Raw genomic sequence first — 72,089 nt, 5'->3', positions numbered from 1 at the left:
TTTAACTCGGGTCAAACGAATTCGGCTGAATTGGAAAGAATTGTTTTTTTTTTTGTCTCAGGTAAACCTGAAGCGCGGACTTCTTTTTCATGTTGGGTAAGTTTTTTTCTTCTATTCGATCAGACCATTAATTAATTAAAGCAAAGATCGCTTGAATGGGCTAATAATCGTTTGCAATGATCTAATCATCCTTAATTTGATGTTTGATATAACGATAAAAATATTTTGACGAAGGAAAAATTACCGAAAAAAAATGGATACTAATAAACGACCGATAAATTAATTCAAAACTACCGATAAAAAATAATAAATGACCGATAAATACGGTACCGATAGAAAATAATAAATTATCGATAGACAAATTCACAAGTACCGATAAAAATATTCAAAACTACCGATAACTTTTTACCGATAAAAAGTGATAAAATACCGATAAATTAATAATTTTACGACTATTCATCGGTCAAATTCCATTTTCTATCGGTATTTTATTACTTTCTATCGGTAGTTTATTAATTTCTATCGGTAGTTCATTGTTTTCTATCGGTATTTTAATATTTTCTATCGGTAGTTCATCACTTGGGCCTTTCTGTTGATTTTTCTTCGATTTCAAATGGAATTTTTCTACTGAGGGCCTTTCTGTTAATTTTTTTCGATTTCCAATGGAAATTTTTAACTGGGGCTTTTCTGTCAAGCTTTCTGTTAATTTTTCTTCGATTTAGAATCACATTTCTTCTACTGAGGCCTTTCTTTTAATTTTTTCGATTTCTAATCGAAATGTTTCCACTCAGGGCCTTTCTGTTAATTTTTTCCCGATTTCCAATCAAAATTTTCCAACAGGCCTTTCTCTTAATTTTTTCGATTTCCAATCAAAATGTTTTCGATTTCTAATCGTAATTTTTCCACTGAGGCCTTTTTGTTAACTTTTTTCAATTTCCAATCAAAATTTTTCCTCCTGAGGCCTTTCTGTTGATTTTTCTTCGATTTCAAATGGAATTTTTTTTACTGAGGGCCTTTCTGTTAGTTTTTTTCGATTTTTAATCAAAATTTTCCAACTGAGGCCTTTCTGTTAATTTTTTTTCGATTTCCAATCAGTAGGATTTCCAATATGTTCGCTAAAATGGGCTGCATTTGTTTGAACACTAAATGGTTGAAATTTAAAAAAGCCCTGCCGGGAATCGCCCGAACGCCCAGTATGGCCAGTTCGAGCCTGGACGGGGAGCCTCACGACATTTACGACATTTATAAATTTGTTGTGTTTTCATTTCTCTATTATTACTTCCGTTATTTTTTTCTATTTTGTTTTTTATATTTTTCGTATTGTCTAAAAAATCTTGAGCACTAAAAATTTATGTTTGACCAATCGATAACAACAATTGACCATTAACATTAAGTATTATAAACTGCCGATAGAAAAAATTAAAGTACCGATAGAAAATGATGAACTACCGATACAAAATAATGAACTACCGATAAAAAATAATTAATGATCGATAGAAAGTATTAAACTACCGATAGAAAATAATGAGTTAACGATGGAAAGTAATAAACTACCGATAGAAAATGATAAATGATCGATAAAACGACCAGTTTATCGGTACTTTAGTACTTTTTATCGGTAAAAAGTTATCGATAGTTTTGAATATTTTTATCGGTACTTGTGAATTTGTCTATCGATAATTTATTATTTTCTATCGGTACCGTGTTTATCGGTCATTTATTATTTTTTATCGGTAGTTTTGAATTAATTTATCGGTAGAATATAATATCCCAAAAAATTGCAGTGTCCGAGATCGTACTAAGATAGTTGACCTTTAATAAGAGGCAAGGATATAAGAGGGAACATTTCTACAAGGTCAATATTATCAGGAACGATATTATCGTTCAAAAAATTATAATATCGTCCACGGTAACGATAATAGCTTAGCGCGACCTAATCAATAAAACTGAGCCCGTTCTGTTCGACACAGAATCTATTACTTCATAAATTGAAACATTTTGCTATTTAATTCGACCGACATTCATCACCAAAATTACAATGAAAATGTTGCAATCAAGTTCGTCGGTCGAAACATTTTCATAGTAATTTTGGTAGAGAATAGAGAATGCCGTAATTCTTCTCCTGAAGTCATCACTTATTATTGTCGTAACTATTGTTGTTTGCAGATAACAAACTGTTTCTGTTAAATTGTCTAACTCAACTCATTAACAAAATGTAATCCCAATCAAATTCTCTCTAAAACAATGTCATTTTGTCGGACGCATATTAAATGTAGAATGTAATCAGTAAGTGAAGTTCGCCCATTTTTGATGCACTTACTTTTTATTAAAATGTAACTTGACTCGTTGGGGAACGAATTTTGTGCAACAAATTCCCTGAACGAATTTCACAAAGAGTGTCATTATGAAGATATAAAACTATACAAAAAAATAATGGAAGCAGCCATGAAAACTGAGAAAAGATTAAACAGAACGATTGCAAAATGACGAACGAAATAAAAAAAAAGAGCGAAAAAGGAAATTAAATAAACCCCTTGTTCGTTTCGTGTGTTTCTTTTTTTCGCTTCTTATTTTTTAATTAACACGTTTTCAAGTTAATTGGAAGAATGGTTTTAATTTCATTTTTATGGTCGCATGAACGCTTAATACTTTATATCATTCTTTTTCTATGAAATGAATATTATATTCGGTCAAAAGGGAGTGATAGATTTCATAATCGATTCGGGGTTTTTTTCGGTTCGGTTTGAGTAAAATGAGTGGGTGAGGTTTGAGGTATAACGAAATAATAAGCAATGTCTGGGAAAGTGTTTAACTAACACAGACAAATATTCAAAATATTTGCGCCAATTCCGAGACGCCTCGAAAGTATACATACCTATCGTTCGTGTTTTTCGATGTATTTGTATCATGTGTCCGATGGTATAAAAATATTTTCGAAAATTGTGATTTAATTCGACAAGACAAATTTTCATCAAGTACCTTGGTTTTACTTACATCAATGCATGTGGATTTACCGCGACTGTCCTTCGAACAATTGGATTGCAATTTATATTAAATTTTAGATTATTGCTGATGTTATTTCTTTTGCATTTGCGACCAATTCTGTTTAGGGTTGTTGATGAAAATATTGCCATTTTTAAAGGGGTTGGTTTAATTGTATTTGCAAATCGATTTTTTTGGATGAAAAAGAAAGCTGCAGGCTTGTTAAAGAGAATTTCTATACAACAAAAAAATGACAAAACAATTTGGTCGAATCTTTTTCGTTTTCAATTTTCAGTTTTGTTTTTTCAAACTTTAATCAAACGATCTACATACATATGGTATCGATGCATTTGTGAAGTGGTTTTTTTCGCCTAGTTTTTTTTTGCTTTCAGAGTTAAAAAGTTCTATTCTCTCTGATCCATTTGAATCACATATTTCTATTAAACTCTGCATTTGAAGTAGGATAAATTCAACAAATTCTCACAATAAACCCTCTTATAAAACTTTAAGGTTTTATCTCCGAAACATTGAAATTTGTATAAACACTGCATCATTCAGCAGTTCCTTTTCATATTGTATTTTCACGAGATTCCGCATCAAGTAACATGAGTTTTATTTAGAAATATTCCAGTAAAAACTTACAATACGAAAAAAGAGACGTCCAACGTACCGAATCATACAACAACCCTTAACGTTATGATAATAAAACGAGTAAAAAAAAAGTTGAATGGATCAGTGAAGCCATGTTATTGCATACAAACTTGCGTTAAGAGTTGTGCCATTTGTAATCCGAACAGATTTTTTTTTCTCGCAAAACTGCACAGTCTACAGAAATAAAAAACCAAAAAAAATAAATTTGGAATGAGTGAGTGGACATTTGAGGATATTTAGAGTTGTGCTGCACTGAGATTTGTATTGTTGAATTCATGTATGGGAAAATGAGAGGGAGAGAGAAAAAAACTACGAGATGAACGGATGGATAGCCGGCTATTGTTGAACAAATAAAAGAGTTTATCTTTATCATATCCATATCTTATATATTCACTGTACATATCACATTTATTTTTCACATTTTTCGTTATTATTTAAAACAATAATAATTTTTTTTCCCATTTTCCATTTTCTTATCATTAACTCATTATTTCCATCATATGCACTTGAGTGTTTGTTTTGTTTTAACTTCGTTTTCTTTTGCATCATAAATTACCAAGAGTTCATTCCGTTTTTGTTTTAATAAATTTTAAATTAATATTTACAATAAGTTATATAGAAGTTTTTAAATATTTTTTTTTTTGCTGGAATTAATAAAGAATTTTTTTTTTCATTTTTTCATTATTTTCATTTTTATTTACGCGGTTATTTTGTTGTGGTTGTTGTTGTTGTTTGCATTTAAAATTTTTGTTTTGTTTTCCTTTCTTCAAACCAAATAAGCTTGCACATGTTGTCCATGATGAGTATGATTGTTCGGATTACCATGATTACCACGCCATGACGGTCGATGCACACCAACAACCATATTAGCATTCTCTAAACCACTATAATCTGAATCTATGCTGGAATAGATGTGCTCCGATGGTGGTCGTTGCGGTAGTTCAACCATGCCGCGTCTGGTTGGGCGGGGACTCGGTGTTGCTGTCGTTGCCGACGAATAATTGGTATCGTCCGGATCTTGATAATAGGCCGGAGGTGGAGCCTGACGGAATAGAACACCCGGACTAGCTGGTTGCTTGACACGTTCGTGATGGTGATCGATGGTATAGTTGTTTCCCGGATACAGGCGTTCGGCTGGCAATGCATATCTTAACTTCTCCCAGAAATGGCGATCGTTGCGACGAATTCGATTGACGGTGGTGGTTTTCAGATACGGAACCAATTCAACATCATTTTCAGCCTCCAATAGGGCGTCTGGCTCTTCGATTACGACCAGTTTGTGTGGACGACCCCGTAGCGATTCGTGTAGTGCACGGCGAAGTTCGAAACGGCTCCACTCTGTTTGCAGAAAATTTCGTGACAAAATCAGAATGATTCGTCGGGACGATCGGGCTGCTTCTAAGATTTGCAAATGGGAAGCATCGTGCATGAGATCTCTGTGTTGTATGCATAGACGAAACGGTGGGCGGCCCATTTCCAATTCAGCAGCGACTTCTCTGGTGACAAATTCGGAATCCTTGGGCGAATGCAGCAGAACGGCATCGTAAAGCTTCTCTGATTCTTCACAACGTGGCCCAAATACTCGTACGCCATAATGTGAAAATAACCAGACACGTAGAGGTTCACGGAACATAAACACAATCATCAGCAAAACCAACACAAAAATTAAGCCCAAAACAGCAATCAACAATGGAATGTACATGTTTGGAACACCTCCCGGCAATACGGAACCACCAGCATAATAATCGGTGCATGCAGCTGTTGCATTAAAATCCAGTTCACGTTTTATGGCACCATCAACACAATATATATCCTGTAGATCTTGTACAATCACAGCATTGTCCGCCACAAAAGATGTTAAGTCTTGCAAATATTTGCATCGACAAGACCATGCATTTCTACCAAGTGACAACGACCGTAAGTGCACGAAATGTTTGGGCTGCAGTTGCCACACGTTCAGTATACTAATTCGATTTCCGTCAATTCGTAGAACTTGCAATGATTTCATCGCAGCCAACGTTTCATTGCCGATGTGGGTCAGTTGATTGTTATGCAAATACAATTCCTTCAGATGGGAAAGATGCTCGAACTCATATCCGTGTAACGTGTGTAAACGGTTGTCGCCCAAATTTAATACCTGAAGTGCACTCAATCCAGCGAATGTACGATTTTGTATAGCCGCCACGCTGCTGCCGTTAACGAAAAGCACTCGCAAATTTTTTCGTCCGATGAATGCATGGTTTTGTAATTCGGGTATCACATTTCCATCCAAATACACTTCAGTAGCGTCCATCGGTATACGATTGGGTAAATCAATAGTTTTTTGTTCACCACAGTCGACCACATTAGTACTCCACGTCTGGTCATGATAGCATGTACAATTTGTGGGGCATGTCATTTCGCAATCGCATGCATCGAAATCACAACAATGGCACAATGCAAAGCAGTGTGTTTCATAGCGGCACAGGAAATCCTTTGAACGTAGTGTGGTTAACGAACGTACAGGTGCACCACGTGCATGTGGCATTATGCATTCGATGTTCGGCAAGTCCATAACACGTGGATGCTGTTTAGAAGTGAGATTATTTATTCGTTGTAGCCACTCCATTGAACAGTCGCATTCGAACGGATTACCACCCAAGTAGAATTCGGGCAACAGAGCTTCATCCTCAACCGGAGCCACACGTAATGTATGCAACTGTAATTTCGAAATCACATTAGCATACAAATCCACACGGGCCAAATTTACTTTATCCACAAATGTGTTTGGATGAACGGTGCTGATGTGATTATTGTTTATAAACAGCAGCTCGATGCTGTTTGGTACGGACATTGGTCCCACTTCAGTTATCCGATTATGACTAGCATCTAAAGTTTTAACTCGAATTTCCTCTTGCAATTTGTAGTAATTTCCCAGCGCTTCGATGTAATTGCCGTGTATATCCAACCATTTTAAATTGCTCGGTATGAACGCGTAATCAAACCACACCAAATGATTTTCCGATAAATTCAACCATAACAGAGTGGCTAATGCAGCAAACACACCATTGATATCGGTAATGAAATTGCGATCCAGTCGTATAGCCTCGATTTCCAAATTTTTCTCGAATGCACCGCGTTCGATGGATTGAATTCGATTTTTTGCCAAATTGAGCACACTCAACCGTGGCAAATCCCAAAACATTCCCTTGGTAATGTTTCCGATGTGATTATCAATTAATCGGAGTCCAGTCAGTTGATGCAAATTACGGAACGACCCGTTTTCGAAACTGGATATTTGATTCTCCCCCAGGTCCAATGTACGCAAGACAGACAAATCCTGTAATGCAACAGGAACCGATGTCAATTGATTGGAGCTCATGTCCAGCTCTTTCAAATCTGAACAATTTTTGAAAACGTTCGGTTCAACGATCGTTATTAAATTGTTATTAATGGTCAGCTTCGACAGTACATACAGTCCGTTGAATATACGGTCGTCGAGCGTATGCAATCGATTTTCAGCTAAATTCAATGTGTGCAAATTGTAGAGTGGTAAAAATGCACTGTCTTCAATATTTCCGATGGAATTGTTTCTCAAGTCCAATATTTGCAGGAAAAACAGCTCTTTGAATGTGTTTGTGTCGATACGTGTGAGGGCATTATGTGCTAAATTTAAAACAATCAGTCTTATCAGTCCGGAAAATGTACCATTGCCAATGTGATGGCTTGACAACTGATTTCCGCTTAAATCCAATACCAACAGCTGTTCCAACCGATGAAACAATCCCTTTGGTAGTTCGAACAATTCATTGTTTTGTAAATGAATTTCACGTAAGTCTTTGGCTCCAGCGAATAGGCTGTCTGGTAGCGATTCGATGTGATTGTAACTTAGATTGAGTATTCTCAGTGACGTTAGGCCGGCAAATGCATCTCTGGACAAGTCGGTGATGTTGTTGAATTGCAGATAGAGCTGCTGCAGACGACGGAGTTTCGAAATGCCCCAATTATCACTAATGGTTCTAAGCTCATTGAAGCTAGCATCCAGTGTTTGCAGCTCACCGCCGCCGTTACAATTCTTTTCGGCGAATCCTAAATTCTCCGCTGACCGTATTCGATTTTGTGTTACATTTAGCACCTGTAAGCTAACTAATGGGCACAACGAGTGCTCGGGAAGTGATCTCACATTATTTTCACTTAAGTCCAGCACTTGCAATTCTTTTAAATAGTCCAATGAGTCATTTTTCACTTCTAAAGTTTTACCCGGACCCCACTCAGAGTTTCGTGTATTAACACGCAATTTTTTCAGTCCTGTAAGTCCTTCGAACGCCCCACTGGGCAATTGCATTAATTTACAACCATCGATTCTCAATTCACTTAATATGGGTAATTTACTGAAAACGTTCAACGGTAATTGACTCTCGAACGAGTACTGTTCACTACATTCAATATCTAATTTCGATGTGCCTTCGGCGTCTTGCAAATCTAAGCCGGATTTGTCCAGCATCCGGATGCGACATGTTACTTTCGTCCGATTATATTGCCAGTGACACTGTGACCATACGCTGTCGATTGGCAATTGAAATACGAAACAGAATAGCATGAAATAATATCCAAACATGGTGAGTGTGATACGTTTATGTTGATGAGCGCGGGCACTCAACCTTTTCGCATTCAATTAAGACCAATTTAAAACGCGTCATAAATTGTTTCGTTTATTTTTCCTGTTCATATTTTCAGTTTGCACCGAACCTCGATTTGCTGATTTACCAAATTTAAACTGTTCACATCATTTTTGCTCAGTCACATTTTCTTCCGAGAGATAATTTCCTTTTTTTTCTACTTTTCTTTTTGACTTCGTCAAAAAAATTTTACCAGTTCCAAATCACACAAAAACGTAACAGTTTTGCCATTCACTTTGTGTGCACATTTAAACTTCGAATCCCGTTAATCGATTTCAAACTAATTGGTAGTCTTTTTTCTATAACATTCCCGAGAACACAACACAAAAATTATGTGGAAAATTATCTATTATTCATAGTCAGTGGCAGTAGTAGGGTAGTTTTTGATATTCGGAGGAATTGAAATTTTTCACGTCTATTCTCTGTGACGATTCGACACGAACTAAATGGTAATAACGAAAGAACTGATGGAGAAGACTTGGGTAATTGGTCTTGATGGTCGATTTTACACAAAGAGTAAACTCAATGAACATGCAGAGAGAAAAATACTTGGTTAATCTTCCGTTTCTCTCTCTCTCTCTCTCTATCTTTCTCCATGGTTCTCTCAATCACCTACGTTTATATACCCAGTACTTACATTATAATGCATAAAAGTGTGGCGGAAATATGTATCGAAATTCTAACTCTGAACTCGAAACACTATGAACGTTCACAGTGAATATAACTGCTAGTTAACCCATTTGAGGTAGAGATTCAAATAAAAAGAGAGATGTCTAAACACATGATTTTGCGCACTGAGAGGTGCATCTGATTTCTCCTTATCACATTTTAGATTTTCCTGTTAACTCTGTAACTGGTCTGCCTTCAGTGTCTAAGTACATATTTTAAGGTGAAAAGAATAAGAATTTGTAGCGTAAGAATGTATTGTTGAGTTCTTAGTTTGATTTTTTTTTGTTTTATCGGATGATTTTCATTCATTTTTGCAATTGTACAACGTATGCAGTTGATGAGTTAATCTTGTGTAATATACGTTTTTATTCGCTGTTTCACTCCATGAAACAATAAATTTGCTAGTCAATTGAACACGTAGAGTCATTTTATTAGCTAAAATAATTAACACCGACAAAAAACCGACATCACGTACCTCGTTGTGTACGTGTTTTACAAGATTTATGTTGCTTATTTTCGAATTTCTCCTCTGCGATCTCAGCCTTATTTTAGCTTAGCACTTAAAAATAACGGAAAACACCCACCATCATTTCAGCTTATTGAATGGGATCTCTTTTAACTTTATTTTTCGTTTAATATTCTTTGACCACCATTTGCACTATATCGCCGCAGAAAAATCTCCATCACCCCAAACGACATTTACGAAATAAGAAGAACGTACAATATTTATTCAGAAGTCATAATCTGATATAATCTTAATTTTATTTTGCATTTTTTTTTTCTTCCTTCTGTCGTTATACTCGACACTCCAAAATTATACACACAAAAAAACCACCACTCAACAAATAAATCAATGTGAAAGCTGACTTCTGATTTCTTCTTGAAAAGTATAATACTCTGTATGCGTTGATGTACTATAGTGAAAAAAAAAGTGGAAAAGGAACAAAAATGAAAAAAAAAAAATCCAACGGAAAAAATAATAAAAAGAAATAAATTTTCAGCCAGATCATTCCCACTTCCCAGAAACTACGTGAAGACATTTTTTTTTCTTCTTCCATGCTTTGCTCGTGGTTTGTGTGATTATCATCGGCTCCGTCGTATCTCCAGTGAATATTAATGTAAAAAGATGAAAATAGGGAAAATTATGGTTTTTGTGAAGACTCGAGGATATCTTGAAATATATAAGATTGAGTGCGAGACGAGAGGAAACATTAGCTGAGGTATTATAATTTATCATATGGCAGTTATGAACAATTCCATCATAACATGATTGTGAAGAGATATACAGAGAGAGAGAGAGAGAAAAAAGAGATAATAGTCGGTGAGTGAGCGGAGAGAATAATATGTGCAGAGCTTTTGCGAGACATATTCGGTGTATACTCATTTCTTTACTGGTAAACATAAATACGTTCTCCTGGGTAAATGGTATGTCTGATGTTGTTGAAATGTTAATTCACAATAACTTCGATATAACTTTATCACAAAAAATGTTCACATCAACACTAAACGATACTTTGAATTTCTTGCGAAACATTGAAACCAGAGGAAAAATTCAAGTTTCATCTCTCGAAAAATTCGTGACCGATAATCTTATTCCAAAATTCAATCCTTATCTTATGGTACCTCACCACCGAAAAATGTATATTTTTTGCCGAACACCAGCGACCTAATTAATATTCTTCGTCATTGTCTCCGTCTTGTCTATCTTGGTGATAGAGGTAAAAATTGTCTGTGACAATGAACGGAATTTTGAAGATTTGCCATCGCATACTTTGCATACGCAAAATTTGATTAAGTTTACATTTCGTTACTTTGGTAAAAACCGAGATTTGTGCTATACCGATTTTAACCACTCAGAATATTAATACAAAAATGTGATGAGAAAACTAAAGTTTGTGTTGCGGAAGGGAGTTTTCAAAGTAATTTTCATAACACATTCAGAGATCTCGCCCTCTATTGTTTCCGCGTAATGTATTCATCCATACACAAGGATGCTTTCAAGGTTTTTTTTTAATCTCTCTTCCTTCATGCCAACAAAAATCTATGGAGTCATACCAGGCATGAGCGCCGACGGAGAAACCTCGGCTGCGGCTAGCCGAAAAAAAATTCTCGGCGGCGGCGAAAAAATCGGCTTGAGCCGGCTTAAAACGGCTCGGCTGGAGGTTCCCTTTAACTTTTTTTCAAAATAAAAGCGTTTAGATAAATTCATGGAAAATGAACTAGTAATCATGAAAATGAAATTGTACGGAAAGCGAAAATGTAGGTAGATTAGGTTGTTCAAAGTGCAAGTGGAACTGGTCTTGTTACAAGCAAGTCTCTAAGTCTAAGGTTTCACTAACACGTCAAGTTTTATTGCCTCAAAACTTGAACTAAATGGTAAATCATGCTCCGGTACACTCATTTAACTCATTAAGAAAATGGTTTTCGATAAGAAATCGAAAGCTCACGAAAATCAAGTAAAAATTGAAAAGAAAAAAAAAATCGAGAAAATTCGCAAAGATCGATAAAGTTTTCTCAAATTTGTGAATTAACTGATTGTGCGCCTTCGGCTCGTTCCGCAAAGGTCACACTTGCCAAAACAACAAACTTAGAAGCGAGGACGTAATATACCATTCTGGAAAATTCATGAAAATTCAAGAAAATTTTCAAAATTTTCTTAATTTTGTAAAAAAAAATCAAAAAGTACTTGAGCTGCTTAGGACCAACAGAAATCTTGGTTTTCAAAATTATTTCACCCATTCACCTTTCGAAATCTTTATTTCATTTTCCAGTCGTTTCAAGCCGGCTTGAGCCGTGTTTTTGGCACCGGCTCGGCTGCGGCGCGGCTTGCTCAAGAATGGCCGGCGGCGGCTTGATCGGCGGCTTATTTTGGGCGGCGCTCATGCCTGAGTCATACCTTCGAGGAGGACAGAAATCCTCTGAAATAAATTTGATTTTTCGCTGTCAGCGTAATTCAATATAATTTGGTTACACTCTTGGCTTATAATCGCTGATGTAGCAACAAAAAATTCGAATGTAAGTAATTGCCAGGTAATTTGTCTTAAATAAGCGAAGTAATTGCTAATGAGTGAAACACTTGACATTAACCGTGACATTGACTTAATTATCATAAAAAAACTATTAAAATATAATTTGGTTACATTTATCCCATTCATAACACAATAACACCGTCCGTCGCTCTCAGAGTCTCAATGAATTCATTTTTTTTTTTTTTTATTTTATTAAACAAATAGGAACATCCACATTATAATCAAAAATAACAATACCATAAAAAGCCTCAATTGTCAAAAATTCAAGAGTAATAAATCACCAACACAAAAACGAATAATGTGGTGAATAATGACCGAAAGTTATACACAACAAAAACCGTTCACAAGGTGTATTTTTAAATGGCCCAAAGAACTTGAATTCTCATTTGAACAAAAAGACTCAATTTCTTTTATTAACGCACACACACAATGGACAATGAACCCCTAAAACGTAGGTGAGATAGATGTTCTCGTACAAACCTAATGTTGATCGGATGTTATGCAAACAAAACCCGATTGGCCAAATTCTGTAATAGGAAAAACCAAATAAATTTTTTGAACAAAAAAAAATCTTCATTTTTGACATTGAAGGTGAATGTAGTATCTGACAATAAGAAAGGACGACTTTGAATGAATACCACATGGCATATTAATATATCTGCAGAGAGGATATTCCATCGAAAAGTTAAATTGTTTTTTTTGTAGTATTCATGTAATTAGTTTCAGCTTAATGATTAATTGCAGAATACGAATGATTAATGGTCATTAGGTGTTGAAGATGAAAATAAAAACTGAAAAACAGAATTAATGCATTGTGTTATGTCACTGTGCGCGAGTATACCTATTTTTACATGGGCAATGTTGACGGATATGTGGCACTTTTTTTAAAGTCTTTGTATTAATGAGCTCGTGTTTGTTTTAAAAAGAATTTTATTATCTCATCAGAGGTATATAGAGGCTAATGCGATCATAGCTAATGATAATGTGTTTCAAGTTGCTGAGAAATCTTGTCATTTGTCTATGTAAAATATTTATTTTTGGGGGGTTCCGACAACTAACACAAGTGTGAAAAGAAGGTAAACATATTGTCTTCAATTTAATTTCAATGTTTTTTTTTTTGACTGAAAAATGTAACAAAAATTTCATGACGCGTTGTGCTGGCATAATTAGGAGGCATTCCCGTTTAGCTAAGCTGCTGAAAAGTTAGATTATTTTTAGACTGACACGACGTCGAAACGATTTTTTTTGCAAAATAGCAAGAATGACATATGAAGTACACTGAGCGAAATTTCCTACGTGGTATGCGTACATCATTCGGGCCCCCTGTTAAAAAGTGTGGTAAGGTAGTTATACAGCGGGCTCGAATATGATAATAATAATAATTTTAAAAGTTATTGGTAACAAATGTTTCAAATTAAAAATTTACTTCTTCGGGAATTGAACCGGTGACCACTGGATCATGAGCCAACGATCTTTCTAATGTTGCAGTACAGTAGTGTTGGTTGACATTTCTTATTGTTCAAGCGTACTTTGAAAGCCATAAACATGTGTGGCGTATAAGTTACCCAAGCACGTTATAATGAAACGCACATAAACAATGACGTTTTTTTAACACAATTGAATTTAAGTTCATAAAGAATGAGGAATTAGTTACGACATATAACGGCAAGATAGTTGTGGACTTGGATCAATTACAGATAACTTCAACTTAAACAACTTTCTGAGATGATTGCGAAATGAAACTACAGCTAAGGACAGTCAAAAAAGTGTATTTTTATGATTTTCGTGTTTATCGATTTCAGCTGTTTTAACAATACAAATTACAATGGCAAAACAGCTGAAATCGATGAAACACGTATAGAATAAAAAAGCACTTTTTTGACTGTCCCAGACTGTAGGTACTTCATAACAAGAATAGACCGGCTAAAGCCTGGTGAGGTCTTTTTTCTTTTTCTGGAGGCAAGGCGGAAGAATAGCTTTCATCAGTCGACATCTAGCTGTTGAAGAGTAAATATCTCTACCAACGTTTTACCAATTTGGTATTCAACTACCAGTTTGGTAGTCAACTACCAAAAATTAAACTTTAAATAGGCGAGCATGTAGAATAATTTCGTCAGTCGGTGTGTAGTTCTCAAATAGTAAACATCTCTTCCCCAAAAATCTGTGAGCTATCGGTGATCAGATAACAAATAATTATTATTTGCCTGGTGTTGATATGCTCATGGTGGCTTTGCAATTTTGAATGTCAATCCAGCTCGCAACTACCAACTACCAAAGCTACCAACTACCAAATTTTCGATTTATAAATAGGCGAGCATGTAGAGTAATTTCGTCAGTCGGTGCGTAGTTCTCGAATAGTAAACATCTCTTCCCCAAAAATTACGTTTGGTAGTCAATTATAGCCTTGGTAGTCTAACTACCAACTACCAAATTTTCGAATTGCAATGTTAACTGTGAGCTATCGGTGATTAGATAACAAATAATTATTATTTGCCTGGTGTTGATATGCTCATGGTGGCTTTGCAATTTTGAATGTCAATCCAGCTCGCAACTACCAACTACCAAATTTTTGATTTATAAATAGGCGAGCATGTAGAATAATTTCGTCAGTCGGTGCGTAGTTCTCGAATAGTAAACATCTCTTCCCCAAAAATTACGTTTGGTAGTCAATTATAGCCTTGGTAGTCCAACTACCAACTACCAAATTTTCGAATTGCAATGTTAACTGTGAGCTATTGGTGATCAGATAACAAATAATTATTATTTGCCTGGTGTTGATATGCTCATGGTGGCTTTGCAATTTTGAATGTCAATCCAGCTCGAAACTACCAACTACCAAAAATACCAACTACCGACTGAGAGCTACCAAAACTACCAAATTTGTGGAACAGACAGACGGACAGACAGACAGACAGACAAACCGGCCATAATATGGTATTTTTTCTAGAAGAAAAAAGACCTAAAAATTGAAAGGATTTTGTCGAGAATTTTTCTAATTTACAAAAAATAACTTTTGTGTCGTTTATTTTCTTCGTGTTACGAAATATCAATATGATGCAAATTGATTGTTTAGGACAAACATCCACTGTATACGTTTAACATACATATGATGAGGGTTTAACTTCCGTCCCGCTCGTAATACATTCACATTCCACGTACATCATCACAATACGTAACACATGAATATTCAATTGTGACAACCGAGATACGTAACTACGTTTTCAATATGTCTCACATAGAAAACAGTGTCCATGTATCATATACGTCAGTGAAGTATATTAGACATCTCCGAGAAATTTTACACATACCCGGAGTATTGTCTGAATTTTCTTTTTCTGGGTGTAAATGATGAATAACGTCGACAGGGCGCAGGGCCAATTTTCGATAATTTTTTGGAGAATTTTGACATTATTTTGCAGGGCGTCCGCTAAGGGTAGTAAAATTGATTTTATGATTTTAATATGATCTGTATGGAATGCTGATTCTAAAATCATCGGGACAACGCCGGCAGCTCAGTGGTTCCGCCTCCATAGAATATTCATAAATGTCCAAAGTTTTTTTTAGAATATTTTTTTTTGTTGACAATCACAATCTAAAATGGCGGAAGTTGAAGGTTATTTTTTTCTGATCGAAATACCCAAAAATTCAGAAAACTTTCTTCGGTAAGTTTGTGACCAATTCAAAATCGTACACGCTTTTGAAAAATTTAAAAAGGTCAAAAACTTCAAGAGGCCTAGGGTATTTCAAAAGTGTACAAAAAAATTGACAATTTTTTTTGTTATTTGGTTTCTTAAATCGGTAACACATCGGTAAAATAAGTAAATTCTACTTACTGTGTCTAAAATTTATTTTTATCTGAAACTGTTCATCACCTTTGCAACGATACCCCACACGACATATTTGAACAAGAATCTTTGGCTGAACCTGAAACCACGCAGAGTCGTGCTACTCGAAAGGAGAAAGCACCTCAAAGGTGCCAAAGATCAAAATTCTACGCCTAAAAATGTATTCGCAAAAAATATAGAAGATATTCAGAGCTACTCATAGCTGGTACTGTACAACAATACCACACTAAATACATACTTGTCGAATCTCATGTTTGAATAATTGACTCATGCATTGGTATAGGAGCTAAACCATGCAGCAGTTTCCTTTCGAAATCCCTTAATAGTTGTTACTGCATGGCCAGTTATCTGCTCCGCATGAACATTACTTAAATTTATCAAATGACACACGCATTTTGACCCATTCTCGATGGAATCAAGATAATGCTCGTATTACGAACCATTTTGCCGTGTGCACACCAAACACTCATCCAATCGATTCGTCATATTACTTAATATTATCCAACCAATTCCACTCTACAATAAAAGATAAAATGTGAATTCGGATAGGGATCCCAATAATGTCGACTGTATCACTGTGATTGCACTTTATCGCAAGATACGATTGAAATCGATGTCAATCAATGCTGTATATGTATAACCGTCAAATGTAACTATCCGAGGGTGACATTTAAAACGAAACCGAATATTCAAGGGCGACCAAAAACTAATAACAAGAAACGCCTGTCACTGGGAACTGTCTTGCGAAACAAATTCGAAATTTTCTGCTTAGACGAAACAAAAAAAAACTCTCCCTTCAACATTCATGTGTATACAACATGTCATGGGGAATTTCTGTTGGAACAAGAAGACAAAAAAAAACCTGCAACTGACTGACTGAAGAACTGGATTGAATACAGACTCATTTTCTTTCATTTGTTTTGTATTCGCTGGTATTATATCCGCTTTCACTAACTTTTTGCCATACAGCACACACACCCTCGACGACATGCCGAAAAGAAAATGCATTCCTTTTATAAAAATTGAATAAAAGAAAAATCAAATTCACAAAAACTTCTTTTATTTCCTCCGTACACCCAAAACGAATGTATACGAAACAAAATCCGCAATGTTGTGTGTGGTGTATCCGCTGGTCCGTAATCACTAATCAGTTTAATGGCATCGACAATAATGGCATACAATGTACGACAAATTACGTACAGATATGAATTGAAATCACATGAAAAATATAAATTTTATTCAGAGAAAATGGTATATAGACGAAAATTTTCCCGCATTCGATTGTAACAAATTCAATTAACTAATTAACGACCATGCATGCAGAGAATATTTAATAAAATTAACCACGGTGACAATATTTATGATACCCGTTTTACACATATGGATGTGGTACACACGATATAATGGCATAATACACGGAGTGGAGATGTGTATAGTTGCTACAGAGAGTAATAATAGAACGAACGGAACGAGGATGAAAAAAAAAGAATTTATTTCGTTTATCATGTTTGGGATTTTTGCGCTCATATCTCACCCTCCCTCCCGTAAACGTCCCTACATTCCCTGTAATTCGACGGGCACATGACAATAAATTCAAAATAAATTTTTCACAACATTTAACATATTATAATTTGATATGAAAAAACACACCATTGACGCACAGAAAAACGTTTGGTTTCTATATTAGATTTGTGAGGTTGTTATAAATACCATGGCAATATGCCGGATGATGGTGTGACTGTGATTTCATTTATATATGAAAAAAATCCGTTTTTTTCTTCTCGTCTTCCACCAAATTTGTACTACAAAGGAAAAAGTCATTTTTAACGCCATTCCGTTTGAGCTGTACAAAAGCTATAACATAAAATAGAGATTCATCTCAACAAAAGTGCTATAACAGGCAGCAGCTATGGTGACGCCGACAACGTCGATAATAAATTCTCTACTTCCTGAAGCTGGTCTCAAAAGAATGGATTTATTTTCGGGTAATTCAATGAATGCTTCCGGCAGTGATAATGTGTGCTCAGAGAGACGATTTCTTTTCCAAATGGAAAAATTATTTTGATGATGACTGCCTTGGTGTTTTTATATGTTCTATACATACATGCTGCTGATGCATACGTTCTGTGGTGAGTACCATTATTAATGTTAGTCTTATATGGATGTTACGGAAGGGAGTGATGTTAATAGAAAGTTAATGAGTGTTCTACCGAAAATAGTTTCCTAATTTTAGTTCCATTTATGGTTTGGTAACGCTTTTCAAGGGTCTGTATTTGTTCAGATTTCTTACTAGGTCCTACCTTGTGGGTGGGTCAGGTACCTTGGCTGATGAAGTTATCAAAAGACGTTGAAACATTCTTTCATTTTAATTTCAAAACTCAATTATCAATTGAATGAAGATGAAGATAAAACATAAGCCCAAACGCGTTGCAGTGCGTTTAAAACGTTTTTAAAAATAAACATTAAAATCGAGGGTTAGGAGATACCACAGGAAATCGAGATCCCAAATATTTTGTAAAAGAGTTCAGCTACTGTTATGGAATATTATGTGCACTTACTGGCCAAGGTTACCTCGACTCAGCAACACCGGTTACAGTGACTGCACTGGCTTCGTGGGCGACGTGGGTACACTTAAAAAGTTCATTCATTAATGTTGAAAAAGTGGTTTCGGATGGATCGCCGACCGGGACAATGCCTAGTGTACTGGTAGTACTCGACCTCCTCTACAACCTCATGCCAAAAGCTAAAGTTAATAATTTGTCTCTCAGGAAATAAAAGTCAAAAACGAAAATGTCGAACTTTCGATGTTAGAAAACCTCGACAGACACACCTTTTGGACCATCGGTTTCTTTGGCAGTTTTGTAGAGTTTTTAACGCTCTACATCCTGCTAGAACATTGTTTTCAGAAATACTCTCAACTTTCCGAGTTATGCCCATTTGAAAGTTAAAGTCGTCCGGGGGGACTTCTTCCCGGGCACCTTCGGATCCATCAACCATATGCCTGGAATTAGTTTTCAATGATCTACGTTTTCCGCACACAGGCTATCGCGGCCCTTAAAATTCTAAAAATTCGATACGCCCTATTGTCCAGCTACTAATTTGACCTCAAAAATGTTATTCATCGTCGACTAGAACCAAAAATTCTAAAACTGGTTCCAGATTTCTTAAGTTTCGTGTCATCAAAAAAAAATCTTTTGGAAATTACGTCCAGATCATTACGTCGATATTTTCCATCTGCTGACTTGACCTCATTCGTTTTAATGATTCGTCGAAACTATCCATCGAATTTTTGAAAATCTGTTCAGAATTACTAAACCTATCGTGTCATCAAGCGTTACAGACATTTCTGTTTTCTGTGTCCGTTTTTTTTGCTCATATTTCATACGTAAGGCGTAAGGGACATAAGAGGTATTTTCTGACGCACGGGAGGGATATTTTTAAGATTTTTTTTTGTTAGAATTTTTGTTTTTTTTTAGAATTTTGGCGAGGGGTGAACCACTCTTTTTTTTCGAAGGATTATTTGGATAATTTGGTGATTATTTTAGACCCCTCGATTTTAGGTGTTTTATGGAAGTTTCAGAAATTTTAAGAAATTTAGGATTTCAGGAATCAAATTCAAATCAAAGTCTTTAAAATTGGATATTGACGAAAGCTCACGAAAATCAAGTAAAAATTGAAAAGAAAAAAAAATCGAGAAAATTCGCAAAGATCGATAAAGTTTTCTCAAATTTGTGAATTAACTGATTGTGCGCCTTCGGCTCGTTCCGCAAAGGTCATACTTGCCAAAACAACAAACTTAGAAGCGAGGACGTAATACACCACTCTGGAAAATTCATGAAAATTCAAGAAAATTTTCAAAATTTATAAAATTTATAAAAAAAATTCAAAAAGTACTTGAGCTGCTTAGGATTAACAGGAATCTCGGTTTTCAAAATTATTTCACCCATTCACCTTTCGAAATCTTTATTTCATTTTCCAGCCGTTTCAAGCCGGCTTGAGCCATGTTTTCGGCACCGGCTCGGCTGCGGCGCGGCTTGCTCAAAAATGGCCGGCGGCGGCTTGATCGGCGGCTTATTTTCGGCGGCGCTCATGCCTGTACTGTCAGCCGCTTCAGTACAACAACAAAAAATGCCGTCCATAAATGGTTAACTGCTACTTGGTGTATAAACCAACTGACCCACATTAATTTCATTGTATCGAATTAAGAATAAAAAATCAATTTACATCAATATGCATGTTCCATTTGAAACTAAAATGTAAATCATGTTGCAGTTAAATTGTAGGAAAAAAAAGGTCAATAAATAAGTATAGAAAGATCGCACACCAACTTTCTACAATTTATTTTAAAACTTCCTTCGCCGTGCAATGTACGTAAACAAAGCACACCACACACTCATAATAAGGTGTTCATCATCGAATGCACCGAACACCTCATATATTAATAAAATCATTATGTTTTGAATATACACCTTATATGGTACCGGTAATAGCAATTGCGTCTTCCATTGTATTTAAACACCTAATTCAATTTAATTTCAAAATTCTTCCATTGTAATCAATAAATCATTACACAAAATTACATGTAATTTCTATGGCAAACAATGTAAAATTTCGCCCATGCATTAAACTGGACATAAAGAGAGCTTGTTTCTATTCGAAAATCTTTAATAATCTATGGTTTGTTAGCGCATGAATGAACCGATGATCAACATAATGGATATAAATACAGGCAGTGTACGGTATATTTTGTACATCATTTAAACTATTGTGTAGGTAGTCAGTTTCGTCGTTAGGTAATTTTCAAGCGCATTTTCAGATTGATTGAGGTAATTTCGGAGTAGAAACGATAACTTAGAAGTGTAGTAGACTCTTGGTAATAGCATGCAATGTAATCTTATCTTATGACTAATTAATTCGCAAACTCTCTCTATATTTTGTTGAAGCGATACAATTTCCAGCAGAACCCTCATTCTCCCCAAGGACTCTTTCGAGTTGAATTTTTGACAGTCTCTATTGTCTTCGGAATGTTTAAATTTTCTTGGGATAATAGTCTCATTCGATGAATGGAAATTGTAAATTTTCAACGGTTACAAGGCTACTCTCGTTAACAATTTATCGACAATAAAAACACTGTCTGTCGCGAGGTCTGCCGTTTACGTCGCTACAGATGCAATCCCGATTTTCATGTAACGTTCAATATGAAAGTTGAATGGAACTAAATTCTGTTCAAATAAGTTGGGATCTGGGATCAGACCGAGATGGAGACACCTTTTTCAATAATCTTTGCGTCAAACAGATTAATCCCTTTAATACATGCGAATAATACGTTTACAACTAAATACGCCTTCGGTGAGAAAGCAAACATGAAAAGAATTTTCTAAATTAGTTTCCGACTTTGTGTGAACCCCTTTTTCTTTCGTATTAAATTCCTCATCCGTGCATCCAGTCGAGAGATCGTTAAAATACTCATTCCACAATGCAAAATCACAAAAAGTATTTTATTTAAAGTTCAATACACATTGAAGCTTCTCCGAAACGCGTTAATGAATAGCATTTCGGCTTCGAATTGAAATAATTGTTATGAACACCCCTTTTTCGTTTTCTGATCCCTGTGGATCACGCTTGGGATATATTGTCTTCAAAGACTAAATTTTAAATGTATATACACACAGCACCCACATTTATACGGCTATAGATATAGTATTTGCTTGATTCCTCAACGTGCATATTCTAACATTCGCATAGTTTCATCCCATGGCGCCTTTGTGTTGACTATGTTTCACGTATTTGAAATTGTCGCGTTGCTGTTAAAATTAATTAAAGAAGAATTTCTGATAGTCACAGTATACTCTCAAAGAAAAACTGTGAAAGCGTAGTAACTTTGTTAATTATTCGATAAAAATGGGAAAAGGAGAGAGAGCGAGAGATGAGGGATACTGTTACTGGAATTGAGTTTTTATTGTTGGAAATTTGAAACCGAATGGAAATTTGAACATTATCCTTTTCTACGTAATGTATAGACAATAACGTATAGATATATATGTATAACGTCGGTACATTAAACACTATCATTGCTTTTTTTCGATGGCTTAATTTTTGGAGTTCATTGGAGTATAAATATATAGAGAGATTTTCTAATGAAACGTTGTTGTCTGGAAACTGGAACTTTTTTTTTGTTTCACTTTACTTTTTTCAAAGCTATTTGCTTGAACGGAATCAGACGAATAAATATAAATTCGAAATAAATCCACTTTTATCGACCGACACCTTGCCATTAAAAACAGGTTCATTTTGTACACAGAAGTACAAAAACAAACAGATAGAACTCACGCTGGAGCCTATACATGGAACTCCGTGAAGGAGAAGGTTATCTTGATGAAATCAAGTTCTAAACAAAGACAACCTGTTTCGTCATTCAGGAGCTCTAGGGACTGCTACTCATCAGTCGGTGGCAAACAGTCCATAGAAGTCTTCTAAATATGCCATCGATACATGTACAATCGAACGTGAAGTGTGTACAATGTCAGAATATTTGGACGTAGGTCCGAAATGACATCAATAAGAAATTTAGATCGAATTCTAGATTTTTAGAAATTTATTTGGGGTATTCCACGACTATTTAAGTAAAGTCCAGGGTGCCGAAATGAGGACAAGCCGCAATTATTTTGAATGTGTTAAGCACGTGTTTGTTGTGTAGTGGATGATATTTGTCGTCGAACAGCGCGTTGAAAGATGAACAGATTTTTTCCAGCTTAGGTGGCGGGACATTTCTACACCGTCAATATCGTCAGGAACGATATTATCGTTTTTTTGGACGATACTATCGTCTAAAAAACGATACTATCGTCTAAAAAACGATACTATCGTCTAAAAAACGATACTATCGTCTAAAAAACGATAATATCGTTTTTAGACGATAGTATCGTCCAAAAAAACGATATTATCGCCCAAAAAATTTTCATCCAGGACGATAATATCGTCTAAATTGAAAAATTCTAAAATATTGTCTGGACGATAGTATCGTTTTCTTGTCGATATTATCGTTCAAAAAACGATATTATCGTTTTCTGGACGATATTACCGTTCTAGAAAATCTAATGGATATTTTCGTTTTCTGTACGATAATATCGTCCAAAACGATAATATCGTCCCGGGCGATATTATCGTTTTCTTAAACGATAATATCGTCCAGGACGATACTATCGTTTAAAAAAACGATAATATCGCCCGGGACGATATTATCGTTTAGTTTTGGGTGGTAATATTGTCCAGGACTCAATTTTACTCAGAGGTGCAGCAAGAACCGAATTCTCTTCCAAAATATCGAAAAACAATTGTCAGAGGAAATCACCTACACATCAGTGTTTAAAAAAGGCGTTTAGTTCGTCCCTAAATAATTCATCTTTTTACGAAATGAATACCAACTTTGATTGTACATAAAAAGCGATTTAACACGCCGAGCGATCCGGCCCATTGCCCCGGAGCGAAGCGGAGGGCCGCAATGCGAGCCGGGCGCCGGTACGTTGTCGGAACTTAGGAGTTAATTTTTTTTCTCGCATCGTCTCATAATTAGTCTGTGTAATTTTTCTATATAAAATTTAAATTTACGGAACCAAATGAACCAATTTTTAATATATATTTGCCGTCTATAAAAAGGTGTTTATCTATAAGATTTTGTGTTTCGTCTTCAACAACCATCCAGAACGATAATATCGCCCAAGACGATTATCGTCTAGAATTTTTATTTTAAATAAATTAAAAACGATATTACCGTCCTGGACGATATGATCGTCTCAGATTTAAAAAAATTAATTAATTAAAATTAATTAAAATAATATCGTCCAAAATAACGATAAATTTGTTCAGAAAAAGAAAATAACGATAATATCGTTTTTTGAACGATAATATTGTTTTTTAAACGATAGTATCGTCCAAAAAAACGATAGTATCGTCCAAAAAAACGATATTATCGTTTAAAAACGATATTATCGTTTTTTTAAACGATATTATCGTTTTTTTAAACGATAATATCGTCAAGAAAACGATAATATAGTCCTGAAAATATTTTAAAATTTATAATTTTAGACGATATTATCGTCCTGGATGAAATTTTTTTGGACGATAATATCATTTTTTAGACGATAGTATCGTCTAAAAAACGATAATATCGTTCCTGACGATATTGACCGTGTAGTTACGTCGCCTCATCCATTCACAATGGTCGCCATTTTTGACGGGGCATTATTGTTGGGAATTATTGTTGTTGTGGGGCATTATCGTTTTTGTCCAAAAAAAGCTGTCGTCCTCTATTGTATCACGACGTATTTTGGATAAGCAAGAACCGAAATTTGTATTGTTGTGTCCAAACAATATTTCTCCGATGTACAGAAAATGGTTTTTGTGAACACTATCACTGTTTCTGCGTACATAATAGGGAACGTCAGATTGTTCGAACAGAAACGAAATGTCGAACACAAACGGAAACACAAACGATTTTTCTTTGGCAAGGCTGCATTGTCCCAAAGAATTTTTTTGTGTTTTCGTTTGTGTTCGACAATCCGTTTCTGTTCGAACAATCTTACGTTCCCTAATCAATAGTTTTTGTGTACAAAATACCTTTTTTTACGATTTATTTGTGTAGAAAGCCTACATTTTGTGTAGAAAATCAAATTTTTTGTGTTCAAAAATAGTGGTTTCTGTGTAGTAAAATAGTCTTTGTGTACAAACTTTCACTTTATGTTCAAAAGTGACTTTTTCTGTACAGAAGTGATGTTTTGTGCACACTGAGAAAAAAGATTACGTCTGACACGTATAAAGTGTGGTAAGGCAGTTATACGCCAGACACGTATGCGTGCTAACGTACGACACGTATTGTTACACATACGTCTTGTATAAAATACGAGTGGCATGTTTTTTTACCTTAGTCATAGTATATTATACAGTTTCTATGTATGGAAATACGTGTCGTGTGTAAGTACTCATACGTGTCTCTTGTGTAACTACCTTACCACACTTTATACGTGCCAGACGTAATCTTTTTTCTCAGCGTAAAAAAAACAAAATCTAAAAAATACTCTAAAAATTCCGCTGTAAATTTTCACTGCCATAAATCATAATCATTGCGATAATCTACCATATGCGACTAATAGACCTCACACATTTACGTTCGATCCTAAATAATATTAAATCCACAAATTACAATATTTAGCCACATGTTATTTATATATTAAGTATAATATTCATCGAAGAAAATGAAATGTATTTTTAGAATAATAGATTTCTGTGACAATAGTATGACAATAGCCACTTCAGTGCAACACACCCAACCCCTTTACACTGTGACATACACTGCACACACATTTCGGTCTGTATTTATACGGTTCAAAACGTAGAAAGACAAGTATATATTTTCACAATTTAACTCATTTCAGCACAGACATTATAAGAGCCTCCACTGAAGGGTTATTGAATATGAAATCAATGATATATTGTATTCAGGATTTATAATGTGAGCTCTGTACTACTTGCACGGCATGTATTGGTGGTATATATATATATATATATTATTCAGTATTTATACACAGAAACGATTTGTATATAGCCATCTCATGTACATGGGATAATATGACAATTTATGTGTTTTAGTAGATTTCGTGAAGTCTGGATATCGTTAAACAAACATGCAATTAGGAAAAGGGGTTGCCATTTTTTATTTTGTACAGCAATATGGCGCAATTTATTTATTTTTTTCCTCTCTCTCTCATTAAAATACGAATTTATTACATTTGAGTAAAAAAAAAGAGTTGCAACCCTCAGCTGAGTGGTTGTTAAGGATTTCTTTGACTTGTTTTCAATGTAAACGTTCGAGTGGTGTTGGAATTAAAAATGAAAAAAATGAATTCGTCGAACTTCATTATTGAATGCACAAGTTCATTATAAAAATTACTTTCTTGCGAATGGCGAATGGGAACGTTTGAAAATAAAATTTCGTCTGAAATTTACACTTGTCAGTCAAAAACACTCAAAAGAGTAAAAGTGACGCAAGTCCCTGTGCATACTTCCAAAACAACTGATATCGCTGGAGGTGACGCATTCTGCGCTTGTACGCAAAAACTGTAACAGCAAAAATTTGACCAAAGAAATTCTAGAAACAAAATTTTACCAAAAAAATTTTGCGTCACAAAGTGGCAGATGATTCGGACGTATTAGGACATATTCTTGCCTATTTTAAAAAATTTGTTAAAAGTACTTTCCTCAACATCTGCCGCTTGTGACGCAAAATTTTTTTGGTAAAATTTTGTTTCTAGAATTTCTTTGGTCAAATTTTTGCTGTTACAGTTTTTGCGTACAAGCGCAGAATGCGTCACCTCCAGCGATATCAGTTGTTTTGGAAGTATGCACAGATACTTGCGTCACTTTTACTCTTTTTAGTGTTTTTGACTGATATCAGTTCTTTTGGAAGAATTAGAAGATTGAAAAAATTTGAAAAATTTGAAAACTTTGAAAAATTTGAAAAAATTTAAAAATTTTTAAAAAAATTTATAAATTTTGAAAAATTTTGAAAATTTTTGAAAATTTTGAAAATTTTTGAAAATTTTGAAAAATTTGCAAAAATTTCAAAAATTTTGAAAAATTTAAAAAAAATTGAAAAATTTAAACATTTTTGAAAAATTTAAAAAAAATTTGAAAAATTTTTGAAAAATTTAAAAAAATTTTGAAAAATTTTTGAAAAATTTAAAAAAAATTTGAAAAATTTTAAAAAAATTTGAAAAATTTTAAAAAAATTTTGAAAAATTTAAAAAATACTAAATTTAGGAAAAAAAATTGAGGCGATCAGAGCTTACCAAATACCAAAAGCGAACAAATTTGTTCTACCATACCCAAACCCATCCACACACACACACTTAAAGGTGTTCTTATATGGGGCCTATATGGGAACTTCGAGGAGCCCTAGCTCCGAAACGAGGCCGGTTCCCCCCAAATTTTTTTTTCTGGAATGTCTTAGAATGACGACAAGAATCTACTCCCAAAATTTCAACAAAATCTAAAGAAGACTTTAGAAGATGGGAAACACGGACGGACGGACGGACGGACTAGCAAAGTAACGTAGGATTTTTTCATTTCGTTTAAAGTACTGAAATTGACCAAAATGTATGGAAATGGGGCTTCTTGAAAGATTTTTTGCGTTGCCAAATTTAAAGCTGCAAGAACGTGTGATAGCTCGTTGAACTCGTACGGACGCCTAGTTTTTTTAATGGTAATTTGGAGTCATTTGTCTTTGAATTGTAGAACTTCAATATTTGCTGTATATATGGTTCTGCAGTCTACGACAAAAAATTTTTTTTTGAAATTTTTTCTAGTAATAGGACTTGCGTCACGGCGCTATGCTAACGCGCGCCCATGATAATGCAATACTTATGCTTAACCCACTTTGTTCACAATTGTACAAGTGTACAATGATCATTTTTTTTGAATGTTTACCAAGGCTATACGTAATATGTCTCTCAACACAACAAACGACTACTTTCAGTTGATTAATTAATTTTATTTAATCCAACTCATTACGTTGCATTCCAATTCCGTCTAATCTCTTGAAAGATCTAATAAATTTTGATGAAATTTTTACCGAAAAAAAAAAAAATTTTGTGTGTGCGTTCGTTCAACATTCAACCGAAATGAATCAAACTCAATATTATGTTCAATGTTGGATGTAATTTGTATTTTATGGTTTACACAAAGAACGGTTTGTCTGTCTGCAACGAAACATCGGTCTAGATGTTATATCACTGTTTTTTTTTGCCACACACTATACTCTTACTATGCGCCTGGATCGTACAAATAAAACTCTAATCTTGTATGAATAAGCAAGATTTATCGAAAATTTACTACAAACATAAATAATTCACTGTGCACATTCCGTACACCGCCGTGGATCAATCGCAATTGTTTGTTTCGTTTGCTATTTTATTTTTTTGTTCGTTTGTTGTTTGCTTTGCATGAAATTGCTTTTTATTGATTATTTTCTTTCGGGAGTTTGATTGTTTTGTTGTTCCACACACAAAAAAAGGAACCAAAACAAAAATACTACTCCACTACGAACCAACAATGACTAATTCAATTCATTCGACGATGATTGTGCCAAAGAAATGCTCTGAATGAAATAGGCGAAAATGTAAAGCACAGACTCCCAAAGTGAAAGTGAATTCAATTCAGTTTTAAACAATTTTTTTGTTTTGTTTAACTAAAATGTATTTGTATCCGAATCGAATCGGGAGTGTGAACGTATAAATTGTATAATAAATCAATTGACATTTAAATCATATATTGATGTGATTGAATTTCTTTATTTAGAATTCGAACAATGCGATGGTGTGTTGGAACTTGGTAACGATTTTGTATCAGACATGGAACATTTTCGCTTATGGCTTAGATTTCCGACAGCACAAGACAAAAAAGAATCCTTCGGGATGGTGCGAAACATTCACACGTCAACCCTGACTACAAAATGAAAACTCATAGGTCACGATCACGTCAGACGGTCAGGTTATTTTTCGAGTTTTCATACATCGAATTTCGGCGAATTAATTCTACAAAATAGCCCCTGGACTGGGGCATATTCAGCTAAGTGCACCTTTTTTATATCTATGGTGCTTTTCATCAATGTCAAGCGCCTATTGATCAGCCACCCAACTGTGCCTTTTGGAAGCCAGGCCAGGCCAGGCCAGCTACTATTTCTGTTACTACTGCTACTAATCAAGTAATCCCTTTCAAAATTGAAGCAGAACTATTTGTCGTAGACCCGAGTAGACGTAAATGACTATTATCGACGCTTCGTCTGATGACAGTTCGAGGGAGAAAATGTCTATTTTCCCCTGTCTCGTTTTTCCAGTGGAGAAAATAGACACCAAACTGTTTGTTTTTGTGTTGAAAATGATGATTTTGTTTCGTTGTGTTCACCTCTGGAAGATATAGGCAGACTCTGCTTGGCTGCAAAATTTTGCTCTTATTGGAATTTCCAATTTTCTTCCATCGGTAAACAAAGAACCATCTTCGACAACTTATGACAGGTCTTCCGTGAGTGCTTTCGCACATTTTTTACCTGTCGTTACAAGAACGCACAGGGGTTGAATGGACACATCAAAGTCATAAACCGTGCATAACAGAGCTTAACAGTGCTCTTCCCTTTCCCTCGATAGAGCATCAACGCTCTTCATTTCACCTAAAGTGATTTAGCATACAGAAGCAGAGAAGCTGTTTCGGCATTAGGAAAACTGCGGAGGCCCAAAGATAGTATAGAACTATCCATCATCAGTTGTTACCGCAGTTCCCGTCACAAGACAGCAATGAAAACTTTTACTTGAACTTCGTTTGAGAGTTTCACGTAGGGGTAACAGAATGAAACTTTGAAGCTCTGAAAAGCCTAACTCAGAGGTGCATACACAGAAGCCCATTAAAAGCGTTCAAGTAATTACTCAAAGAAAAAGCACAAATCATCGACGAATTGCCGAATCAAAAACAACAATAATCCATACAAACCAACCAACCTGTGCGTTTTCCATCTCCGGGTCAAGTACAGGTAGACGGTCAGCAGCAGCAGAAAGATGAAAAAAAGAAAAACTTCTGATAAACAGAACGTCACATGCACGTCCACGAAATGAAACTTCTATAGTGATCGAAGAGAAATGAGTTGAAGATTCCATTCTTATCGATCAGGTGCGACCTAGATTTCTAGATTTCATCAGGTAGGGTGATCATTTCTGATCAATGCACACAGATCATGGGATCCTTTGTGCTACCCTGTCATCATTAAAATCTTGAAGCCCTTTTTAGGACCTCAACTCCTTCTCAACCTATTACCTTACGCTCTACACGAGCCACTCCAGGCGAGCAAACTGATCCCTATGATTAGATCCCAAAAAGATCAGCTAATCTCTAGGGCAGAAAGCAAAGAGTGACTGGCGTCAACCTCGCTTCATTAGATTGTGATTGTCAGAAAGCCACTGGGAGAACGGCTGCGTCTCACCCCTTAGGCCTTACACTAATGAAAACAAGTAAGGCAACATTGTCGCCCGAATCACAGTCCTTGGCATTGAGATTGACAAAGCCTGTGATTTACATTCCGCTCGATATTGACCTGGTCCAGTCTCATATTTCATCAGACTAGCCCGTTCGAACGTAAGCTTTCTCTGCAGTGAGCCAATATAAAAGCCGAGCCAGGCAGAAGCGTCACTCAACAGTGTGCCACCAAATGGCCAACCGCCAAACTTTACCACTATTTAGCCCAAAAGCCCTTACTTCCAAATTAGACTGACGAACCAGCCACCTTTGAGAAGAGGGCCTTCGGTGCAAAAGGTAAGATGACAGCTTGTCCAGGTTATGACACACTACTGATTAGCACAACGACCCGACACGGCGACCATATCGTCCCTTTGCAAAGAGTTTTGCACAACATCGAGTACATTCCCCGGATATAAATTCAGAGAGCTGTACACTGATTGAGTGTATGCTGTCTCTGCGAGGAATCAAAATAAAAGCCGGGAAAAACTAGCACCTTTCAGCGGCATAACACCACCAATCCATCCGTCGACGTTGTCCACTCTATAGTCCGAAAGCCTAAGCTCTATGAATAGTCCGGATCACTTTACTCATATAGAAGCAAAATAGGACCTAGCCACATCATTGAGTAAACTTTTAGACCATAAACCAGCCGAAGGACAAAGCTGGCGAGTGAGGCAAAGCAACTAAGAGTCCTGGTAGTGACACACCACTAAGAAGAGTACCAATCTCGACAAGCCTTACTAATGTCTCTCCGCTTACAGCGTCCAAAAATTCACTGAATAGAAACACGTTCTCAAAATATTCGTCGTGAATTTCTGGTGGATCCAGCTGTCACTGTCTTTCACTGGTATGCTTATACACGTACACAGTGTGAGGTTATGACGAGCACCGTATCATTAGCCGCACGAAAACGCTGGTTTATTGGATGATTATACGAGAACTCCAACTTTACCGGCGACCGTGGCACTTCATAACTGAGATTTAGTCAACAGAAATGTTTTTCTGGTCAGTTCTGACTACAAAAAGTATAATTAAATTCAGACACAGAAACAAAACACTTGTTGACGTTTGCAGTGTTGCCAGAAGCGAGCTAACAATTTCATGTTGATTGTACAAAATGGACAAATTATTTTGAGTACAAAAAGTTGCTTTTCAATTGCTGATTCAGATCAGATGCACCGAGTATTATGAATTTTTACCATTTCGAGTCGTACATTTTCTGAAACCATAAACTGAATGAATCATCCTTTGCCTGGAGTGTTTATGCTTACCATATGGAGTATTGTGTAGATACATAGTTAAATCGAAAAAATTCCCCCACATCGAACCAATAACGATAATGGCCAGACTACCCAAAAATAATAAATAATATTGCGTTTTACACATTTTAGTGTTTGTCAAACATTTTATCAAAAAAAAATATATTCCAATTTCTCTAAATGTCTCATATCCCATATGTTTAAATATTTTTTTTCCATCCCATGAACGTACATTATTTCCCCGAGTCTATATCTGTGTGTTCTGTACATAAACAGCACAGAAATGGGATATTACACTTGAAACTATTTATTTTATTGCTTTTCATTTAAATCCATTGTTGTGCATGGTGTGTACCAAATAGAAACCAATTTTTATTATTGCAATTTTAGATTGTTGAATTTAAGGGTGCGCATATTGTTAAATATGGTTCCGGCAAGAAGTGCCTCAGCAGCGAACGAAAAAAAATTAAATCGAAAAAAAATTGTTATATTCCGAATTCAATGGGCGAGAAGGGCCCCAGTAATTGGAAGCAAAATATTCAGTCTATAACATCGAAAAGTGTTATTTTAGTGCAAATTTTATTTTCTATTATGTTTCCACGACACAGAATGCATTATGCACTTAGTCGAACATTATTATGTTTCTTTTCTTCGTTCCAACAATTTCTTTTTTTATTATTTTTTTTTTATATTTTTATTATTCCTTTTTACTGCGAATAATTGAATTTTGATGTACTGTGATTTTTCCTCGTCGTCGTCGAACTCATGTGACTGACATAACAGGAGGGACACTGTTTAGGGACACACGTGGGGCGTCGTTGACAGTCATTATTTATATTAATAAATTGCAATGCCTTTTACCGAAAGACATAATGGTACACAGAGAGAAATCCTGGATTAGATTTAAATCTTTTTCGGATTACATATAGGACCAAATTTATTTTTGGATTGAAATCTAATTTTTCGAAAGATTACTTGCATTTAATCTTTCGAAAATAATCTGTCAATGGATTAGATCGAAATCTTCTAAGAGATTACAATTTTTTTTATTTTGAAATTAAAAATTTGTTTTCAACATTTATTTGAATATTGAATCAGATTTACTTGTTTTATTTATTCTGAAATTGGGAATTTTATTTGTTTAGTTGAAATTAAATGTTTTTTTTTTACTTACAGTGAACGACATCTCAAATGTCTCACTGTCAAATTTTTCTGAGAATTTCATTGTGTCATTGCAAATTCACAATGACATTCTCTGAAAAAAATGACAGTGAGACATTTGAGATGTCGTTCACTGTACTTTGATCAAGATTTGAACTCTTTCACCTCGGTACCTCCGTATCTCCAGTCCTGTACTTTACCATTGAGCTATTGGGTTCTTAATTTTAGCAAGATTAATTTCGAACCGTTGTTACGGAGATTTTAATCTTTCAAAGATTAAAAAATAATCTTCTGAACGAAACCTTTGTACCAACTGAGGTAACCATCATAGTAAACGAGTTCAAATCCTAATCGAAGGCAACATTTTTTTTTCTTCATTTTTTTAATTATTCAATAAATGATTATTATATTTCATAAATCTGGATAAAAATAAGGAAGGTGAGCCTGGCAAAAGTATTGAAAAGTAGGAAAATATTATAATAAAACGATATTTTGCGCCCCATATTTAATTGTACAATTGATTAAGAAGTATAACGGACCAATTTGCATGGAAGAATTTATTTAATTTTTCAACGATTCAACTCAAAAATCATTATTCCTAAAGAAAAGCAAAAAAAAAGTCTCAAACATTGCTGTGCTGTGGTTTTTAGTTTTACTTTGAATCGCTAACATATGACAAAAAATTACACCATAACCATAACCATAACAACGTTCTTTGAAAAAAAAATTTCGTGGCAAAAATTTCTATATTTAACTTCACTTCTCACTGGTACTATCAATTTTAGCCATTTTAATCCAAAACGTAATCTATTGAAAGATTTAATTTTTGTAATCTTTGAAAAAAGATTGAAATGAAATCTTTAGAGAAATTTAAAATGTTCGTAATCTTTCCAAAGATTAAACATTTAATCCGACTTTTTTCTCTGTGTAGTAGTACGAATGCAATGTTTTGAAATAAATAACTGGAAACCGTAGGGGTCTTTTGTCACCTTTTTTTATTTAATAAAACGAAAATTCGTCCGCACAAAATGTTCAGATAAATCGTCACAGTCGATGTAGAAAGTCAATTTTTCATCATTTAACAGAAATATCGACCATAACTGACATCGATAACATGTAGGTATAATACGGGTGTGTAATAATGTCTTAAATTATAAAATTGAAACAATTTCGTCTCAAAGTGAGTAAATGGAAACTTTTCTTTCATGCAACATTTAATTAAGAAAAAAAGTTATTCAAGTCATTGGTGGGCAATTTATTTTTCAGTCACTTCGTCTAGCCAAACGACAGACTTTTTCAATATTTGAACATGAGCATGACGAACGTCGAACATTTTTTTGCAAGTAAAGAATCACATTGGAGAAAATGGCATCATCAAGTGGCTTCATCGATCCAATGTTTGAGTAGAGGTGTCAAGCATTCCTTTAATTCTTTTTTTTTGACTAACTACTTAATATCCGACTGATATTATTATTCACTGATCATATGTAACAGTTAAAAACTCCAAAAGAAAAACAGGGATAAAGCTTTGAAATGGTTGAAATATTCACTTGTCAATGAGACAATTGACGAAAATAGTTCTTTGCGTGTTCGGCTTCGCCTTGGATCGGTTCATTTCACACAAAAAGTTCCATTTCCATTATTTTTCCCATTTAAAAGTAATAGTCGATTACGTGATGACATAATTTTCTGCTTTTTCTCCAAAGTATCTTTATGGTTCTAATAAAAGTAGCTTTCGACGTTGCTTCTTCCACAAAATAAATTCTGTTTGAACATTAAAATGACAGATTTTACCCTTTTACTTCGCCCTTTACAAACTGAAAAAGTATTTCAACCAAAACATCTAATCTGTTACTTCTCTAGTTCTTACTTCTTTTAGTTTACAGTAGTGTTTGCTCAAAATCTATTACTTCAATATTTGTGTCATACATTCCACAAGCTATATGACTATGCTGACCAGATCTAATCGCTTATTCTTGACTGTGTTGTCGATAGCAGATGACTGAAGGATGTAAAAAATGTTTTTAATTAAGTAAAGAATTAATCTAAAAATTTATTGCTTTCAAAACTAACGTTAAATGCTGTATATGGGTAATTCCAGCTAATTTGTGACTGTTCGAAATATTTTCACCAATTGAAATGCGATTTCAGCAAACTTTTTTTTCCTTGAAAGCAGTTGACCAGACGCGTCGTTTAAGCCCATATTAGGTTGGTGGCAAAACTCTCGGGGAGATACCACCATACAAATCTATGCGTGTTTTTAGCAAATTTTTGAAAATTCTAGTTTATTTCACGAAACTGAACCGATTTCACTAAACTTTTTTTTTGCTGAAAGCTATTGACAAGACGCGTAGTTTGACACCAATATGAGGTCATTGTAAAATGTGGTCTCGGGGAGATATGACCAAAAAGTGGTCGTTTGTATTTGACATTCCGAGATATTCTCAATAAATTCTCATTTAGTTTTACTTTGAATCGCTAACATATGACAAAAAATTACACCATAACCATAACCATAACAACGTTCTTTGAAAAAAAAAATTTCGTGGCAAAAATTTCTATATTTAACTTCACTTCTCACTGGTACTATCAATTTTAGCCATTTTAATCCAAAACGTAATCTATTGAAAGATTTAATTTTTGTAATCTTTGAAAAAAGATTGAAATGAAATCTTTAGAGAAATTTAAAATGTTCGTAATCTTTCCAAAGATTAAACATTTAATCCGACTTTTTTCTCTGTGTAGTAGTACGAATGCAATGTTTTGAAATAAATAACTGGAAACCGTAGGGGTCTTTTGTCACCTTTTTTTATTTAATAAAACGAAAATTCGTCCGCACAAAATGTTCAGATAAATCGTCACAGTCGATGTAGAAAGTCAATTTTTCATCATTTAACAGAAATATCGACCATAACTGACATCGATAACATGTAGGTATAATACGGGTGTGTAATAATGTCTTAAATTATAAAATTGAAACAATTTCGTCTCAAAGTGAGTAAATGGAAACTTTTCTTTCATGCAACATTTAATTAAGAAAAAAAGTTATTCAAGTCATTGGTGGGCAATTTATTTTTCAGTCACTTCGTCTAGCCAAACGACAGACTTTTTCAATATTTGAACATGAGCATGACGAACGTCGAACATTTTTTTGCAAGTAAAGAATCACATTGGAGAAAATGGCATCATCAAGTGGCTTCATCGATCCAATGTTTGAGTAGAGGTGTCAAGCATTCCTTTAATTCTTTTTTTTTGACTAACTACTTAATATCCGACTGATATTATTATTCACTGATCATATGTAACAGTTAAAAACTCCAAAAGAAAAACAGGGATAAAGCTTTGAAATGGTTGAAATATTCACTTGTCAATGAGACAATTGACGAAAATAGTTCTTTGCGTGTTCGGCTTCGCCTTGGATCGGTTCATTTCACACAAAAAGTTCCATTTCCATTATTTTTCCCATTTAAAAGTAATAGTCGATTACGTGATGACATAATTTTCTGCTTTTTCTCCAAAGTATCTTTATGGTTCTAATAAAAGTAGCTTTCGACGTTGCTTCTTCCACAAAATAAATTCTGTTTGAACATTAAAATGACAGATTTTACCCTTTTACTTCGCCCTTTACAAACTGAAAAAGTATTTCAACCAAAACATCTAATCTGTTACTTCTCTAGTTCTTACTTCTTTTAGTTTACAGTAGTGTTTGCTCAAAATCTATTACTTCAATATTTGTGTCATACATTCCACAAGCTATATGACTATGCTGACCAGATCTAATCGCTTATTCTTGACTGTGTTGTCGATAGCAGATGACTGAAGGATGTAAAAAATGTTTTTAATTAAGTAAAGAATTAATCTAAAAATTTATTGCTTTCAAAACTAACGTTAAATGCTGTATATGGGTAATTCCAGCTAATTTGTGACTGTTCGAAATATTTTCACCAATTGAAATGCGATTTCAGCAAACTTTTTTTTCCTTGAAAGCAGTTGACCAGACGCGTCGTTTAAGCCCCATATTAGGTTGGTGGCCAAAACTCTCGGGGAGATACCACCATACAAATCTATGCGTGTTTTTAGCAAATTTTTGAAAATTCTAGTTTATTTCACGAAACCTGAACCGATTTCACTAAACTTTTTTTTTGCTGAAAGCTATTGACAAGACGCGTAGTTTGACACCAATATGAGGTCATTGTAAAATGTGGTCTCGGGGAGATATGACCAAAAAGTGGTCGTTTGTATTTGACATTCCGAGATATTCTCAATAAATCTCAAATGATTTTTGTAAATTTGCTTTCCTGTAGATGTGAACGCTATAATTCCACAATTGCTCCAAATGACACGAAATTAAATTTTTTGAAGTTTTTTGGTTCATTCTGCTTTGAAGTAAGGTAAAATCACTTCAACCCAAGCGTTGCCGAAATTACATTTTTTCAAATAAAAACTGAAAATCGGTGTCATTCGAAAGCTACAGCATATGACTTCACGAGAAAAATAACTTTGAGTCAATCAGGTTAGTTGGGTGACTAAAGTAGGTGAAAACAGCTTTCCAGCGGTGATAAAAGTCATCCTCGAATTTTAACTCGTCGAGGTTATCTCGAAAAATTTTGTAACAACTTTTTTAACCGGTTTTGAGCCAAAGCAACATTTTCTGTGGGGTAACAACCACCAATTGTGAAAAAAAAAATTGCTGGCTATTTATGACCTCCGAAAAATATCACTTTTTTAGACATATCTCTCCCAAATTTTGGGTTACCAACCTCATATTGAGCTTAAACTGCGCGTATTGACCATAGCTTTCAGGGAAAAAAAGTTTACTTAAATTAGTTTTTATTTGGTGAAAATATTTCGAAAAGTCACAAACGTGTAACGCAACTAACCGCCGACTTTTGCGATCACACAAGTCACACTTCGCAGGCTAAAAATAAATTCCAATTCTTGTTGGTATGAAAGCCCTATGTCTCCTGAGTATTAGAAAATTTATAAACTGCTTTGTTACCGCAAAACATAGCCAACACAATTAACTTTATAACTCGCAGATAACGAAATTTGTAACGCAACTAACCATGGAATTACCCATATATGTCGTACATTAATTTAGGTGATCTTATATACGGAGCACTAGTCTACGGACTCTTGTTTTACTTTGGACTCTGACTTGTTACTTCTTAAAGAAAACATAAAATCACTGAGCTCGATGAGAATGGAGCCCCAATAATCTGCGTGGCAGCGATCAGTGGTTTACCTAACTATTCTTCGAATGAACGTGTGTCCACACATAGCAATCGTGTGCATTTTAATAAACAAGACGACTTAATATGAAATGCGATTGTCTCAATTTTCAAATTGATTTCGGAAGACGATTTCTTAAAATTTTTTCATTTTTCTCGGCGCAAAATTTCTCGGAATTTTATTTATAGTGACACCGACTTCACAATCCGTCGCACATAAATCTCAATTAATATTTATTTAACATAATTTTTAGTTATAACCAGCACCGAATATTGCGTTCGCCTCTTTAAAGATAATTTTATATTTTCTGCTTAGAATCACTTATACCCAGTTAATTGCGTACCCGTTAATAATACGACACTATTGTGGAGGATAGTTATATTGTCAAACTAGTGTTGGTAGAACTAATAAGATCGTCAAATAGATAAGTTTAAGTGACATGTCATTATATGAGTGTACGTACTGTTTGTACTGTATGTATCTACCAATTACCAGCAATGATTGTTTAATATTGTTTTTAATCACAAATAAATAGCATTTTATATTTGGAGCTACGTGTATCTGGGTATGAGCCCGCATAAAATTAGTTGCTGATGCATTGTGCCATGTACAATTTATCATAATTTCAAATGTGTTTACATACGAAATGGAAATTAAATATTGTTAATAATATATATTGTGAATCTGATCAATTACATCATGTGAGTATGAATACGGTATTTATCCTACGCACATAGTATAGTATATATATACACACCGAAGCGAATTATAATGTATATGCAATGCATAATACGCATTGAAACAATACGGCAACTAATTATATTTTATTCATTTGAAATGTAATTTAATTTTCATTATTAACATTGTTTTCTATTTGTCTTTGTAATACAAAAAATTCGTTAAATTTTGTTTGTTGGGAGAGTCAAATTGTTTAAATTATTTACCATTGAATGTTATGGTTGCAACTAGGATACGTTCTGGTGTATGACACTAAAATGTTGAATGCACAAAATTTCGAGGTTGGTTTCGACTGCTCTATATATATATAGTTTGTACGTCGAGAATGATACATGAATAACTATAGCAGACACATAGATTTTTCCCACCAGTCAGGCGGCCAGGCAAATTAGAGCCAATGCAATTGTTTTTCATCTCAATTAATTTGTCTGTTGTGAGGTGAATTATTCCCGTATTTTGATGTTAGCTATGAATGGGTTGTTCAATACACAAGAATAATTGGATGACAAAAGTTTAATACACGAATAACGATCAGTTATTTGTCAACACTCAACCAAAATGCCTTAAAATTTTTTTCACGTTTTAACTGTTCTTATTCAGCCCACAAATACAATCCATCTATTACAGATGTTTCAATGTAATATTTTAATATTACATATACAGTGGCGGCACTGTCTGTTACGTCTCGCCTGTTACACGAGTCATGTGCAAAAATGTCGTACGAAATCTCTAAAAATATTTACATATACGGCAGTGGATCTTGTGGGTTGAGAATATGTGGTATCTAAGTAAAGAAAAGCAGAGTTTCTAAGCTAGTTTCGGTTATTGTATCGAAAAGTTACACTCTCATGTAAGAGCTTTGCACTATGCACTCATTCAACTATCGTAATCAGAATGAATCAGGACCGATTTTCGATGTATCTATATATTTGTTGCAGTTGTCCGCCACGAGTCTGCAAGGGTGAATTGAATTGAATTTCGAAAGTAATTCACTAGACTTGTTTGCGTGCATTGTATCAATGACCACTGGCACCATGGCCTGATCAGATTTTCTCTCAGATCGAAACAATGGTCAAACGAGCTACTAAATTCCGACAACTAATTTCTTGAAAATACGTCCTGTAAAGAATGAAATTACTGTGTCATGGAATTATAACGATTTCAATACAATAATTCCTATTTACTCCACAATGCTATACCAACATTATACGACGTTTTAATACTTCAAACATAAGTACTTCAAAATAGATCATTTGTGTTGCAGTCCGACTTATTTCCTGATTTGGGAGTTGTTGTGTATAGTAATTGTTTCCACATAAACTTAGTCTAACAAACGACCATCTAGATTTAGTGTTTTAGTATTTCGTTACAAGCAAGGTTACAAGTCGCGTATGCGTATCTAGCAAAAATTCAGAAATCTATACCTTCATTTTTTGAACGAAATTCATGTCAATTACGAACTACAATACAACAACTCTTCATCTGAAAATGTGTCGGATTTCCCTCTTCTGCGAATTCCTTTTTTTATTATTCTTAAGCGAGAATGACCTAAGAGCTATTTCATAGCGAACCAAACGATTTAGTTGGGAATGTCATCAACGAAATGAGGCATTGCTAGGCATCTACCTAATTTTAAACCTGCACCAATTGGCCTTCTTATTAATTACGAAAGTGATTTAAATTGACAACACAGCTATTTTTATGACTCCAGATGTAAAAGAATTACCTAGCCTGCTCTCAGCACGAGATTATAGATTATAACGTATTCCAGAGTCTGGAATCCAGACCTATTAAATAAAATAAAAAAAAAATCACGTCAAAGCCAATGACCGTCACACCTTTTTTCATAACAGGTGGCATAAAAAAAAAACAGCGACTACCAACCAACACAACCATATTTATATTTATGTCCCAAAAATATAATATTAGAAAAATTGGAAAGATTTTGAGAGAATAAAATATTTATTTTTACTTTATTTATCACGCGCAAGGGTATTTTCAATTTCTACTTGATTACGTATGTGTTTGTCTGCCCCAAATCATATAAAGAAAAGTTGATTCGATTTCGATCTGTTCTTATGATGAAAATCCTTACCTATAATGAAATTTCAAAAATGTCACGTACAGAGAGTGAGAGGAGACTATTATATTGTACCATGTATATATAATACGAAAACCACGCGTATCAAAATCGCTACGAATGGAACATTGAATGGCATTATGGCGAAAAAGTAATAACATAAAAACAGAGAATATTGAAGATCGCATTGAAAAGACTAGGAAAAATAATAATATTCCCAATAATATACAAGGGAAATAAGAGAAATATGCCATTTTTCTTTGCCTTCCTTTTTATTGCATTTGCAAAGATTTGCGAACAACGACATGTATTTCGGTTTCGATTTTGATGATCAAATTATATGCTGGAAATGAGGGTGTTCAGTATGTTTCACAGGTTGTCTGATTACATTCAGTAATTATATTTACTTTATTTAGTACGTGAGAAGTGTAGCCGGGGGTCTGAGTGTGTCCGCCAATTAGCGACAAAAAGTGCTACCACTCTCTAGTGAACGAGTCGATTTCAACGCTTTCTTGTATCAAAATGACGCTGCGTTAGAAAGACTTGCGAGAGAAATTTCGATCGCACTTAAGGCGTGAATTACTATCGGATAATCGTCCCTAGCTGCCATTAGCATCCAGCGAATCAGTTTCACTCATCCAAATTTAATCCGAATATAGTCTGGATCTGGAAGGAACTGTGGACAGACAATGGTTAAAACGGCGAACTATTTTGATGGTCACACGTGAATGATGGAGAATTCAATCGTATGCACAGGCGTTTCGTAATGGAAACAGATTAGGGACAGGGCATGGATTAAACATTTAGTTGATTTACAACTATATTTAATAGATTTAAATGGAAACAGGCCCTTGAGCCTTCAATGTTCTAAGTGGAAAATCAATATTGATAAATATTAATGGTCGATGGAGCAGTGTCTTCCATTTTAAAATAGTTGTAGGTGGATTTGTCACAACCAGGACTTATATTAAACAATTTATTAGAGAAATTAATGAAATTTAGCGAAATTTAGTGAAATTTAGCGAAATTTAGTGAAATTTAGTGAAATTTAGTGAAATTTAGCGAAATTTAATGAAATTTAGCGAAATTTAGCGAAATTTAGTGAAATTTAGTGAAATTTAGCGAAATTTAGCGAAATTTAGTGAAATTTAGCGAAATTTAGTGAAATTTAGCGAAATTTAGTGAAATTTAGTGAAATTTAGTGAAAGTTAGCGAAAAAACCAAACTTCTTAAATGTCAGTTTTTGACCTACACATTTTTAGAATCGATTTTTAACCGTGAAGCCATGATGGCACATTTTTGGCCAAATGGAAAAAAATTTAGAAAACCGCATGAACATTTTTCTCCATTAGGCCAAAGATGTGTCATCATGGCTTCACGGTTAAAAATCGATTCTAAAAATGTGTAGGCCAAAAACTGACATTAAAGTGGTAAGATTCTTTAGTGAAATTGGTGAGATTGAGCGAAATTTTTTGAAATCTGCCAGGGCCTCAATTCAGAAAACTTTTTTTTGCGAAATGAAAGTATTGAAATTAGCGAAAGCGAAGGAGTTTTAATGAAATTTAAAGAAATTTATGAAACTGTTTCCAGATAACAGGCCTGGTCACAACCAACACCAAACAAAAACATATTTACGGAAGGATGGCTCTAATCACAACTATGGTGGATAGGCAACCGATGTCTAACTAGCGACTTGCAGTCTTGTTGGTTCATATCATTTGTTTAATGTAACTTGTTCTATGTCTTCACTGTATCGTGCAATCGGACTGTTAGCCATACGCCCATCAGCGTAAACTCTGATTATTGTTCCAATTGCAAAACGTACGTCCATTTAAAGTTTTTCGTTCGCAAAACTTCGTTGCCATATCCATCTCTAGCAATATAGTTTGGTTCACGATTGCTCTTCGATTGAATATGCATTTGCGGCGCGCAATTTTGTTTAAAAACTAAATTCAACAGAGAGAAATTTAGTGATTGGATTTGTTGAGGATAACAATCAACATAAAAGAGCTTTTCGGCACATACATCTAGCATCCCATCAAAATGAAATCATTTAAACATAAATCAAATTGATATTTCATGAAAAATAAAATATCGACATTATTGTGGTGTATGCGCATAAATTAATAATGCACAGCACAGCACACATTACCACAGGATAAAAAAAAATGTTATCCGCAATAAAATATTTATTTTAATATTTTACAGCAAAACCATCATTTGCCATACAAATAAACGCAGTTAAGTTATATAACACCCCTACATAACTGCGTTTATACGATCCGTTTTTTTTTTATTCATTCATACATTTCATTCCACATCCATTTGAAAATATTTTCACCGTAGTCTGTCTAGATATTTAATATTTATATGGCTAAAACGGATTAACATAATGAAATTTATATCAGCATAAGTGCAAGTTCTAATATTATATATATGCGATCTCACGGCAGCATCATGTGCACAGTGTTCTATCTTTATACCCTAAAGCTATGGCAGTCGAAAGGTCACACACACATTAGAGATGAGCGGGCCGACGTTTTTTCAATACCCGACCCGACCCGGCCCGATCCAATTTTTTGAACCCGAGCCCGACCCGACCCGAGACTTTTCTCTTCGCGGCCCGACCCAACCCGACCCGAAAAAATCATCGGCCCGACGTGACCCGACTTTTTTTTACTATAAGAAATTTAATGAAAAATCATTTTCTACGCATAAAAGCTTTGCAATAATCTTATACGCGAAGTAAAATAATAAAATAAGTTAGTGTTTCATGCTTTATAGGCTTTTATTGGCTTACTTTAAATTTGTATTTCTAAGTCGGGCCGGCCCGAATTTTTGTTTTCAAAGCCCGACCCGACCCGGCCCGAATGAATTTTCAAAGCCCGGACCCGAACCCGATCGGGCCGGGTCGGGTCGGGTCGGGCCGATGTATTTCGGGCGGCCCGCTCATCTCTAACACACATTGGTTTTTTTTTTTGCTAAACCGTTATGCTTTTAACCGAAGCAACACAGATTAAATAGAAGGCACAGCCACACAGAATTTTCCTTCGCTCGTTTCATTCCATATAAGCAATACTCCCTCCAGCACTAAAGCTGTCAGTGACGTAAGAGGCTGATAGTGACATAAGAAGCTGACTGTGACGTAAGAAGCTGACAGTGACGTAAGTAGCTGACTCTGACGTAAACCAAACAAAGTGTCAGCATAAACAAAGTTTTTTTATCGTACAACTTTAACAATGAAACTAAAGAGCCAACTCGCTTCGGTGCTAGAGAGAGCATTGATGAAAGAAAATAAGAATTTGTCTGAAACTAGCCAAATGGATTTAGGTGGCAGGACATTTCCACACCGTCAATATCGTCAGGAACGATATTATCGTTTTTGGGACGATACTATCGTCTAAAAAACGATACTATCGTCTAAAAAACGATACTATCGTCTAAAAAACGATAATATCGTTTTTAGACGATAGTATCGTCCAAAAAAACGATAATATCGTTTTTGGACGATAGTATCGTCTCAAAATCGATATTATCGTTTTTTAGACGATACTATCGTCCAAAAAAACGATATTATCGCCCAAAAAATTTTCATCCAGAACGATAATATCGTCTAAAATTATAAATTTTAAAATATTTTCAGTACGATATTATCGTTTTCTGGACGATATTACCGTTCTAGAAAATCTAATGGATATTTTCGTTTTCTGTACGATAATATCGTCCAAAACGATAATATCGTCCTGGGCGATATTATCGTTTTCTTAAACGATAATATCGTCCAGGACGATACTATCGTTTAAAAAACGATAATATCGCCCAGGACGATATTATCGTTTAGTTTTGGGTGGTAATATTGTCCAGGACTCAATTTTACTCAGATGTGCAGCAAGAACCGAATTCTCCTCCAAAATATCGAAAAACAATTGTCAGAGGAAATCACCTACACATCAGTGTTTAAAAAACCAAATGAACCAATTTTTAATATATATTTGCCGTCTATAAAAAGGTGTTTATCTACAAGATTTTGTGTTTCGTCTTCAACAACCATCCAGAACGATAATATCGCCCAGGACGATATTATCGTCTAGAATTTTTATTTTAAATATATTAAAAACGATATTATCGTCCTGAACGATATTATCGTCTCAAATTTAAAAAAATAAATTAATTAAAAACGATATTATCGTCCCAAAAATTATCGCCCAGGACGATAATATCGTCCAAAATAACGATAAAATTGTTCAGAAAAAGAAAATAACGATAATATCGTCCAGCGGATATTTTCATCCAGGACGATATTATCGTCAAAAAAGTATCAAAGAAACGATAGTATCGTCCAAAAAAACGATATTATCGTTTAAAAACGATATTATCGTTTTTTTAAACGATAATATCGTCAAGAAAACGATAATATCGTCCTGAAAATATTTTAAAATTTATAATTTTAGACGATATTATCGTCCTGGATGAAATTTTTTTGGACGATAATATCGTCTAAAAAACGATACTATCGTCTAAAAAACGATACTATCGTCCAAAAAACGATACTATCGTTTTTTAGACGATACTATCGTCTAAAAAACGATAATATCGTTACTGACGATATTGACCGTGTAGTTATGTCGCCTCATCATGAATTTAACTCAGATCATACATCCAATAATCTACGAGTTCTCGGTAAGCCCAAAAGATTTTAAAGTTCATATTTATTTGCTCCATCATTAAACTAAGAATTAAACTAAGTAAGGATCAGACTGGTAAGTTTTGACAGATTCGCAATATATTTTCCGTCAATTTATGTCTTGTACAGTGTGATATAGCCTCCGTGGGTCGCATTTCTCGACTTCCCCATTTTGCGTTGGCACAGTAAATTCTATCTATTTTTTCGAGCGTAAACACAATTCAGTGTCTCATGTTCACCGGTCTATACATTCTCTTTTTTATATTCTTTACGAATGCAATAAATAACCGTTCTTCCAATTTAGACAACATTAGTTAGAGTTACGTATTATTAAATCAAACACATCCCGAATGTGTAACTAAACCACCAAATATTTATAGTACAAAAACACCCTGCAACCCCTAATTTAAGTAATAAAACTTTTTTTTTTGTCAATCCGAGTTTCGTGCGCCGTTGTACATGTTACTCGTTTTTATATCCGTTGCAATGTGTTTTGTGCATTATGCATGCGTTCATCAAAACATTCTCCCTGATCGTTGCTCTGATCCCTTGGTAACATGCATTTGTACTTTTATTTCCAATATAATAGACTATTAGCAAAATCTGTTTGAATTTAATACCCTTATAGGGCGCTTAATATCTCAAAATACATGCCGTATTAACAGAGAGAGAGAGTATGGGGTGATTCAATAGATGGTTATTGGGAAAAAAGAACTTCGAATAAATTTAGTTTTTTATTTTTATTTTTTAATAAAATGGTCTCAAGAGCAAAGGTTATTTAAATCGACGCCACTACATAAATCATTGAAGTTCATAATCCGTTTTACCATAAAATCTGATCCCGAGTATATGTGCGATACACGTTTTGTTGTTTTAATTTTTGAATTTTAGATTTTGGTGTGAATTGGGCGAGCCGTTGATAAAATTGCCCGTTTGTAGATTAGACGGCATTTCCTTATGTATACATTTCCGTTCATTCATCATGGCAGAAAATTTTGAACGATTTTTTTTTTAATAACATGAACAAATATTTGTATTGTATGCCGTTAATACATTTGAAAAATCCGTCTTAAACTGAGTCAATATTTAATATCCCATGGGCGATGCGAATAAATTTTTTTTTATTAAATTGAATTGTGATTTATCGGCTTTTAAAGAATCGATTGAGCGAGGAAAATATTAAATAATGGAAAATATTTAAACTGGATTACAATCGGATCATCGCGTATGTGTAGTTCCGGCAGAGCTATATACGTGTATTTATGGCAGAGCGTAATGGTTTTCCTGGAAAAAGGATTTTATTTAAAACGCAATCCTAATTTTGAAAAAAATAAAATATTTTTTACAAATGAAATATCCAAACATCCGATAATATAGACCATGAGATTCATTTTATTTTGAACGCAAAAGTCTATTTTGTACGAAAAAGGTCCATTTCGTACAAAGAAATGAAGAAGAATATTTTGTACACGAACGAAAAGTGTTTTACTCTCTTTTGAACACACAGATAATGATTTTGTACACAGACAACAAGTACCTAAAATCACCTTTTCCCCTTTTTCGTTTGTAAAATAATTCTTCGCAACAAGTGCCGAAAAGTAGGACTTTCCGTTGCCTTTATTGCGAAAAACGTTGTAGACAACTCGATCACAAATGCCTTTTTAGGCACACGATGTGAATCTACACATCCAGTGCCTAAAAAACATTTTTGCGCCTGACGATCATAAGTCGACGCTTTTCGTCACTCACTCTAATGATGAAATGTGCGTTTTTTCGGTACTGCTCACATCAAGATGACCGCGTCCGAAAAAGTAACTTTTACGGCCGTTGATTGCGTCCATAAAAGTAACTTTTTCGGACGCAAAAGATGATTCTTAGAATTTCAAAGTCATTTCAACGTTTATTCTTGCAAATTACTTTTGGTAAATATTTATCGTGTAGTTGCTCAGTACTTTGATTTCCAGGTTACTGTTCCGTTTCGGTGACACAGGAATGTTCAAGCACGTTGACCATGCAGTGGACGATTTTAACGCTCCCAATTTCTTCGAAAAATACACCAGAATCGTCTTTTCATCGACCACAGACGGTGTGTTATTCGACAGACACCAGTCTTTAAAATTTTTGTACGCTTTTTCGTAAATTGGTGCTGATTTTTTAGGTAAAAGGTTCCGAATTACTATCTCAGCCTCCGTCTCAATATCGAAAAAGTCGTCTTCGGTCTCGGATCCGCTCATTTTGCTTTTTTTGCAACACTAAATTATTTTACGTAGCCTTGAGTCGACACTCAAAATTGAACTAGAAAGTCCATGCGTCGTTTACGATTATTTGGTTTCTGTGCAACATTGATTTGTACATGACGGCCATTTTTATTTCCGTAGAGTGATTTTTATTTCTATTTAAATTTGGGTTTCGTCTCATTATGGTCGTCAGGCGCAAGAAAAAGTAGTTCGTAACTCGTTATGAAAGCAAAACGACTAGTCCTGAAAAATTTCACTTTTCATCATTCGCAACGAAAAATACTATTTTAGTCCTTGGCTCCACGTCACGGACATTTGCCCAACCACACATTGCAAAATGGAAAATTCTAAACAATGACGTAAGGTACTTCACCGCTCATGTCAATGTAGTAATGACTCACTTTCGGGTGGCGCAGTGGGTAAAGTAATTATATTGTCGCTTTTGCCTACATTCAATAGGGCGTTCCATTTCGGATATAGTTCACTTTTATGCCGTGGGACATCATACAAAAAAGGAGTTACGTGTTCACTTTCGGTATTTTTTATATGAAGATGCCGTGGGACAAACTTGAACCATCTCCGAAATGGAACACTCTATACAAGCAGTCATCAAGTGGATATATTCTGAAGAAAAAAAAACGTTCACTTCACGATCATAATCTCTGTTACATCAGAAATTTCATATATAATATGACAATAAAATTAATATAATAAGACATGATGCAAAAAGAATTCCTACTTTTTCTATAAGTTCAAAATAAAAATTTTACCACTTCGAATTCGATCGAATAATCGATGGTGTTTTAAAGTTTTCAAGGCATGAGCTCACGTCATGAATATTTAATGGACCTTAATTAATACGAATTCGGCTTCACATTTAATAAATTACTTGATTTCGACAATGATTTTTCACATTAATTTCCTTCTGCAAGGCAAAACAAAATTTCACGATAGGTACACTATGTTTAAACGAATCATTAAACTATTTATACTGAAAACTTGGTCTCACTTCTTCGAAATTAGGTTTATTTTGATGAAATTAATTAAAACACAATTTTTCTAACACAACGGACATTTTGTTTTCACAATATTTGTATAGGTTTGTTCCAAATAGCCGTAAACACGAACTTTGACAACCCGAACCACGATGATTTGATCCATAGCAACATCGCCTACGTGATGTTTCATACAGATATGGCAACGTCGCCTACGAGATTTACACACAAATATTTTTGAGGTTATGTTTCTATGGATCAAATTTGACAATTCATACAAACCTATGGTGGCCGACTACGATGTTCGAATTTCTATTGTCATTAAGGATAACCACAATGATATTAAGAATAATCACAAGCGTTTCATTCGAATGAAACGAGATGGCGACATAGTATTTGGTTTGTATCAAAACTGAAGACTCGGAACTTCGTAATTTAATGAATTGATGTGAACGGGTAGGCCTTGTTATGCTCAAAAATACTTCCATTTCTACATAAATTTTTCAAAGCTCTGAAATATCACAATTTCGTCTTCGACACCAATTTAGGTACATATTGACAATATGATATTATTGTCTCAAAAGTGGTTTTTTCCTCATCTTACGAAAACTATGCTTCTCTCAAACAATTTAAAGTCTTCAGTGAAAAATTGTCTCTGATAAAATAAAAAAGATATTTCAACTATATGAAGGAAACGGTAATATGGAAATCGTCAGTGCGACTGTTGCTGCAATAAACCGTTACAAAATTGTTGCAATATCGATCGATTAATCATTTGACTGTTTGTGACTTGCTGCAGTTTCCTAATTGCAATGCAGTTGTTCATAGATAATCTTTACATGGTAGCATGAACACTATGGGAAATCAAATCTGTTACAGAAATATCAAAATGTGGCCTAGTTTGTAAATCGAAAATGTGTTCCAAACGAATTCGGTTTTTTTTGTTTTGTTTTTTAGTTTAAGATACAATCTGATCAGATCCAGTATCTGGATAAGGCCTTACCCAATAACAAATTCAATCAATGTTAACGGTAAATAAAATTAGAAATATTAATTAAAATCCAATAAATGCTTCAACTTTACAAAGTTATCAATATTTCAAACATTTTTATCAATGTGTCATGTATGTGTCAAATTACACCTGAATGCCGATATAATAGAAAATACCAATATGATATCTGTAAATGGAATCGAAAGCACACAATTGTATGAAAATATAACCACTATAAATACGGCGGCGGTAAACGTAATTAACTTTTGAATAATTAAAAGCCGAAAGAGAATGACATAATATGGAGCCAAATATAGACCCCGCCGCACATTCATCACCTATGGCATATGAACGGTCAGATTTATGTGAATAGTATCATATCATAAGTTCAAATAATATCCTGGATTCGAAACCATTGCGATAACTTTGTGGGGTAGCATAACCGATATGAATTCTTTTTGTGTATAATTATGAGGTCAATGGTTGATACGACAATATAACGACAATATTATACTATACATTGTGTACGTATACCAGCACGGCAAGCATACGTATGATACGTATCCACACGTACGTGTAAATTATGACAATGTCCAATTTATTAATTGTATATTCCACAACGTAGATGTCACTTAATTTATGAATTATTAATTGTCGAGATGTCAATAATTAATCATCCATTAGCGCCGTGGCTGACACACATTATTTTGAGGTTTCACAATGTTGTATGTAAATGTGTACCGAACCAACACTTACAACTGCAGAACCACTTTTATTAGTTGCATCCATAAGCATTTATAATAATAATGTTTGGCGAGTGTGTACACATTTATGGAGTTTAATTTTCGTCTACGCAACCTTATGCACTTGTCTCTCTATTTACATTTGCGTCAAGCATACACATTAATTATGGGGAGTAATGCACAATCGCATATCCACCGAATCCATATTGCGCACACAATACTCATTCAAATTTTCGTAATAAATTACGACTCAAACATAAACCGAGAGGATAAATGCGTCTGCATGCAATAGTGCAATGTTTGCATTATAAATAAGGAATATATCGGATTCGAGGATAATTATTACTTTAGTTTGCCATCACATAAAGCCAGTATATAAATCCGTCTTTAATGGTTAATTAATACGTTATATTGTCAATTAACAGGTGCTTAATATGTACGACAGTACGACTTTGTCGACAGAAAATAGCGTATACTGACTTGTAGATGGGTCGTGCATAATTATTTATTTAATTTGTACGAAAAATACAATTAGTTCCAATTGGATCATCAATTACATGCAATAAACGATTTATAATTGACATCAGTGGTCACTCATACAATGGAAATGTAAGGTCTCGTTCGTCACTTATCGAATTCTCTTACAATTAGGAGGTAGAGAAAATTACTTTGATTTTAGATGTTAAGAGGAAGGTTTAAGAAACATGTCAAAGGGAAGTCATTACATGAAGGTTTTGTTATCGTTTCTTCTCCGAACCGCCGAAGGGCAAGTCGTCCACAGGCTGGACGAAGTCTAGATAGTCTACAAAATAATATTTGCTACAGGGTGCAAATAACGATGAGGCGACATAACTACACGGTCAATATCGTCAGGAACGATATTATCGGTTTTTAGACGATACTATCGTCTAAAAAACGATATTATCGTCCAAAAAAATTTCATCCAGGACGATAATATCGTCTAAAATTATAAATTTTAAAATATTTTCAGGATAATATTATCGTTTTCTTGACGATATTATCGTTTAAAAAGACGATAATATCGTTTTTTTGGACGATACTATCGTTTTTTTGATGATACTATCGTCTAAAAAACGATATTATCGTTCAAAAAACGATAATATCGTTTTTTTGACGATAATATCGTCCTTGATGAAAATATCCGCTGGACGATATTATCGTTATTTTCATTTTCTGAACAAATTTATCGTTATTTTGGACGATATTATCGTCCTGGTCGATAATTTTTGGGACGATAATATCGTTTTTAATTTATTAATTTTTTTAAATTTGAGACGATAATATCGTCCAGGACGATAATATCGTTTTTAATTTATTTAAAATAAAAATTCTAGACGATAATATCGTCCTGGGCGATATTATCGTTCTGGATGGTTGTTGAAGACGAAACACAAAATCTTGTAGATAAACACCTTTTTATAGACGGCAAATATATATTAAAAATTGGTTCATTTGGTTCCGTAAATTTAAATTTTATAATAGAAAAATTACACAGACTAATTATGAGACGATGCGAGAAAAAAAAAATTAACTCCTAAGTTCCGACACCGTTCCGGCGCCCGGCTCGCATTGCGGCCCTCCGCTTCGCTCCGGGGCAATGGGCCGGATCGCTCGGCGTGTTAAAACGCTTTTTATGTACAATCTAAGTTGGTATTCATTTCGTTAAAAGATGAATTATTTAGGGACGAACTAAACGCCTTTTTTAAACACTGATGTGTAGGTGATTTCCTCTGACAATTGTTTTTCGATATTTTGGAAGAGAATTCGGTTCTTGCTGCACCTCTGAGTAAAATTGAGTCCTGGACAATATTACCACCCAAAACTAAACGATAATATCGTCCTGGGCGATATTATCGTTTTTTTAAACGATAGTATCGTCCTGGACGATATTATCGTTTAAGAAAACGATAATATCGCCCAGGACGATATTATCGTTTTGGACGATATTATCGTACAGAAAACGAAAATATCCATTAGATTTTCTAGAACGGTAATATCGTCCAGAAAACGATAATATCGTTTTTTGAACGATAATATCGACAAGAAAACGATACTATCGTCCAGACAATATTTTAGAATTTTTCAATTTAGACGATATTATCGTCCTGGATGAAAATTTTTTGGGCGATAATATCGTTTTTTTGGACGATAGTATCGTCTAAAAAACGATAATATCGATTTTGAGACGATACTATCGTCCAAAAAACGATATTATCGTTTTTTTGGACGATACTATCGTCTAAAAACGATATTATCGTTTTTTAGACGATAGTATCGTTTTTTAGACGATAGTATCGTTTTTTAGACGATAGTATCGTCAGAAAAAACGATAATATCGTTCCTGACGATATTGACGGTGTGGAAATGTCCCGCCACCCAAATAACCTCAAAGACACTACTTGCACCCATCCAGCCTTGCAATAATTTTTCCTTGTTGAAACTGGCCTAAAAATTGGGAGTTTCATACTTCTGATACTTTAATCTTCCTTGTACAATTTTGAATTAAAATTGGGTGTTTCGACAACAGAGACTTGATTCTGGAGACTTGAACAAACTGATCACTGACGTAACAATTGGACGTTTCGGCAGAAGCAATTTGAATCTTCGTTGTACCTAACAATTGAGTATTTCAATAATTGAGTGCAAATAGTATATGTTAGGCAAATAGTATATGTAAGACTGATTGCGTCCGGGTTCCAATAGCCTGTACCAATTGACTAACTAGAGAAAATTCTTCGACAAAAATTAATTTCAGCTCAGTGATCCTGTTCGCTAATTTGCTAAAGTTTCATAGATAGTTGCTCATTTCCATCAAAGATAACAATTCATCAACCTAAACACTGAGACTCATATACAATCGTTAGTTACTATGGTGATAAGTCACGGAACAATGGCTATATGAAGCCTTTGCCAGTTTAATTGGTTCAATTCTGAATATTCAATTTTCTTTTGTCATGGAAATTTGAATTCTTTTTTACTCGTTAAATAACGAATCAATAACTAATCAGATGACAAAATAAAAAATTATCTCTTCTATACTCAACCAGTAACATAATTCCAACGTTTTAGTTACGCTATCAAAATTAGCAGAGACATTTCAACCAACATAATAATTTTTTTTCTGTATTAAGCTACCCCTCCAACGTCACAATGAATTTCTTTTGACACAAATAGACAGTCTTCCCTGAATAATTTTTTTTTTACTTTTCTAGTGTTCGTTTCGTCATAATAATCACCATTTTCAGATACAATCAACATCCAAACTCGACATAAATATCCCATCATGCATGCATATCAGACCTTCACAATAACATATATTATACGTGATGCTCTTGATACTAACCAAATTGATTAAAACCTGCATTCTATGTGGATTTATATTTACACGTAACACATTCATCCCGTTCCTATTACTTTAGTGCTACATATAAATATGCACGTTGTTGGTTCATTATATACATAAAGCATCCGTACAGTTTTCAGTGCTATTACATCTCTTCTAGAAAAGTGTAAAATAAATATTCCGAATGTGTTCATGTTTTGACTATAATGGCACGCGAGTCACCCCCTTCAGATATTTTTCGCATATATCCTTATTTGTGTGATATGGAAAAACACTTCTACCGCACCCCCCAATAATATAGTGTGTGTGTGCATTGTACACGAAAATAATAATATTCTCATGAATAGGGAAAAAATGTTTTTTTTTTTCCATGCCTAAAGGGGTTTTGACTTCAGAACCTCGTTCAAAACTCAAATTGTGTGAATGCTAAAATGGTTTTCATTTCCTATATTTTACACATCTTCTTATAATTTTTTTCTCTCTCTGTGTGTTGTTTTGTTTTTTTCGTTTAAAACAATGGAAATGTAATACGGAGTTTGGTGAAAATATTATAAATAATTTTTTTTTTATTATTATGGAAAAGGGTTAAGAATAGGGTGAAATTATGCATTTGATATTTTTGTATTTCGTGTGATGAGGGCATTTTGGCGTTTCACTGAGTTTTTAGATGTATTTTTTGGCATTCATCATTCACAATTGAATTTATAATTGGTCTATCAGAAATAAATTTAAGAGCTTGAATGACAAATGTTACTTGCAAATAAGTTTGAATTACCTCCCCTCCCCTCAAACTTCGGGCGCCTTTGTTGGTAATTGAATTTTCCTTGATCACTTATGACAGCACCCCCAAATGCAATTTCCAGCTTTGTTGAACTGATAACTATTTCGAAAGTCTTATCGCTCGGCCGATGTTGGTCCGATTGAAAAACTAATTACTTTACTATGCTCTCAAAACAGAGAAATGATAAGCGCGGCCCCTCACATAGAGATAGAACACGTCTGACTGTTTTTTCCCGAAAAATTTGAAGACGATGCGACCGAAACATCAATCATATAGTCAAGCTATAAATGTCGTTAACGAAAACAAGATATATCGTTATTAAAACCAAACTGTCAAAATTTTACATACAAATGTAAAAAAGTTTGACAGTTTAACCGTTCTAAGAAAAAAACAGTCAGGCGTGTTCTATTCCAGCCGTGAGGCGCCGTGCTTATCATTTCTCTGTCTTAAAAACATGCGCTAAACACTGAAATTTTGTTTGACTATAATCCGTCGAAACGAAATTTCATTATTTTTCATTTGACAGTTGTCATTATACGATTTATGCCCAAATTTACTGGATATACTAGAGTATAAGTTCACAACTGTGAATAACCTTAATATTTTTACTATCCTCAACCTCATACACGAATTGTTAATGAAGATTTCAGAAAAAATAAATTTAACGTAACCAAAGTCAAATTCGTATAACACTGCTTGACTATAATGCATATCATAGAAACATAACATAAGTGAAGCGCGCCTCATACTATACACTTTTAACCGGTAAATGTAAGCATGCGTACAGGCGTTAATAAAATTGAAATGTGTCTGTATAACAATGTCAAGTCTGTATGATCGTATCGAGTAGTTACGATTTTTATTAATAGGTGGAGCTTTGTGGTAAGAACTATTTCTTACGTTAAAGCTTTCATTGTTTTTATGAAAATTTAAACGTTCACATAAATTTTAACAAAGAAGTATGAGTTAAATGGTTGAGCTGTCCGTAAAAAGCGTGGGAAGTCGTTGCAACAGGAGAATAAGAATAGTTTTAATTACATCTTAATCAGTCAGGTCAGATCTTAAAAATCATCTCCACAGAATAGATCGGTCCTTAGGGATTGTCCACATTACAACAATTCAGGTTTCGTACCTTCGGGTGCTACAAAATGATAGCATTTACAAATTCTTACTCAAAACAGGGAAATTTCTGAGAGAAGTAGTTAAGGCAGGGAGTAGAGATCAAAGGATCGTTTTTAAACGACATAAAGTGAAGTTTAAAGTAAACCAGTCACTTCCAGTTTTACTGAAGAACGAAAAGTCATCACAACATTGTCATGCATAAATAGCATTCAGACTTATAAGCAAAGCGTGAAGAGAAGATGCAGTGGGAGCTTACTTACTAACTTACTAACTTGAGCTTACTTACGACGAATGTTCAGACAGAAAATTCGCCCAATACTAGAACATGGAAAAAGTAATTTCAATTTACATAATTTTTCTAGTTGTTCGATATTACTGCCACGGTGGTAAATAAGAACAATTTGATAATATCCAGTTCTCTACATACACTTTTTACAATTTCTGCTTACGAGCACAACAAAAAAAAATCAAATTAAATGAAACCACACCCATATTGGATGCAAGCTTTATTCAATAAAGCGAATAAATAAATTGAAATAAATTCAACTCATAAGCATCCACTTGCAGTTAGGGTTAAAACAGTGAATCTAATTATTAAAACCGAAGGCAACATGTGTGACATAATAATTGGTTTCTTTTTCCAATTTTTTTTTCTGTTTCATTCAAAAATTTCATATTAAAACAAGGCATCAGAACAGTCGGAGCGTTTGCTGCGACTTAGCCCCGTACGACCCGTAATCCTATTTCGTCCGTAACCATAATACGTCCGTAGCCGTAATACGCCCTGAACCCTAATAGGACCCTCTAATGCGTCTGTTACCAGAATGCAAGTCAAGTTGGGCATGGTCAAATTTACTGAAAGTGTTCATTTTTAAAATTGCGCATAGCGCAATTACGAAAGCCCGTACGAAGTACCTCTCAAATAAAACCAACAATTTACGACATTATTTTAGAAACCCAACATTTTTTGCCAACTTTCTATTAGGTATTCAATTATCTCTCAAATGAAACAAAAACTAGCAAAATCGGATGAGATTTACTCGATTTATGTGCAAAAAACACTTAGGGCCGAGTAGCGGCCTTAGTCCAAGGGCCCAAATTTGAAACTTTTTTTGCCACGTTCTTTTCGGTATTCAATTACCTTCCATAAAAAACTAAATCTAGCAAAATCGGATGAGATTTACTCGATTTGTGTGCAAAAAACACTTAGGGCCGAGTAGCGGCCTTAGTCCAAGGGCCCAAATTTGAAACTTTTTTCGCCACGTTCTTTTCGATATTCAATTATCTCTCAAACGAAACAAAAACTAGCAAAATCGGATGAGATTTACTCGATTTATGTGCAAAAAACACTTAGGGCCGAGTAGCGGCCTTAGTCCAAGGGCCCAAATTTGAAACTTTTTTTGCCACGTTATTTTCGATATTCAATTCCCTTCCATAAAAAACTAAATCTAGCAAAATCGGATGAGATTTACTCGATTTATGTGCAAAAAACACTTAAAGCCAAGTAACGACCTTTGAGCCCTCCCAACAAGCCCACGTTGCATCTTACCCAAAACCAATGTTCAGCAACTTTGTTCTACTCGTCAATACCTTTCATTTGATATATCACAAGCAGCTATTGCGTGCGTATTTCGGTAGATATCGTCGAAAGACTGAAAAACACCTATAGGGCCCTAGCTCTGGAAGGGCCGACCCTACCATGCCCATTTTCGAACTTGACCTTACTTTTGTCGATACCAATCGGGAAAAAAAAGAATTTTGAAAAAAGGTTGTGATTTGTTCAAGCTAGAGGGGTCACAGACGGACGGACGGACGGACATTTTTTTTATTGCGGATTCGTCATCTATTAACATAACCAAATGCTTTGCCCTTACTGTCTGCTTCCAATTCGACGTGTTACAAACGGCATATTAATCTTATAAGCCCCCAGTACTTCGTACGGGGCTAAAAATCACTTCAGTTCATTCCAAGGGAACATGTGTGCTGTTCGAATTTAATTTTTTTTTGTTTTAATAAATTTTCAATTTTTGAAAATATATTACGATGTGTATGTACACACAGTGTACATGGGGCTTTCGATGAAAGTAAAGGTAAATTATGGTTCGTATTTTTAGAAGACGGTTTTGTCTTGATGTAAAAGTAATGCGAGCGGTTTAGGAGTTATTACATTGGGTTGGTTTAAATTAATTTCGTAAATGTACCCGACGAGAGTCGTTTACTCATTCCTATCCATCCGAAAAAAAAATCAATTTTTATTTGATAGAAAGCAAAAGAAAATAAAAATTTTATAATTAATCACTGCTGGCTGCTGCATTTTGTTTAAAACATTCGTAAATTATTCAATCCTCCCGTCAACAAACAAAACAAATCGTGAACATAAAATCATCGAGAAAAAAAAACACTCCGACATTGACGGCCGGTGTGTACGTAAAATATCAAAGGCAAATTTTCAATGGAAAATACTTCTCTTTGAAAATCCAATTACAGAAATGCTTCTCAACAAATTTTCAACAAACCAATTTTAAATCGCCGGTTTCATTTAATTTCTTAAAAATACGAACCATAACCAATATATAGCACGTATACGTTCACAAACACACCGAAACGTAAAAAGTTGACTTTCAAAATTAATTCAATGATTCCGAGAGGGATATATGGGGAAAATGTATAATACAAAATACAGAAGAAATAAAAAAATCTCTGGATATCCTTTTCGATAAGGGTAACGAGCTAAGACTAAAAATGTATATATATATCAAAAGGATCAATCTTCCATCAAAGATAATTAAAAGATTACCCTTCGATGCGTTGAGGATACTTTTAGCCGAAGGACGGGATATGTCTTGTTGCTTTCGGATTAGATTTGTTTGCGTTTCGTTTTGTTTGTTACGGGTATACCTACGAGTCAAGTTAAAAAAGATTACTTGAACATAAAGAAAAATGTTTGGGTTCAAAACAATTAATATGGAATGTGACTTTGGATGAAATTAGGTCCATGTTAAGAGCAGCTTTTATCCGAAAAACGAAAAAAAAAATTTCCCATGCTTTTTATCCGGTAAACATTAATTTTATTCGGATTACTCTCGCCAACCCCCTGTGTGTTATTTCTATACTTCTCAACTCGATGTCGATTTTTCTTTCCTGCGTTTTTTTTTGGCGTGTCGTAAAATCCATAAGACATAATTAAAATTTCATCAAAATTCTTTCACATTTTCATTTTTAATTAGATCAGATTGGCAAAAATAAAAAAAACAAGGCATCAGAACAGTCGGAGCGTTTGCTGCGACTTAGCCCCGTACGACCCGTAATCCTATTTCGTCCGTAACCATAATACGTCCGTAGCCGTAATACCCCCGGAACCCTAATACGTCTACAACCCTCTAATGCGTCTGTTACCAAAACGCAAGTCAAGTTGGGCATGGTCAAATTTACTGAAAGTGCTCATTTTTAAAATTGCGCATAGCGCAATTACGAAAGCCCGTACGAAGTACCTCTCAAATAAAACCAACAATTTACGATATTATTTTAGAAACATTTTTTGCCAACTTTCCATTGGGTATTCAATTACCTCTCAAATGAAACAAAAACTAGAGATTTACTCGATTTATGTGCAAAAAACACTTAGGGCCGAGTAGCGGCCTTAGTGCAAGGGCCCAAATTTGAAACTTTTTTCGCCACGTTCTTTTCGGTATACAGTTATCTCTCAAACGAAACAAAAACTAGCAAAATCGGATGATATTTACTCGATTTACGTGCAAAAAACACTTAGGGCCGAGTAGCGGCCTTAGTCCAATGGCCCAAATTTGAAACTTTTTTACCCACGTTCTTTTCGGCATTCAATTATCTCTCAACTGAAACAAAAACTAGCAAAATCGGATGATATTTACTCGATTTACGTGCAAAAAACACTTAGGGCCGAGTAGCGGCCTTAGTCCAAGGACGCAAATTTGAAACTTTTTTTGCCATCATTCTATTCGGCATTCAACTATCTCTCAAATGAAACAAAATCTAGCAAAATCGGATGAGATTTACTCGATTTATGTGCAAAAAACACTTAGGGCCGAGTAGCGGCCTTAGTCCAAGGGCCCAAATTTGAAACTTTTTTCGCCACGTTCTTTTCGGTATTCAATTACCTTCCATAAAAAACTAAATCTAGCAAAATCGGATGAGATTTACTCGATTTATGTGCAAAAAACACTTAGGGCCGAGTAGCGGCCTTAGTCCAAGGGCCCAAATTTGAAACTTTTTTCGCCACGTTCTTTTCGGTATTCAATTACCTTCCATAAAAAACTAAATCTAGCAAAATCGGATGAGATTTACTCGATTTATGTGCAAAAAACACTTAGGGCCGAGTAACGACCTCTGAGCCCTCCCAACAAGCCCGCCCAACAAGCCCGCGTTGCATCCTACCCAAAAACGATGTTCAGCAGCTTTGTTCTACTCGTCAATACCTTTCATTTGATATATCACAAGCAGCTATTGCGTGCGTATTTCGGTAGATATAGTCGAAAGACTGAAAAACACCTATAAGGCCCTAGCTCTGGAAGGGCCGACCCTACCATGTCCATTTTCGAACTTGACCTTACTTTTGTCGATACCAATCGGGGAAAAAAAGAATTTTGAAAAAAGGTTGTGATTTGCTCAAGCTAGAGGGGTCACAGACGGACGGACGGACGGACATTTTTTTTATTGCCGATTCGTCATCTATGAACATAACCAAATGCTTTGCCCTTACTGTCTGCTTCCAATTCGACGTGTTACAAACGGCATATTAATCTTATAAGCCCCCAGTACTTCGTACGGGGCTAAAAATGAAAAATTCCAAGAACTTTTCGTTTTCTTTCCGCGCCTCCCCATTTCTGTTTTCATTTACACCATAAAATACAAACAATAACAATTATTGAGCTTATTAATTTTAATTAAAAAAAATCCTTGGATTCATATCGGGAATAATAAACCGACCCTCCAAATTAACAAAAGTAATTTACCAACCGTTATTTATTGAACAGTAGTCTTAGTAGCCGGCTCCATAATCAACTTTTAATGGATCTATGAAAATATGCTGTTAAGATATGCATTTTTAAATCAAATAAAATTCTGCCTGTTATTAGGGAGGCTTTGAGCTCCCGGGCTGTTGAGAGTGGAAAGTTTATTTCCGTGAAATTTGGCTTATGAATATAACGTTTTGTTGAACTCGAGGTTGAACTGAGAATAATATTTACAATAAACATTTCGTCGCTATGGATTCTACCACATTTTTTCCAACTTACTCTTTCCGTTCCACTTTTGACTTTTTCCCGTGGAAACTATATCTGGTATTACACCAAGGCCAGATGTAAACAAAGGGAGTGCATTGTTACCAAAATATAGGCTTTTCCGGGGATTAAAAGATTTGAATGGATAAAGGAAAATTTAACGACTCTTAACTCTGCATCGGCAGGGTTTCGAGTACAATAAAAAGAAGCTTTTTAATCAATGGTAATGCTTGTGATACTTGCTTTAAATATTAGATTAGACGGTAGATTTTCTGAAATCTTTGGTGTTTTCAGTGGTTTTGGTCAAATAATTCAATTTTCCATTGTTTGAAAATTCATTTTTAGACATTGTATTGCAACGAACATTTTGATTATCCAAATTTGACACCTGTCAAACCATTGTTATTGCTAGGATCACTAGAGTCCTATGATTTTCTTCCGAATTAGTGAAAATGCGATAAGGGTGTTTCAATCTACTGTTAAATATTTCCAGTTTAAAATGTTACAAAAACCGAATTACCCCGAACTACTACCACGTTTCGAACTAAATATTGTCAGCAAAGTTCATTTTTTACCTCACCTGTTTTGTACACATTTTCCTGTTCATCATTATATTAGCCAGAGCCTATTCATTAGTTATTTGTTAAACGAGCGTACGAAAATTTTGGAAATTGTATTTCGAGATACCCGAGTCACCCGAGAAAATGCAATTTCCAACTTTTTTTCCCGATGTTAAACACAACTATTTTCACAACAAAGACTTTCGAAGTTTCAGCGGAGGGAGAATGGTTTTTTTCTCGCCTGCGTTTTGAGAAATAATTCGCTACGCTCTGTCCACAAACAACCGTCTCAAAAGACAATTTCCAACTTTTTTCCCCTCGTTGAACAAATAACTATTTCATATATTTGGTGCGATTAACCTTATTTTTTCCGCTCACTTTGATTGGTTCCTGCTTCGTCCTATAAAAGTTGCGGAATCTATTTTATCACCTCTTGTTTTGACAGTTGAGAAAACAGACATTTTCTCACCCAAACTGTCATTTCTTGAAGAAAATAGGACATTCCAATCCAACTGCAGCAGTTCGTGGACTTCGCTCAGTTGGAGTTTCCCCTTTTCTGCCCTCGGTACATCGACAACTATTATTTTGTTGTTTCTATCGATGACGCATCCGTTTTAGATAAGACATTAAATTTGAATCATTCCTTGTAATAATGCACTACACTTATACAATCAATAGCAGAGTCGGATCCAGACAAACTAGTTTTCATTATTGTAAATTTCATCGACCATCAAATAAGCGCGGAGATTTTTTTGATTTTTTTTCCCTTTAAGTGTCCATTCCACTTAACAGAAAGCACTCCATGAGAGAGCCATGAGAGAGCAAGCTGTTAAATAAACAAAGGAAAAATTGAAAAAAATCAATTTTGTCTCTCACACGGAGTACTTTTTTGTACAACTGGAGGTAACGCAGTTTGTTATATCGTATATTGTATGGATATATCTAACGTCAAAGCTGCCAAGAAACTGACCGCTACGCCGTCGATCCCTTCAGCAATAACAATCGGCACCTATAAATTTAAACTGTCGTCTACGGCACATTATAAACCGTAGAGCGGTATAAAATTACGATTCAAAGGCCACAGTGGTCACATACATTTTGAAATAATTTTTTGTTTTTTGTTTCTATTAACGATACTATAATCATTAAAGTTGTATACTTTTTGCTGCCACCACATAGTAATACATTTTAATGCTACTTTTAGCACATTATTATAAATACAAACGAACTGAAAAAACCACCTAAATGAAATCCCATTTTTCAAAGAAACGAAAAAAAAAATTGTTATAGTCTCCGAGCACGCTACCCATCCACTACAATAACACAAAAGGAATTTCTTATCAAAACCAAATGTTCAAATGTTCAAACATTTACTAGAAAAAGAATGAAAAAAAAAGGAAAACTCACTTGCTGACTATTTAAGCCAGAATGGTTGGTTGATTGTGTGTTGGCTTTTCGAAAATTTATGGTAATTTTGTTATGAACGTTGTAACGTTGAATTAACAGAAAAACAAATATTTTGACAAAAAAAAGCAAGCGAAGGAAGACGACGAATAAAAAAAACCACCCGAAGAAAAACCTATTAAAACGACTTATATATTTGTATTGAGGTGGAAATGAAATTATATTCCACAGCTATCCTAAGAGCATTTCAATGTTCGGCAGGATATTTACATTTCACGCACCCCGGAAATTACTCTAAAACACACATAAGTTGAACGTTTATAAAATTGTTTAAAACATTCAAGCGATGTAAATTCGTTAAATATTCAAATGGCATAGTGAAATGGGAGCCTTTATTGAACCACGCTCTTAATTTCATCAAACCATAGATTGTGGTTCGTAGGCCAACAGGCTGAACTTTGTATTTGCTCGTTTTGCAATTCGTCTTTCTACCGTCCGTCCTGTGACTAGTTAAAAGAACCGAAACCAGTTAAGAGTCAACTCGCTAAAAAAAAACTTCGAACAACCTACTTATATGGAATCGGGATTCAAGCCGACAGCGATCCAAACGAGCGATGGCTTAAATGAATTGGCGTTCCATTCTGAGAATTTCGTGGAATACCTTTTCTTTCGAAACACTCTTGCCGTGATTTTTTTCTAATAAAAACAATCTTGAGCTCAATTTACTATTTTCAAAAGATTGATTAAATTTTCGAGTTTTGGTTCGTTTCTTCTAAGATACATCTGCTGGCTGCGTCAATTTAGCTTTACTGGCTGTTATCTCGTAAAACTGAAACGATTTTCCAAAGATGGGCTGTGAGATACATTGAGAAAAATAGACTCCATTTGTTTTTTGGACGGTGGACATGGTTGGTGGGCCGGATATCGACGTTTGGTCGGCAGTATTTACCTTATTCAACGTCATAAAGGTACACAATTTGACGTTAATCAAATACAATTGTTAAAAGTTTCCTATGTGCAGAATAAGCACCAGCTGAATATCACCAGCTGATCTACTAACACACGCTTACTGTATGATAAACAATCAAACAAATTCTGAACATAATTTGTTTACTTCAATCATACGTTATGTGCGCGCATAGATGACGTTAACGTAGAAATGCACGGTGTGTATGTTTTCTTTGGATTGTTTACAATACAAAGTGTTTTTGTTCGTACACCAGCTGGTGCTTATTCTGCACATAGGAAACTTTTAACAATTCTATCGCCTTTTGAAGTAGGATTTTCTAAGAGCCATCACAGCCCAACAAGAGTGCTTCGCGAAAAAAAATGTTCCACGAAATTATCAGAAAGGAATGACGATTCATTTGAACCATGATTCGTTTGGATCTTAATCGGCTTGAATCCCGACTGTTCAAAGTTTTTGCGAAATTGACTAGGTCCAATTTCATTTTTTTTATAATTCGCTAAAAAATTTGTAATCTCTCAAATCTATAGCACCACTTATCGGCGTTGTTTTATAAGCTTAAGAAATTAGTGAATTATAAGAAAAATGAAATTGGACTTATTGGTTTTGATAAATTCCTACTGATTTGTCCATCTACTACAAGAATGCTTCAATGTAATCGTTAGTAGTAATTATTCATAATTTCGCTTCGAAGTGCTAGTCCGTAAAGTATGTCGACGAGAAAATTTAAAAGTAAGATCACAGATGGCACAGCCTATTATTTACAGCTACTCATGCTTCACTCAATTTAAATTTACAATTTGTTATGTTACAAATTGCTGCATCAACGATGACACTGTTGACATTCTTTTGTTTGTTCAGACAATGATCTTTACGTATCTTGTGATGGCATCATATCTTTTGTACGTACAAAAATGTTTGCAAGAAAATGAAAAGAGATTTTGTCAAGAATTCTGCCCGAGGATTGTCTTCGTGCAAAACATTAAAAGAATTTGAGGTTCTCTGTCTTCACCTGCTTTTTTCCTCGGATAAAAACCAACATAAATTTTACAAACTAAAACGTAGAGCACATTTTCACCTATTTACCGCGCTCTTTACATCGTTTCACACGAACATCGCACATTATGACTTCATAACCTTTATTAAATTTAACTTGCTGCCCATGAAATGGATATCTTTCAACTTTCGTCTCACCACCGGTAGTAGTTACACATGGGGTTAGATTGTACGTTCATGTACATGCAAAGTGTACATGAAAGCTCATATGAGAGTCGTTTTAAAAAAAAACCTCTGAATTTATGCGTAACATGCAAATATTTTGAGCACTTATTTTACCGCATAAATAGGAAAATCCGATTATATTTTCGACGATGTGGTTTAAGGAATAGCTTGTAAGTAGCACACTTAAATTTTATCGCTTGGAAAACTCAATTCAATAGATCCGCACACAAAAACACATTCCATATCTCTTCGCTCCTAACCCATAATCACCCGACCTCTAATGCTAATATAAAATATATTTATATCACCGAACCGACAGTATGTACACGGTATAAGAATGGTATGTGTACCTATATGTTGTGATAAGGAAAATATTTTCTTCGAGCACTTCAGGCAAGAAAATCAAATTACCATACATGTTAGCTACTTGTGATAATATTTTGGTTTATCGTTTTAAAATCCACTTTTGAATATTATTATGTTGAATATATTCAAATTTTTTATTATGTTTGTAGACGCTCTATCAAGCATAAATTTGGCATTGTAAACAAGCTCAATCCGTACGTAACTATACGGAATATTATATGCCTACCCCCACACACACTCACAAAATATTCCGTTTTTCGAATCATAACAGTGTATTAAAGGAAATGTTTTCCTTGAATTAGCCGTATATAGATGAGAGAAATTGCCGCTTCGTTCATTCTTGAAGCCAAATTTTGAATACATTAGACAGCTGTTGATGGCTTACAATTCTTTTTTTTTTTTTTGAATCACCATGTAATCCAACGAATATTAAAAAATGATTTTTCATGTTGGATCGAAAAAATTATAAAATTGGAATTAGGATAAAGTACTGGAGAAGAAAAAATGATACGGAACATCTTTTATCAGCCCGCGTTAAGACACTTTTGTACGTGATATAAGCACTTAATTTAAGCCTATAGCTTCTAGGTCCGTCGATTAACTTTGATGACAAATTCTGTAATGGTTTTGTTCTTGTGAAAATCCAATATTCAATGTCTATCTGGAAAATAGCTTCAAGCGGTGGTAATGCCTGTTAAACGGTTCTCTCTCGGAAAACAATATTTCGCCATTTAACAAATGCAGGATTTGAAGAACGTTTTCTGACCAGGTATAGGTTCAAGAAACCATTTCATTAGAGGGCTAAGCCTTCGACCACATAATCATAAATAAATTGAGAGATATTCGACGGCGGAGACAATTATTTCCACTCAGAATGCCTATACAAAATGCTATCTGTCTGATGACAAATCGGGGGAGGAGATTTTTATTTTCTCGACCGGTAAAAACGATGAATCACACCACGTACACATAAAAAACGTCGGGAAAAAACGTTCGCTCTTGTTGGAATTCTTATTTTCTCCTCGTAATCAAATAATTTTTGGTTTAACTGACCGCTTAAGGCCGAAAACACACGAGCGGTTTTGCGTTGATGGGAGCGCCAATTATACTGCGCTTTCGTAACCTGTGTTGAATATCGGATTAAAATGGAAAACGAAATTACCTCGATCACATCAACGTAAAATTGATCGTGCGTGATGGGCCAAAAGCGATGATTCGTGCTAATTGACATAAATACGAAGTTCGTTGGTTGAAAAACCGGACCAGGCTCGAATTTTGGCCAATTCCTCCCAAGATGCAGGTGCGTGATTGCAAGCACTTCCAGCTCCACAACTCGGAACACACATGAGCAATGACGAATTCAGAGTTTTGTTTGCACTACGTTTAGGTTTACCTATTCTACAACCACATAAATGTGTGTGTGGAACGAAAGTTGATGAATTTGCGAGACATGGACTGTCACGTAGAAAACAAAACCTAGACACGAATCATTTGAACCACCTGGTTGTTCTGCACTCGATGGCAAGAAACCTCAGTCTCGTCTTGTTCCTTGGACGAGGGGCAAACCTCTGCTCTGGGATTACACCTGTTCAGACACTTTCGCTCAATCATATGTCAATAGAGCGTCACGATGAATTTGCTATGTTGCAAAACAAGCAGAGGATAAAAAACTGGAAAAATACGACCATTTAAGAGATCAATTAATTTTTCATTTAGCAATTCAACGAGGAAACGTTGCATCAATCTTGGGTACGCTTCCGCCGTCTAAAAATCTAAACGAAATATTTTACTTGTACAAATTTTAATTTTGTTAACTAAATAAAAAAATTTCATCTGTATACAGTTATAACTAATCTATTGCCATCGCTGTAAAGGACTCACTGTAATGCTACAACTGTACTCAATATAACACAGCCATATTCCCTTAAAATAATTAGAAACTCTTCGTAATTTCTACATTCAAGGACTCATAGAGTATACAAATAATCTCAACCTTATGCTCGTAAAACATCTATGGCATCAGTGTATCGGATATAAAGTGACTAATGTCGCTGACTAACAATTTTCGTGTATATATGGTTATGTTACAACACTCTACTGGATCTCAAGCTTTAAAACATTAATGGCAATTTCATCTAGAAAATATGCGAGTTTCAAAGCAACAAAAGCGTTTATTTTGGAGGAAATTTAATGATGCATGAAAATGGATGTGTGTGTATAGAGACGAAAACTTTTTGGGGTTATAAAGCACGCAAAAGTTTATTGTCATGCATGATGATGATGATGGTGCTCTTGTAAATATATAATACATGTGTGCGCTTTGTAAGTTCAAGACTTGTTTATACTGGCTTAACCGTTAAGCGTTGTGGCTTCTGATAACTTTTCATGCGTTGTACATGACAACAATTTTCTTGAACATGGCTGAAATGGGTTTTGTTCGAATATTAGCAAGAAATAAAAATACGCTCAATCGGTAATCTATCTGAAATTCGTCGGAACCGCACGCATGTAAGTTCAGTAAATATGATTTCAAAGACGGATTACATTTTATATTATATCGTCGTTGATTCAATCGCATCGATAAATTGACAAATTTTCGAAAGGGGAGGAAATTTACTGTAGATGGAGTTAAATTAACGATCCATATTGCAGATGATTCAATTTGTTCACGAAGAGTAATTTGACTAGCTAAACAAAGTGAAAACAAAAAATTTTAATAAACCGTTAAAGACTTGCAATAGAAACGGCCGGCAGTAATGTCTTCATCATTGTAGACATTATCATTGTAGACTTTACCAATCTTCTGATGACCAGGGGTACGTCCATCATATTTTTCTTTAAAAGTTCACTGCGTTGTCGGTTTCGCCCTAAGAGTAATTATACCTATTTTCCCTACGAGGCGCGTCTATTGTTCGTCCTAGAGACAATTTACCATATCGCAACACGAACTCGGAAAGGGTAATTCAAGCGTCCATACGCACTATTTGCAATTTATTTTTCCCTGAACTGTTAGATCAAGGGTCTTACTTCGAAAAATACGCCTTACGTTCATTACGGTCACTATGATCGACTTGCAATTTATTTTTCCCTGAACTGTTAGGTCCAAGGGTCTTACTTCGGAAAATACGTCTTACGTTCATTACGGTCTCTATGATCGATTTTGTAAAATTTTGTATGAAATGTTAGCAAAGATAGTAAAATATGAAAATGTCTCTAACGCTTGATGGCACGATAATTTGAGTAATTCTGAACCGATTTTCAAAAATTTTGTTTCAATCGACTAATCATTAAAATTCATGAGGATGTTCAACATCGGCTTAATGATCTGAAATGTCGGAACCAGTTTTAGAACTTTTGGTTTTAATCGACAAAAGGAATAATATTTTTGCGGTCAAGTTCGTAGCTGGACAATATCGGACTAATGATCTCGGAATTATTCCTAAATGAATTTTTGTCTATCTTCTAGATGGGACAATAACTTGGGTAGTGCTGAACAGATTTTCAAAATTTTTGTTGTCTTCATTGACGAATCAAATTCATGAGGTCTGGTTTACAGATGAACAAAATCGATTTAATGTTCTGCGAGTTTATTTCCTAAAGAGCTTTTCCGTGTAGCCCATGACAAACCGATTTCAAATACTTTGAATACTTTCCAATCGACGTAGAATTTTTTTCCAAAGTTTGTTTACAGACTAATATTACTAGGTTCCACCTCTTGGCTCATCAGTAGGTACAATGCCTAATTGTTCTATTTTGCAGGAGAGGTAAAAATACCAATTATTTTTGGATGTTTGCCTACTTACAGTGGTATTATTTCCTAACCTTTGCCTTCGTCTTTATTGTATTTTTTTACAGTCGTATTAAACGCACTGCAGCGTGTTTGGGCCCATGTTTTATCATGGTCTAAATTCAGAGAATGGAGTGTAAAAATTAAAAGAAAAAATTGTTTAAACGTCAGCCAAGGGATCTGATCCACTCATAAAGTGGGACCTAGTTTTCTATTCTCGAAATTATTTTATTTGAGGTAAGAAGGTATTATGTAACAATCAACGCAAAATAGCTGGTGTGCTTCCAACCTAAGCAAGACATTGAAAATTCAACAACGAAAGTGTCTCTAGATAGAGGTAGTTCAACATAAAATGTCTCTTCGGAGAATTAATTGAATCAATCGAATGCCTCTGTCTACATCTCTTCTTTTCTGTCACATAATTTTTCACACCTGTGAAGCTACGTGACACTAAGTTTTGTATATATATTTCCTTTGATTGACGTTAATTTTCTTTAGCTGCCAAATGCGAAATTGTATGGTAAAATCGCATGTCATATCAATGGAGATGAGTTCAATAAAATTCCTCGAAACACGATGACAAAATATGATGAATTTATTATCTATTTGAAAAATAGGTTCTATACAATCTCTACATAGCCGTGGCAAAACGTTACATTTTTTGTATGGTATTACAGTCAACCCACTTTTGTTGACAACAACGACACTCTATTATAATATACGAGAAATTGGTATGTCTATAAAATATGCCGATGAGGAACATTCTTTTATGTTAACCATGTAACTCCAACGAAAATATTGGAAAACTTATCTAAAATTAAATCTTTAATGTATAATGTATATGCATAATTTCAGTCTATTCGGATACCAAAAAAAAAAAAAAATTTGTGCCATGCAAAAGTCGATATCAAAATTTTCTTCTTTCCAGTGAACATTATTGACGGCATGATGTGATTGCTGCTGTGTATACATATATAGATATATTCACTATCACTCGCTTTACATTTCCAGCTACTGTCTTTCCACACTCTTGACAACCTGTCATAGAGTTTGATTGGCAAATTTTTTATTATTTAAATGAGTTTTGTTATTCTCTCGTTACTAAGATCAGAAGCACACATTTCTATAAGCAAAAGGAACTTTTCGGTATTGATATACGGAACTGAAAATGTATCTGGGGTATTTCAGTTATCATTGCTGACGAAGAAGCAGTGATGAATTTGAATGATTTTTATCCTAGTTGTAGTATTCCGCACAAATACTGGCGTTCCAATTTCTAATTTTTTACGCTAATTTCTTTACTGTAGAACTACGACGCACGCACAGACAATGAAATCGACCACTTTTTTTTATAGATTTATCAATTTACTTCCAACGCATCATCTAGACCTTTTAGTGTAAAACTCGGATGTCGCCTAATATGTAGATTGTAGGGTTGAAAATGGCTTATTACCTTACTAGGGATAACAAAAGAATTGGTTTGAGAAATCACAGAATGTAATAGTAGATTACTGTACCAGTGAAGTAATTTAATATCTCGTATCCAGACGAGTAAAAGTATCCGAGCGCGTCAGCCCGAGGTACGTTTACACATCGTGATACGAGATATCAAATTAACGATGAGTAAATGTATCTAGGGCTGATGCGCTCGGATACTTTTACTCCTCTGGATACGAGATATCCAATTTATGCACGTGTACAGAATGCCTTCATACTTTTCACTAGTGAGAGAATGTGGAATGTGGAATGAGGGAATGTGGACTGTAGTAAAATAAAATCGGTCACTTGGTCGGGTTCGACTCGATCAACATAATTCATATGAAAACTGGACTTTTCAACTTTTTATCTCTTGTCATGTAAACTAATATCCCAACAAAAATCTCTTCGAGAAAAGTGTGACGCAGTCTTTGAAATACAATTTCTAAAATGAATGATATCGCTAGAGTTGACGCTTTCAGCTTCGTTACGCAAAAATTAAATTTTACACCCAATTTTAGTTCAAACAAGCTGGCTTAGTTTTTCTCATCATCTGCCAAATAATTTTTACCAAAAAATTTTGGTTGTTTCCAGTCAAATTTTTTTTGTAAAAATTATTTGGCAGATGATGAGAAAACCTAAGCCAGCTTGTTTGAACTAATTGGGTGAAAAATTTAATTTTTGCGTAACGAAGCTGAAAGCGTCAACTCTAGCGATATCATTCATTTTAGAAATTGTATTTCAAAGACTGCGTCACACTTTTCTCGAAGAGATTTTTGTTGGGATATCAGTCGTTTTAGAAGTGTAGTCAACACTGCTTTTTATAACAGTTTTCAGTTTTAATTCAAAAATTTTACGAAAATCGAAAATTTGACGAAATTCGAAAATTTGACGAAATTTGACGAAATTCGAAAATTTGACGAAATTTGACGAAATTCGAAAATTTGACGAAATTTGAAAATTTGACGAAATTTGAAAATTTGACGAGATTCGAATTTGAAAATTTGACTAAATTTGAAAATTTGACGAAATTCGAAAATTTGACGAAATTTGACGAAATTCGAAAATTTGACGAAATTCGAAAATTTGACAAAATTTGACGAAATTTGACGAAATTCAAAAATTTGACGAAATTCGAAAATTTGACGAAATTTGACGAAATTCGAAAATTCGACGAAATTCGAAAATTTGACGAAAGTAATTCTCTATCTGCCACCATTCAAGAAATATCTCTAAAACCCTAATTGACCCACCCATTTCCAACTTTCGACATTTTTCACATATGCCCCTCTGTTCTACTCGTAAAACTCTGAGACTTTGCCGAAGAAAGTAACTCTCTATCTGTCACCATTCAAGAAATATCTCTAAAAACATAATTGACCCACCCATTTCCAACTTTCGACATTTTTCACATATGCCCCTCTGTTCTACTTGTAAAACTCTGAGACTTTGCCAAAGAAAGTAATTCTCTATCTCTCATAACCCAAAAAAATATTAGTTCTTTCATCCTACGCTCGAGTAGCTCAAAATTTGGTCACTCTAATCACTCTAGCTCAAACGAATCTGCCCCGATTTTTTTAATTATTTTTTTGTTCGAATCATGTTACGAATACCTTTCATTTGATGGGTCGCACGCCTCTGTAGGTTTCAATACAGCCAAGCTACAGCCGAAAACGCGTTCCCGACCCTCGAAAACCACACTCAGAAACCACTTCGAGGCCAATAAAACAAAATTCTGTTTTTTCCTGGGGTAATGGCGTATCACATTTTCATT

General features: G+C 34.7%; 1 protein-coding gene and 1 long non-coding RNA gene across 2 annotated transcripts; one reads left to right on the top strand and one right to left on the bottom strand.

Annotated features, from left to right (window-relative positions):
- Positions 1-3,992: 3,992 nt before the first annotated feature.
- Positions 3,993-8,753, bottom strand: LOC119083096 (toll-like receptor 7). The gene has a single exon (XM_037192718.1). It carries the CDS (start codon positions 8,228-8,230, stop codon positions 4,400-4,402), a length of 3,831 nt encoding a protein of 1,276 aa, XP_037048613.1. The 5' UTR covers positions 8,231-8,753; the 3' UTR covers positions 3,993-4,399.
- Positions 8,754-52,019: 43,266 nt separating this feature from the next.
- LOC119083099 lies at positions 52,020-70,448 on the top strand. The gene is made up of 3 exons (XR_005088797.1): positions 52,020-52,031; positions 53,724-53,732; positions 70,334-70,448. It is a non-coding gene; the product is annotated as an uncharacterized LOC119083099 (long non-coding RNA).
- The last annotated feature ends 1,641 nt before the right edge of the window (positions 70,449-72,089 follow it).

This window comes from Bradysia coprophila, unplaced genomic scaffold (assembly GCF_014529535.1).
Source record: "Bradysia coprophila strain Holo2 unplaced genomic scaffold, BU_Bcop_v1 contig_561, whole genome shotgun sequence".
NCBI classification, from domain to species: domain Eukaryota; kingdom Metazoa; phylum Arthropoda; class Insecta; order Diptera; family Sciaridae; genus Bradysia; species Bradysia coprophila.
The sequence above is the reverse complement of the archived record's forward strand: the minus strand, read 5'-3'. Positions and strand labels throughout refer to the sequence as shown.

Coding starts and splice junctions, on each gene's coding strand:
- LOC119083096 (XM_037192718.1), bottom strand. CDS start 8,230: ATGTTTGGATATTATTTCATGCTATTCTGTTTCGTATTTCAATTGCCA.